General features: G+C 38.2%; 1 protein-coding gene across 4 annotated transcripts; it reads right to left on the bottom strand.

Moving 5' to 3' along the window:
* Positions 1 to 3,914: 3,914 nt before the first annotated feature.
* On the bottom strand, positions 3,915 to 36,596 carry mvb12bb (multivesicular body subunit 12Bb). Of its 4 annotated transcripts, none has more exons than XM_041999893.1 (10): positions 36,538 to 36,596; positions 35,091 to 35,192; positions 30,099 to 30,194; positions 28,211 to 28,301; positions 25,911 to 26,040; positions 25,670 to 25,783; positions 18,889 to 18,950; positions 8,189 to 8,244; positions 7,741 to 7,800; positions 3,915 to 4,440 (listed from the first exon to the last, which is right to left on the bottom strand). In XM_041999893.1, exons 2-10 carry the CDS (start codon positions 35,181 to 35,183, stop codon positions 4,399 to 4,401), a joined length of 744 nt encoding a protein of 247 aa, XP_041855827.1. In that variant the 5' UTR covers positions 35,184 to 35,192; positions 36,538 to 36,596; the 3' UTR covers positions 3,915 to 4,398. The 4 variants fall into 4 exon arrangements, 3 of the variants coding, with proteins under 3 accessions (XP_041855827.1, XP_041855828.1, XP_041855829.1); XM_041999894.1 differs by having other exon boundaries at positions 18,889 to 18,947; XR_006012086.1 differs by having other exon boundaries at positions 4,402 to 4,440; positions 7,741 to 8,026.
* Between the last annotated feature and the right edge of the window lie 28,005 nt (positions 36,597 to 64,601).

The raw sequence follows: 64,601 nt of genomic DNA, 5'->3' as shown, positions 1-64,601 counted from the left end.
GAGAAAGAGAGAGGGGAGGAGAGCTGCTGTCCGGGTGGAAAGGGGTTCCCTGCTTTGGGAGATCACTCATCTTACCTCTAGCTGAGGTAAGGAAAGACAGATATGATGTGCAACTCCCCTCTGAGTGCAGCCCGGGGGCTTGTTAAGGTGGCGGTATGGTGAAGACCACACGTCTAACCTCTTACTTTCAGTCTCAGTGGGGCACTCCAACACATGACAAGAGAGAAAGAGAAAAACTGCTGGAAGAAAACAGTAATAAGGTAGATGGATGCTTTATCATCCGTTTTTTACTACAATAAAACTTGCTTGTTCAATACTTTTCTTGTTAGTTCCTCCTGGTTGTAAAGGTTGAATTTATCCCAGGATGCACTATGCTGAAAATATCTCACTGGAGGTAAAACATATCTGTTGCCTGATTGCTCAAAAAAAAAAAAAAAAAAAAAAAAAAAGACAGATTAATTTAGTCGCTTTATGTTTTCTGGCAGTGTGATTTGTTGCATCACCTGCCTGAGAGTCCAGCTCTGGTCTGGACCTGCTTTGACAGGCCTCCTGCCTTTACTCCTTCACCTCACTCTGTCTCTGGTCACCTCAGCTCAGGGGGAAACAGGGCTGTCAGAGGGAGAGTGGCAGGCTAAGCCCGTCTTAACACAGCACCTCAAACCACCTCATAAATACAGGCTTCCTTTTCCAATTTCCAAGCGGTCCATCTACCTCTGTCTACATGCTTACACACTGCTGCATGTCATGGGCCGGGGTGTGAGTTTAAAAATGACCATGAACCATCTGGTAGACTCACAGAGGGTGGGGCTTTGATGTGCGGCTCTGCAGTTCAGTTCAACTTCAGCTGAGCTCAATCCTCTATAGGTAATGCAGGAGCGTTGACCCAGGAGTTTAAAGTTGGGTTGGTAGATTAGGGATAGCACAGAGTTTAGACATCCTGAAACAGATTTGCCATGTGAAAAAAACAGCCGATCCCACTTAAAACCCCAGACTAATGTTTCGGGAACTCAACTTTCAAATAATTTAAACCCTGAATTTAAATGAAAACATGAACACAAAATAGAAAATGTTGAAAGGAGAAGTTTCGTTTTGGGACAATAAAATAACTAACACAGACTTTAGTACTAGCCACATAAATTAGATATATTGCAAGACTGGTGTGTTTACCACACACAATGTTACATTAACTCATCTTTTATCAATCACAAAGTTAGCATTTACAAACAGTTGGGATAAATTTAAATTGGTTTTTTTCCAGATTTTTTAAAATTAATGGCTCTGCTTGTTTCCCTTATTTTATTTTTAATTAAGCTGCAACATCTTTGTTCAGTAGATGACTTTAGGACTAGACATTGATACAAAGTCATGATGTTATAGGTACAGAAAGTGATTTGATAATTTATCACAATAGTAAAATCAACAAAAAAGAAAAAACACTGATTAGTATCATGTGTTGCTCCAAAATGTATATAGTACAGGATTGTACATATAATACAGGATTAAACGGGCCATCGCAAATATGTAGGTTATGCCATGTTCATGAATTTCCTCTGCAGCTCAGAGTTTGTGGTGTTCATGACTTCCAAAAGACAATTAAAGGTCTTGGACAGTTTTCCACCGAGCCACAGTCCACATTAAATGATCTCAGCCTCAGAAAGGGAAGCAGGATTTCTCAACCTTTTATATTGTAGAAATCTAACTTGCATTTAGAGATACACTGACAGACTTTCACAGGTTTCCATGCAGTGATTTTCACTAAAAACTTATTTATTTTAATCGTAGCGCAGCACAAGCATTCAAAGGTCGCTGCCTTTTAATCTTTTTTAGCCTTGCCCCTGAATACAAAGATTTTTTTCAGGATTCCCCTAAATATTGAAATACCCAAAATAAATTTTAGGGAACTACTTGCTCATGAAATCATTGACACATTAGTGAATCCTCACAAACATAGAATATTCTGCTTTTCTGGTGATTTCATTTTCAACCAAATAATAAAACCTTTTGAAAATGAAACTAGTAAGTTGTGAGTTGCTTTTGTTGCTTCGCCTCATCTTCCTGCCATCAAATTTAACATGCATGTACATATATATTTTTTTCCAACGGTTATGCAATAAGTTCAAATATTTGCATGTGCTGTCTTTCAGTTTCAGTTAAAATCAGGCTTTATATGAATTTTCCACATCATCTAATTAGATTTTGGTTTACAGTTTACAAGGCATCCGCACTTTTTTATTTAGGCTAGTGCTCAATAGTTGGGCAAAACTGCAGACCCAGACCCCGTAAAAAAAAAAAAAAAAAAAAAAGTATTTAATTTAATTTGAAAATGTGGTTTCCAAAAATCATTATTTTCCATATCATAAAGCGGATTGAAGGGATAAGTAAAAACATGTGAGGCAGCTTTTTGATGGGCAGGCTTCACGAGGGAACTGTGATTCTGCCCCATGCCCATCTGGAGAGTTTGGCTACATCTTCTCTTGCCAATGAAAGCAAAACTGGTGATTAGCTTAATCTAAACACACATCTGACCTGCACAGCCAGCAGCGGACATTACCTGCTGACCATGTCTGAATACAGCAACACCTTGAATGCTGGTCACAGCTCAGTGTGAAATGTTACAGTGTTGGTTCTTTTGAGTATTAGGCAGGTTCATATTTGTACATTTTACCCTTTACAGGGGGTCAAGCAAACATAATAAGGTTGTTCACACTTTGTCTCCGGCCTGTCTGTGACACTGTAGCAACAATGACTCAAACCAGAGTAAAATAGTATTAATAAACAATTGGTGTTTAATATCTACACTAGGATCAGACTTAAAGTACATGGACAATAACTGTTTTGTATCCATTGTAGGGCTTAGCATTTTCATTCAATTTGAATTTTATTATGTAAAATAACAAACAAACAAGAACACAAAATAAAATTTGTCTTTCTAAAAACAGATTATGTAGATTAAGGTGTCAAGATTTTTTTTAATCTAAATACTTAAAACTACATGCTATTGTTTTCATTCATGCTAGTAAAATAATTAATGGTGGAAAATAAAGAGTTTACATATTTCCAACATTTTGCATGCACAGTCAAAGTGGGAATCTGGATACATATGGCTTACTGTAAATATGCAGTATATAAACAGCAGGGAGGAGGGCTGCTGAAGCCTGTCACTGCGCTCTAGGGCATCACTGACATGAGTGTCACCTTCGTGAAGGAGCGTGAAAGCTGTTCCCTCTGTAGAGGATTCCTCAGACCGTCGCTCTGATTTTAGCAGCAGAACAGAGGAACAAACACTCATGGAGGGTTGTCATCTGCTGCATGCTTCATTAAACACCTGTGAATATCAAAAGCCATTAGGAATTTTGGTCAGAAAAAAATGCACTGTTGGCAGAATTCTTAAGTTTACAAACTTAGCAGGAGGAGAGCTTAATTAACAACAGGGACGTTAATCTATTCATGAGTTTCTGATACTAATTACACCTGCAAAAAATTGTGCAAATGCATTCGCACTATTTAATTAGTTGCAAGTGACACATGAGCAATGAGAAGGTGGTGATGTTTTATTATTAAAGTGTAAATTTTGCTTCTGAATTTGGCAGCAAGGGGCTGTTTGGATTGTTAGAAGAGAAAAGAAAAATAAATACATAAATAAAGATGATTTTGTGTTTTTTTTTTAGTATATTCAGGAAGCTGTTTTTCATTGTTTTTTGTTTTTAAATTCCAGGTTTAATTACGCTGCAGGCTGTATAAATGTGTGTTGCAGCTGCAACTTCATGTTAAAATGTTCCTAACGAGCTGACCCAGTAGAGGAGTCGCTGTCAACGTGGGTGGGTGTCGGGGGTAAATTCTCCCGTGTGTCAAAGCTCTGCTTATTCTTGCTTCACGCTGCTCATGATGAACTTTCTGATGGAAGGATGCTTCTGCTGGAGGATGAACATCAGAGGAGCCTGTTTGAGTCCCAAGAAGCTGAGCTGTGTTCCATGTTGTCCTCCCTGACTGCTTCTGCCAGTAGACCCGTTACTCTGAGAAACACAGTGTGAGTTATAGATAACAGACAGTTTTATATTAATCTATTTAAAAATAAGAAGTAGTTTGATCCATTTTTAGATCAGCAGCATTTAAATCCTTTCATGTGTAACTATCTGCTTAAGAAACTTACGAGATACAATTTGAACGTTTACAGAATTTAATGTGCAAAGTTAATTTTCACAAACATTTTTTGGATTTAATCATTTAAATAGAATCAATAAAGGTAAAATACTTTTTTTTTCAGTATAAAATTAGATAATAAATACAACAATAATTAATAAGAATTTAATTATTCCATTTCTTTCACAAAGGAATCCCTTTTTGTCCCATTTGTACTGCTGCAGTCGTTTTGGAAGCTGAAGAGGGCTGGATGGGAAGTTACTGAACGATGCTTCGCTCTGTGCCAAAGTTGTAGTGAAACTGTAAGGAAGAAGAAAAAAGGGATAATAACTACTAACACAGAATAAAAACATCATCATTCATTACAGCAAAAACTAAAACACCAAAGCCACCCAAAACGTTTGTTGACTGGAAATACAAATTGCACAGACAAATAAATGCTATTTAGTATAATCAGTACAGAATATAACTGATTTACAACTGAAGCATCTGAATATCATTGATTAAAACATAATGATTTAATAATGTTCATTCAAATGAAAGCTGCAAGTATACAACAGTAGTGGAATTTATTAGCGGTCAACACTAAAATTCAAGTAAATATGAAAAAGCACTGCTCTCTAGTGGTTAGCCATGGTCATGATTGTTATGTTGTCATGATGATGTGTAAAAACAGAGAAATAAATGAGAAAAAAACAAAACAAAACAAACTAACAAAAAGAAAAAATGTAGGAATGTAACCCCCCCACCAAAAAAAAGAAAAAAAAAATCTATTCCACTAGTTGATATCATTAGCAATTCATAAAAAGAAAGCAAAATTTTCAAAAGAAATTAAATTAAATAAAGTTTTAAAAAGACAGCATAAGTTTAATAGTTTATGGTCAAAGTTGAGCAAAGAAATCTAACGCACATGATTTTCTTGTGAGTGGCTGAACATTCAGGTTTGTATGCAAAAGTTGGGCTCAAAGCAGCGAGTTCCTCCCGCTGTATTACTGCTACACAGCACTAGGTGATGCTGTCTGATCACTGAAACAAGTTTCCAACTTTCTAACTGAAGCCACTGAGCCATAATAGCTGAAATTTTGAAACTCGGTACTCTCATTGAAGAAGAAGAAGAAGAAGAAGAAGAAGAAGAAAAAAAAACACCTTCACTGATTTTCATCTACTTGAGGAGAAGCTGCAAGTTACCCCAAACCTGTCACATATCACAAGCCTATTATTTGTGAAAGAATTCAGCCCCCCCACTACCAAAAAATCCATCTCAACATCTGGCACAGTAAACAAATATTCTGGTGTATACGTGTGTATGTGTGTGTGTGTGTGTGTGTGTGTGTGGATGATGGATGGGGGAATGGGGTGTTATCAGGGAGAGCATGTATCAATGTCTGCCAGTTTTACACACAGGCTGACAGGACAGTGACACACTAGAACATGGGCGGCAGTCACCCAGACGAGCCGAGCTTCATTTCCTGTCCCTGCTCCACTGCCAAAAATATGTGACATGTTGTCTTCATTAATTCCACCTCTATTTGGAGCTCTACCTCTCACACACCCCTGTACACTACTATCCTTCCATACATTCATACAGAAACACACACACAAGCAGACAGAGAAACACACATGCAGATAACTCCCTGCAAACACTAAAAACCAATCATACATAGGTGCTAATGAAAATCTTGTCATGTGTGCATACACACTTCTTTCCACTCTACCATACTCCCTCTGAAAATCATTAGCCAGCCGCCAACAACATTTTTCAGCAGAGCAAACTACATAAAGATGTCACTTTAAATCGCTTACTAATTAACACTTAAAAAGACACAAATTAGATATGCGTGGCTAAAAGCAATTATAATATCCGCAAGTTTTGCGAGTCATTTGGGAAATGAAAAGAATGCCTAATTGCTGGAACCAACATCATCTGAGACATGGCTTAAGTGATGCCTGTTAGGAAATGGTCTTATCTACAACTGGGACTGTGATTACAACAGTTTTCCTCAATTACATGTGCATATGGAGAATTCTAGAAACTACATCTCTTTCATGAATCTATGTTTTTTTGGAACAAGGCAATTAGAATCTGTTTGTTTCTAAGTGGGGAAAAGGAGTCCTGCATTCAAGTGCGGACAGTGACCTCTTCTGGACAACGGAAGAAAAATTTAACCCCAAAATAAATTAAAAGTAGGGATCAGTTTAATACTAGAACACCTTTTTCTGAATTTCACTATTTTTTGTTTTGCGTAACCATGACTGAGCTGCCCACTCCCCAGAAGCTTTAATCACAGAAAGCATAATCAGCATTAAATGTATTATACAGAAAAATAATAAAAGCTGCACGGTTTGTTTCTTGCATGTTTGCAAGAAAATCACAAACTATATTTCTCCCTCGTTCTGTACATCTCACCCCAGGATAATAATAAGAGAAGAGTAAAAAGTAAAAATAACACAATGGTGAGGGATGTTTCCACTTGGAAACTAATTATCAAGCTAAGCTGTGACTTATCCTCATCAGCCTGGCCCCGCCATTAATCTTGTGCTGTCGTCCACTTCACTAAATCCTGTGTGTTACACTATCTCACATTTACTTCATCAGCTCCAGCGCGGCTGTAATTAATGATTTCTCATGCCCTTCCCTTCTCTTCCTCAGCTCAGCTCACCATGTGTCCTCCTGCTAATCACACTCTCTGAGAAGAAAAAAGGGAGGAGGAGAGGAAGCTAGAGTGGAGAGGGGAGGAAGAAGAAGAAAAAAAAAGAGTGAAAACATATAGGATGAGCAGTCAGCCCGTCTCCTTCCCTGGACACACACACACACACGTACATGCCATTAGTACCTGCGGCAGCAATGAGCTTCATTCAGATGACCATATGACAAGATGGCGACTCTGTGTGATTTGGATAGTATATGACAGAAGACAGAGGCAGAGTGCAGAACAGACACCCGGTTTGATGAGGGAGTGTTTGCTCTGTAACACATCTCAAACCCAACAGCACCTGTTCTTTTACAGTGGTCTGTCACTTCCTGGCAGTTCTGATACCAAGATACCGTGCTAATGAGAGAGAAGGGGGGTTGTCACTCTCTTTAAAGCGCACACACACAGACACACAAAGGCGTGCTCACTCTCTTTCTTTCTCTTGCACTCACTAACACAAGAGCTTTAAAGAAGGAGCTACGCACAGATGATTTTCTTCCTAGAGATGCCTGTAGGCTACAGTATTTCATCAGAAATAGGAATGACTTTGTAGTGCGTTTTAGTTGTTCTACATAATCTCTAACTTTTTAACTATGAGGCTGATTGGAAACGTAAAAAATTTAACATGAGGAATGTGACCAGAAAGGCCCCCTTAAGATGTGAAAGATGCTAGATTGAGTTGTTAGAGGGAAGAATTAAGAAATAAAAGTCAAGTGTTTTGGAACAGGAGACGAAGCTTTTAAAAGAGAATGGCTGCCTAGCATGGCCATGCTTTTATTCAATTGGGGCTTAGTGGAGCCAACAGGGCCTCGCTGTCTCAGACACTTAATTACAACCCCAAGACCGTTTGCTTTGCATTCTGGGCCAGCGGCGTCAGCGGCAGCCGAGCGTTGCAGCCTCTACTCACTTCCTCCTCGATCTCTGCCAGGGATTTGATCGTAATGCCCATTAAATTGACTTGCTGCATCTGAAATCAAAAGCAGGGAGAGGAGGAGGGAGAGGAAAAAAGAAGAAGAAAAAAAAGCACAAGAAACATGGCGGTTAGGCTCATGGCTAAGTAAGCATGCTTAAAATCTTTAATCCTCTCCCTCTCTATGTCAATACAAACGGGGCCATAGTGACAACTACTGCCAGCCAGCCAAATGGACTGCACTGAGCCAGCTCTGCCTGACTGCACGCATTCATCACTCAGTCTGGAGGAAAGAAAGGGGAAGAAGTGAGGGGAAGAAAAGGAAAGACAAGGAAAGAAGAGTTGTTCACCTGAAGGAATGCTGTAGGAGAAGGAACTGTCATTATTAAATAAATAATAAAGACATCATTACGTGTTTTTCACCAGGCCTTTAAAATATTTTTACCTTTTGGGGATTTTCATAAAACTTCTCAGAGATCACAAAGGGCACATCATCCAGTGCTGAAAGAGAAGTTAAAGGGAGACAAAAACAAAGTTGAGAGTTGACTTTTACACCAAAACATATTACGCCCTAGTCTTGATCCAGAGTATTTCCTCAAGCCTAAATGTGGGATTATAAAACAGCAAAGCTATCAACATCCCCAGCCACCCCGACACCTCCCCTCCTTCCGTCTACTGAGAGAAGATGAAAGGCTTTTTTATTCTCCGCTGTATTTGAGCACCTCCACTCTCTTCCTACCCAGCCCTCTTCCAGTTTAATTACTCTTGATTATTCCCGATTCTGTCTTGTCTGAAAGACGTTCACCTCTGAAACAAAGACACACTCATACTAGGCACAGAAAAGCAGAAAGAAGAGAGACAAAACATTTGCCAGATATCAAATTTGCATGAAAATAAGCCACACTGTTCAGTCGGCAAAAAAAGTGGATTGAAATGAGGACTTGCCAGGAGCGTGGCGGTATAATTAGCATTTGACCAAACAAACGAGCTTCAACAGAGCTATAATTAAGCAGGCCTGTAATTAAGTGTATGCCCTTTATCATAATGATCGTGGTTAAAATGGTGTGATGGCTGCCAGTTGATTATTAATGGTGTAACCCCGTCCTGCATGCATCCTGCACTGGAATCAAGGTGTCACGACTGTCAGGCTAGAGAGCAGCCCTTTGTTTATAAAATACATTAGGGCCCAAATTAACACAGGGTGACAAGAGACACAAAGCCTCTCGTTTCCATGCTGAAAGGAAAACTGCAGCTGCTCAGCTTCATTATAAAACTCTCAATTCTGGAAGCACAAAACTTGCTGGAGCTGGCTTCGACAGGAGCTTCAAATATCAAGAGACCGAGCTTCCAACTGCTGCTCTTTAACCTACAGTCCATTAGACCGCTGGTATGGGAAAAGGAACTCGTAAATGTAAGCCAAAGCTCTTCATGAGTCATCGTTTGGGAGCTGATGCTCTTTTTGGGTTTTCCTGTTCACAGCAATATTCTGAAGTATAAAATTATTAATTTTTCCCCCACTCTGACACTTGTGTGACTTGCTATCCTCTCTTGGTTTTACACAGATCCAGGGTTTGGCACCCAAATCATAAATGTAATATAATGTGATCTTTGTAATCAAAGCATGACCTTCACTCTGAGGAGCAAAGGAAAACTTATTTATTTTCCTGGCTTCCAGTCATCTCTCATACTGCTTTTTAAGTGGTGTTTAGAGCAAAACGCTAAGCTTGCTTTGGACAAAATAACAAGGATGACGTGAAATTTTAACCACAGTTTAACATCAAATTATTGATACTTAAAGGTGAAGCTACAATGTTTCATGCAATGTTCTGGGAAAAAAAGAAAAAGTGTAAATATTTCACAAACAACTTTCAAAGCTGTGGTGCAGGGAATCATCAAAGTCATAAGGATTATTCCTCTGGGCACCATGAACATCTGCACCCTTTTTAGGGCAACCCATCCAATAGTTGTTAAGGTAGTCCTGCTTAGATAGAAGTGATGCACGAACCAACTAAGAGATTGGCATTCCTAAAGTCATGGTTCAAGCATGGCTAAAGAAAAAAAAACAAACATTTTGGACGGATTCAAGAGCTGTTAAAAGCCACAGCACCCATATTATCCCAGCAGCTCTGAATGTGTGGATGTCTGAAGCAAAAAGCCAGTCAAGCCAGCTGGTATGATGACTTGTTTAAGCTCATAACTACAAGGGAATAAACATGCTTCACTCTGTTGCTGCCGGCACCAACACCAGAAAGAGGTAAGTAGAAAGAATACATTTAAACCAATAGCCAGCAGTGGGAAGCAGAGATTGTGGCTGCTGATGGATCTGCGTGGCATGGACAGATGAATGCACAGAGCTGAAGGCCAGAGTGTTTCTTTATTGCTCAAGGATTACATTTAAAACCAGATCTCACTTTGTATTCCTCTACCATCTATACTAGAGAGCCTATCTTACATCCAGACAAATGGAGAGGCACAGAAGATGACTTGGTTGCAAAGGATGGATGCTTTACTGTAGAGTAATCTAAAGGTGCAAAGGGCAGAAACAATGTAAATTCAATCTTCTGACCAGGAATCCAACTATGAAACATTTTCAAGCTGCTCAACAGCCTGGCTACACTCCATTAACTCATGAGTATATTGCAGTGTGGGGAATTGGGTAGTTATTTGGCATTTGGAGTATGTGAGTGCAGTCAATATGAAAACATCTGGCGGGACTTTGGGTACAGTGACTATGATGATGATGGTGATGATGATGGCTGTGAGCGCAGAGGTGGTGTTAAGTAAGGAGGACCCTGTGGCTTGAGTGATTGTAGTGTAAAGAACGAAGTCAGCACAGGGCCCGTGTGGATCATTGCCTTATTAATGACTCCGTCAGGTGCGATGAGCAATGGCTGCATTGTCATCTCCAGCCCCTGGGCACAGATGAATGGCTGTTTCAGGGCAGGAAGGGCTCCCTCGTACGCTGGGCTGAGCACTAATCCCTCACTCTTCCATTGTTGGATGCACTGTCACCCAGAACTTCAGCAACACTATATACTGCATTTCCAGGACTCCAACAGACACACGCAACACCAGCGCAGACATACCCACACAGACAAAAGCCCATAAACCACATCGAGTTGTGCTCTGACACTGACTGATGGAAAAATATGCGTGGGTGATCGAGCATACCCCATATTACCTGAACCACAACTCAAGGGTAGCACTTTAGGAATGTTGATGAACTTTTATTTTACACTTCACTAATTCAGCAGAATTACATTGATCTCTGTCTGGTATGATTACTTGGGTGAGTCTGTCTCGCTCCTGAATTAGGTGAGGAAATCAAAGTCAGGGCAGTAACATGCAAGCGTAAATGAACATCTATTACAACTTTTTTTGTGATTCTCTTGTTGAGCAGCATAAAATAATAAGAAAATAAGTGTAAAGCTTTATCTATTATCTGCTGTATTTCACATTCTGAACAATTGGATGTTGCCTTTTCTCTGTGTGCAGCAAGGCTAGATATTGCAATGCCTTCCTTGTCGATGTGACTCTCAATTTGAGCCAGATTCTTTATGCAGACCATGGAAATGCTATTCTGGTTGCAGACCCTGCTCTCTGTCACCAGTGCAGATAATGGTGAGTAGATGAACAGGGAGCTGGAGGAGGACCCCCTATGCCCACTCACAGCCCTTAGCCCCACTCTGACATGAGAAATAGTGCCCAGGCCTGACAGCATCTCGGAGACATATTGTAGTTTATTTTGTCGCCCGGGCATGCCATCTGTGCCATTCCAATGGAGGGTGTGTGTTCAGGCTGCTGCAAGAGAGAGGGCACGAGGCTCTGGGTCCCTCAGTAACTCTGCAGCCGCGGCAGGTCATTAGTCAAATTGCCTAATGAGAGAGAATACAAATGGCCCCCTACCCTGACAGGAGGAATTTTGGAGGTGTCAGAGCTCCTGACCCGTGCTATGAGAACAGATGATAGCGAGTTGCTATTTTCAGATTCTTTTAATGACTATGGCTCTGTGAAACCCATTCTTTTTCTTTTATCTTCTCCCCACTTTTTCAAACCCTCTAGACAGATGGGTAAAAAAAAGAAAAAAAAAGAATAACTTTTCAGTATATTAAAAATCTCGCTGGCAATGTGGAAGTGTAACTTTTTAATTATTCAAATGTTTACTTGGAAGTCAATTAACATTAAAAAAAGCATATAACATTAATATCAAAACAGATTATGTGCGGAAATGATGTTGAGGGTTTCTGATAATCTATTTTTATTTGTCTCTGCTGGCAGTGTGCATTTTATTTTCACAGTCTCACTGAAGTGTGTGCAACCTTCTGTTGCAATTCTCCTGACAGCAAGACGGTTAGTTTATGCTTAAATATTAATTTCATTTCATCTGAATGCTGAAAAATGTAAACAAGTTTAAAAGGTTTGTGAATACTAAGAGTGGTATGCAAAAGATCTAGTGGATAAATCTGTTTATAGTTGTACATTGCAGACGGGGGCTGCTAAACACGTCAGATTAATGGAGAAAAACTGGAGAGGAAACTAAACAATTTTACATAATCTTACCCTTTGTCCACTTTGATGATAATTTAAGAAATATATTTAATACATTAAATCTTAATTTATAGGTAACTGTAATTAATATAAGACATTGTCTTTTAAGTTAAATTTTACAACATGGTGCAGCAAATTTAAATACAGTTGATATTATTTGGTTTAAATCACATTCCACCAGTGATAAAATTAATCTTCCTATTGTGTTTTAACAGAGTAATGTAAATGGCTTCTTCTGTAGACTGACCCACTTCTTCTTCTGTCTGTGACAAGCAGTCCTTGAAATCTGGTTGAAAGTTTGAGCCAGAAGACAATCCCAGCTGTGTGCTGGTTCATCAGTTTCTCAGAAAGCAGACATAGCCCGCAACATTTACAGTGAAATGGCACCAAACACAGCTGCATGACTCAAGATGCTTTGCTGTGCATATATATATATATATATGTATATATATATATATATATGTGTGTGTGTGTGTGTGTGTGAATGTTCTAATTTCTCCAAAAGAATAATTATATGTAGGTTAGAACATGTTGGCCTTGTATTTAGAACAGGCTGTTAAATGTGAAGTGTGAGAGTTGTGAGGTCATATTTTTGTTATTCTTTAAAGCCATAAGCACAAAAGAAATAATGGGAGAACCCTTTCTGCTCGCTAGCTATTGAGAGCTCTTGTGAAGCAAAATGGACAATCAGACTTTAATCAGCAGCTCAGACTATTTTAAGGCACTGCCATGGCACTGGCATTGATCCCCAGCTGTGGCTGCTGGTAAATGTGCAGCAGAATGTGTGTATAAATGGGGTACGCCTCTCTGGACAAGTGTAAAAGCTGGCAGAGGGCTGACAGTAAATTGCATGTGCCGGATGGGACACAGCAGAAGGCACAATTACACAAATCCCCTCTTAATTAGCGGTTCTGTGGGCAAACTAACCCGTAATGATGCGAGGGATGTGGTGAGCCCCAGAAATCCTAACAAGAAACACTCAGCAGCACTGGAGACTGGGTCATATGGCCCCAGCTTCCCTGAAGTAGTGACTGACGTGTGATCTGTTCTGATCAGTGCAACTGCAGGAGGCGATTCCCATGTAGCTGCAAGCTCCCTACCACCCTGAGCCCTTGCTGAGCTACTTGCCCTCTGGACAGTGGGCAAAGCAGCAGGTCCTATGTGGTTGTGGGTGGCATTATTAAGTTTTCCATGCTCACAGTACCGGGCAATGTAAAGTGGCATCTCACACAGTGAGTAATGAACTGTGCCAGAGCAGAAGCAGGAGGGATGACAGCCAAAGAGGCCTCTTTGGCAGCCACTAACCTGGGCATCCACCAATTTATCATCCCTTAGAACCAATCCACCAATGCCTCACTGCCATTTGTCATTAATTATGCTAATAAGGATACCATTACTCTCCCAATGAAACTGGGGATGTTATTAGTATAATGCATTTACAGTTTAATACATTTGCATTTGCTTATTAGTTTTACTCTCTGAATAGTTGGACTTAGAGAAGAGATATTTCTCAGAGCTTTCATAGAACTGTTATGTTGTAATATACATTAAAAATGCAAGTGCTGCTACAGATAAGGAGGGAATGCCTGCGATTGTACACTATTCCCTACTCTATAACAAAGAAAAATAAAATGGTCACTGATGTGTTTGAACTTTTTCACATGTTTCTAAGCAAACCAGGCTGAGCAGAACTATTTAATATAGCTTCTGGGAGCCCCACATGCCCTTTTCCAAAACGACTTCATTCCTAGAATCTCATTGTGCTTTCTAAATCACACCACAGTATGTATTAGAAGATCATTAATTACAAACTTAACAAGTCAGCAGAGCCATTAAAAGATCTTTAAGGCATATTTGACCATAAATCTCCTTAAACTATATTTAATGACTGGATTTTTGTGAAATATTTTTTATCAAGTTCTAATTAGATGTGTGATAACAAACCCTGCTGTACATGGGGCAAATGAGCGAGCCGTGACAAGCCCATCCATTGAGACCGTCCACGTCTGGACAGTGAAACTAATGGAGCACTGCTTCTATCTCAGGGATGGATAGAAAGCAATGAGGGATGAGACTCCACAGTCCAGTCTGGCCTGCAAATGCAAAGTCATTTAAAATCCCTTATTTGACTGTAATAAGGGTCTAAAAATGCCTAAGGGCCTCAGGCTCCAGTCAAAAATTCTATTAGGATTTATGCAGGATTGATCCTCAAAAACTTAATGGTGCCATCATGTTGGGATTGATCATGTTTGCTATCAAACCTGGATGGTCCAGTAGAATTTTTAACATATGAGCACAATCAAGCTTATTTAAAACTCTATTATAACCCAGCTGGCTTTTGTTACAACTGAATGAATTTTTGCACCTTGATATTTAAAGTTTTATTTATTCTTTTTTTTTTTAAAATAACAACAATTTTCACAATCATGCATTACCATGTTTAAAAGATCTAAGTACCATCTAACATGTTCAACATCTTTTTCCTGGTCATGCTTCAGAACTATTTAATGTGTGATAACTATGATAGTCCATCTGGACCAACTCAACTAAAATAAATAAAAAAAAAGCTTTAAACTGTAAATTGACTAATTTGAAAGGCTCTAAAATCATATAAGTATGTTTGTTGCTAAGAGCTGTGACACACATTTTGAATGGCTAAAAACTTACAATATTAAAAGAATGTTTGCCTCTTTTAATTAGCTAATAACCATAAATTACCGTTTTTTTTAAAGTTATTTGACTTTTAAACTTTGCTATCACAAAGGCTGGTTAGGTTTAGGGATGCAACTGCATGTGATAGACAGACAGATAAAAAAAAAACAACAGCAAAAAAAAAAAAAAAAAAAAAAAAATGCATGCTAGTGTAAGTTATTTTGTCCTGTGAATTCTGCTCTGTACAAAACAGAAGTCTAAATTAAAACTGAACCATTTTCAACAGATTTCCAAGCCAATTAGCAAAAGTCATTAATACAGAAATGAAGAGCAGACTGAACTTTTACTTCTATTTGACCAAAGTTGCCTTTGGATTAATATTTTCATTGCTGTGTGTTAGTGTAGTGTTTTTGACAATGATTTAATTAAGTTCTCTAATATTCTTAAGTAAATTATAAGAAATAGAAAAAACATATTTATTTAAGTCAGAATTCCATTATATTTATTGTTGGAACTTATGTGTGTACATGTATGCATATGTGTGTGTGTGTGTGTGTGTGTGTGTGTGTGTGTGTGTGTGTGTGTGTGTGTGTGTGTGTGTGTGTATTAGGTGTAAATACCATTCTCCCACTACACCACTCTCTCTGTGTTTTTCCTTTTGCTGACCAGGGAAATTAAGAAGCAAAACGTGGGTTTTAAGAGCATTCCTTTCATGTCTTGATGTAAGCTTTGGCATTACTTCAAACATCAAGATCGGTTTCATAGAAATCCCATTCCATCTAAACTAAAAGCACGGCAGTAAATCTGCCCATGCTTCCCCCACAACACTTTCATAAATGATTCATTCAGCTCAGTTTAGCTGATGCAAAACAGAATGTTAGTGAGTTGTGGACGGAGCCTGGGCTGCCAAAAGGAGGACAAAACAAGCTGCTTTGTAATTTCAAGAATCTCTAAAAGAAAAATAAGGGAGAAGGGAGTGAGAATAGGATGGCATGCACTAATAATAACTTCTGTGTCACTATCCAGAGGTTGTGTTTTTTAATCCCTCAGCCTAAAGAATTGTGTTATTCTAAAATATAACCCCAGTTCTGCAGAAGCAGTTGAGATCCATCATGGTTTGAGATAAGAGTCGGCTGATCTCCTCCCTCTGCACAGCCTTGCCCAGAACTACACAGGGAGATAAGATGGAACTTTTGTTTGAAACCTGATGAGAAGCCTCTTAATGAAAGTGCTGCGCCAAAAATAATCTTTTTTCTCCATGTTAGTCAATCAAAAAATGGTGTAGTTGGGGGGGAAAAAAGAGGAGAAAGAAAGTAATTTTGCATAATCAGTGAGCACCATCTGGAACAATTAACCAAATTCCACAGAACTCGGAGGATCAGTCATATTGGCTTATTAAAGATCCAGAATTATACAAGTAATAAATCCTTGGAAAAACGAAGCGTACCCCTGCCTGTCACGACTATTTTAACTTCAAATACAGTGGAATACTTGATAAGGCTGAAAAGAGGAGATTAATATATGCAAATTATGTCGAGCATTTAAAAGCCCCCCAACAACTGTCTCGTTTTTTTTCTGTCTCTTATTACAGGGCTTTATGTTTTATTCATACACCAACTCACCTGTCATTTCATAAGCTATAATATTATGAGGGTATTATTAAACAGTATAAAGTGGAGCTTTAATTGGAAAGCTCAATTGCATTTTCCAATTATTTGTAGCAAATTAAAAGCAGATGCACATAGTTTAATAAGAATTCTAATATTGTTTCCTGAAAATCAAAAATCACTGTCATTCTGCCAAGATATTTTGCAAACCCAAGTTAATTTTGAGCCTCCTATTTTTTTTTTCTCGTCCTTCTCCACTGAAGGATGAACTGTCTAGTGCCTGTTAATTGAAGTTCTTCTAATGGATAGGGAAATAATTGCTCTCCATATTATGTTAGATCAGGGCCAATGTCAGGATTTATTTTTGATTAATGCTATAGATATGCAAATGTATTACTTTTTATTAGATTTACCTTTATATCAGGTGGATGCCTGCTGAATACTACATGTTATTCTGCTGGTAATAAAGAGAGACTGCAATGCAAAAGACATCACAGTTTTATTTGGGAGCTTCAGACTGTTTTTTCGGTACATTACTTTTTCCATCATACATATGCTTTTTGGACAGATTTTTTGAATGCACATACAATTACCTTTAAAATATCAGGATTTACTGTCAGTGTTTGAATAATAGACCTAATTGGCAAAGGGACTTGGCATGGATCAAAGCAACGCTGGTGCAGAAAAGCAAAAGGTTGGGGCTGCTATGAAAACTTGATAACTTTTCAAATGAGCCTGAACTGTCAAGTGATGGAGGGCTGCAAAATAAATGTGAATTAGTTTTTAATATTCTGGTAATAAATGTCAAAGCTTCTGCACATCACATTTGTACATGATGTGACTGTAGATGACACATTTTCCAGACATGTTACCTCTCCACCCCTCAACTTGTCTTTTTTTAAAATTCTTTTATGTGTGCTCGTGTGTTTGTGTGTGTGTGTGTGTGTGTGTGTGTGTGTGTGTGTGCTGGGGTTTTTGTTTTGTTGGGAAGTGACGGAGGGTTTAATCAAGAAAGCAGGCAATTCATCAATCCTAAAGAAGGCGCCTGTACAACCCTGACAGAGCGCACATGGTTTTAGACCAACTCGAACCTGGCCAGCTGTCAGCCCACACACTCATGCATGCGCAGGCACCAACACACACACACACACACACACACACACACACACACACACACACACACACACACACACACACACACACACACACACACATACCATTGCTACCATCATGCTAACAATTAACACAAATAGGCTGTCGGCTACGACCTCACACTTGAGCTGCAGGCAATCACGTTGTTAATGAAGGGAAGTTGTGTTCTCTCACATTCGCAGTGTGATGGTGAGGATGAAGAGTACAAAGTCTCAAGTAATAAAGCAAGAAACATCTCTGATTAACTCCATCATGCTTCTTTCTTTAAAATTTTCCTGGTTCATGAGGGGAGAAAGAGGAAATCTGTGCACCTGCAGAGGACAGTTTCCTGGAAAAAAAAAAAGATGACTGCTGGCAGCGCACCATACAGTATGTGCATGTTCTCCACTGTCACTCAAATCCTGTCCCAGTGGACAGATTCCACACCAAATGGCACAAACTGTTCAGCTGCGTGGTAATGTGTGTTCCTCAGAGCTCTATGTGTCCTGACAAACTTATAAATGACTGCCATACAAACAAAATGATGAAATAACCATCTTAAACTTTTTCCCTTTTTTTATTTGTCAGACATTAAATTCAAAGTAAATTTACCAGTACAAAAAAGTGTAATATCATGTCACGTACTGTTGCTTTTGGGAGTTGTTTAATACCAGACTTATTAAATAGGCTGGGTGTAACATGGCTGTATTATCGGCGTACCTCTGCTAGAGCAGCAGGAGGAATCTTCACCACATGGTGTCTCTCTCCAGCTGGATAAAAACCTGCCTTGCATGGCTCACACACTCATAATGTCTACAACATCTCAGCCCACTCTGACTCTGTGGCGCTGAGACTGTCAGCTCTGTTTCCCAATAAATTTTCTTTTTTTTTTTTTTTTTTTTTCTTTTTTAGTCATGGGGCATTATGCTGTTGTTGAGTTCTGCCTTGATTTCCAGTGCATGCAAGGTACATATGTAAGTATTGTATGTTATGGATCATCTTTGACAGCTGTTAATGCCCAGCTCCTCGAGGAAGCCACATTCTTTTCACAGAGAAAAGCAAAGCTCTGTATACTGTCCAACACCTCTTACTTAAAGTAAGAGGTGTTGTGAAACAACCTAATGCATTCTCAAAAGTAATATAAAATTATTTTTTATTGGTAACATTGACATAAACAGCATCATAAATGGTGTATTAGATCTTTTACCTGTCAGGGTGTAGTAGCTCCCACTGTTGTGTTGTTCATATTGTGGCCTGCTTGTGGTTCTTCTGTTGGCAGAAAAATAATGCAAAAATTTTATTTTTTATAGCTGATTAAAGATTATGTCAAAGTAAACAAAATGCAGGTAAAATATTAATGTCAAAACACTCAGAATGTTAAATTTATTTTTCAACAAACAAAATGCACTACAATTCCTTTTGAAGCAAAAGCTTTCTGAAGTGTCTAAAGGTAAAAAAAAAATGTCATTGAACTAACAGACTGAATCCAGGGAGGAGAAATATGGTCAAAGTTAAACTGTGCTTCAGCTGCCCAGGGGCTTAAACAGACCTTTAACAGAGGTTTGGAACAGGATCTTGTTAATTCTGGAGGAACTGTGAGAGATTCCATTATTCAAGGGAAGTGTTTATATATATATATATATATATATATATATATATATATATATATATATATATATAGTCTTGTGGCCTTGTATTGCAGAAAACAGCACAGAATGCACTTTGTGGGTAGTTGAAGTTAACAAACCATATAAGATTGAAATCCTCATCAATCAAGCTATCATGAATTACACCCTGTGACTCACCCCCACGGATCGATAAATCCACAGCAAGCAGGGAAAAGAATTTGCAGCTTTAAGAGAGCTGCATAACATGACATGCTTTGGAGGTGAAATGATTTCCAGGATGGTGTTATAAAATAAATGATCTTATAATGATAATGCAAAGCAGTTGGCAATACAATTAAAAAGTAGAATCACTTTGATTAGAGGGGAAACAACAGGCACGAGAGTTTGTTGTTAACGTGCAGGAATGAGATGAGGAGAACGCAGAGGAAGCAGGAACTTTGTGCTGAATTACAACGAAGATGTAATTTAGTGATGAGCAGGTGTGAAGATGAAAATAATGAAGTGTATTTTGCATATCATGTTCTGTATTTGGTAGATTTATGGATAAACATAATCAATCTTTGCTTGAAGGGGGTGTAAAATAAGAATAAAAAAAAAAAAATCACAAAATTTAAACCTAAAGCCAGATCTGCATATTTTGAGTTTGCTTTATGGAACTTGTGACTTCCAAAGCCTTATCTCTTTGGGTGAGATAAATAAATGCAATAATTTCTATCAACAGCAATAAAACAAGACTTGTGACAGGCTGTGGTATTTATGAGCTGAAGGCTGCAACTCAGATTTATTTGCAATGAAAGGGTCGACTTTTCTCCTCCTCATTTACATCAGCATTTGGTCATGTTAACTCCAGGCCAATGGTGAATTTTTAAAAGGTTGGCATCAATCTTGTGGGAACGACTGCCATATTCAATGGGGACTTTTTTTACCTGCAAAGGTTGATTCCACTGTTGAATAAGAAAGGTATGCATCTTTCAAATCACAGACACATCCCCTGGACAGAAAGTGGACCCATATGGTTTAAAATGTATTTTAATGCATCTATTGTATGTTTACGTTATTATAGTCCTCAAAACAAACAGAGAGAAGAGGGAAAACAGTGTTGACCCTGGGTATTCATCTATATATCTGAAAAGGTGAGAGTGATATTTGAAATCCAAACAACTTGGTGCAAAACACAGAAAATGTGCTCAAGCAATGTTTTCCTACAGGCAACCTCCAGGGCTGATTTTCCCATCTGTTTGAAAAACATAAAACTGTCTCAATCCAAATAGCTGATTTCTAAATACAATTTTAGGTGCATTGGAGAGCGCAACATATGGCAAATCAATTAGACATCTAATTCTTAAAACAAAAACATGGCAAGTGCATTTGCTAATCAACAGCAGTGTTGGGGCTCATATTATGTTGGCCACTGGAGTTTTGAAAACAATTAATCCTCATTTCAGGCAAGGAGAGCCATATTGACACATATTCCTAATTTGAATATTCAATTATAGTGAAGTTCCTCATCAAATTATAGTAAAACTGGGAACACAGCCTGAAAGATTTACGTAATTACAGCGTGGATCAAGAGTATTACCTTCCCATGAAATCTGCCAGAGTTAAAATCATGTTAGTGAAGCAAAACAAAGCACAATGCAAAGGATTACTCGACAACAAGTATTGCAATTCAACAGATTTGCTTTGGATGGAGTTTGTCTTTGTTTTCACGCAGAATAAAGAAACGAGTTGTCTATGTTATAAAAAGATGGAGAGAAAGAAAAGAGATAGTGGGAGAGGCTGTGGGGACAGACAAGCAGTAGTCATTGGAGAGGTAAGATGAGAATGAGAGTAATATCACTGGCTGAGGAGCCAGAGCTGCTATACAGAGAGCTGGAAGCTCTTGTTTTGACACACATCCAGCCTTTCCTGTGACAACATCTCCACACCTTCCTCTATGTGCCAGCAGTGCTGCTTTGTGGGAGCTGCCTTCTCACCCATCATTATCCTCCTTTAAGCTCAGTGTCAGGTGCTGAAGAGAGGTTCTTTCTGATTTTTAGTGGCAAATCACTATATAGTCTGCACCCATCTGATCTCAGCTGATCAATCAATCATTTTTGGCATCTCTCTGCATCCTTTTTCTTGATCTGCACTACTTTTTGCAACTTTTTTGAACATAAAGTAATGAGGGAGATTGAGCTGGGAAGGATTGCTTTTCAAACACTTCATACAGAAGATATGTCATGTGACACACTGACAGTCACGCTATCTTTTTTTCTCAACAGCAGTGGGAAGTCTTGGTTAACCAGCATGCAATGAAAGCTGATACAATACTCTGGCAGAGCTGCAGCAAAGTACGTAGTGTCACAGGTAAAAGACTGTGCAGTCCTAAATGTATTGATATGAATGCCAATTCTGACACTGATGACTCTCTAGACTTCACATGTAAAAAAAGCCAGCTATGCAGTGGAAAAAAAGCAACTTGGCCTTGACATTTTTATCACTGTACAGTTTGATTTAAAAAGTGTCCGTGTGTACAATAGCCCATTATTCTAAGAGAAATGTCAAAAACCTTGATTCTGAGTGAGGTGAAAGAAATTGCAATATTAGGACAAGGCTAATTTATGCTAGCAGTCACTGTAGAGGTCAGATATCAGCCTCAGCAATGACAGTTTTATCAGGAGAACAAATGGCAGTGCTGGTCAGGAGGAGAAAGGAGGGAGATACTTTACAGGATACATTAAAAGGCTGACCGGATGGTGCAGGTTTTTTACATTATGAAGTCAGGGAGTGGCTGATAAAGTCTGTCTTGACAGAGAACAAGCTTAGAGGTTGACATCAAGCTGCAGCTATGAATCAAAAACAGAACACTGTCACTGCTTGAAATGCTGTAGACAAACTTGATAAAGGGACATTTAACGCACAAGGCTTAAATGCATTTGCACATGCAGATAGTTCAAAGGCCTCTATATAAAGAGATAAAAGGACTCACTGTGGTACAATGGCATAAACCAACAAAAATGCAGTGGTAAACTTATGTAAGTAGTAAAAAAAAAATCCCCGATTAACTTCTAACATTCTTTTAACAAAGTTTTTAAATGTAAAAAAATAAGTCAAACTTTTTTTTGTCATTTGAAATTTTTACATTTAAAATTTTACATACAGCACAGTTTACGGTCTATTTGACTGTCATAATAATTTACTGTCTGCAAAAGATATATATGACAACCATTATGACCATCTATGTTTGCAGACTCATTTCTGAAGCCTTTGTCATTTGACTGTTGCACACTGGGTGTCACTAGTAGTCACCTGTCATCCTCTGCTGGCCCCTGTATTACTTTGAGCCTCAAACAATCAATGTAGAAACATATACAGAATCAGTCAAAAGTTTGGACACACTAACCCATTGGATTTAATAGGAAAGTTAAAATTTTTAAATCAGTCTTTATTTGCCTATTTAAAAAAATGTAAGAAAAAAATGTATATGTATTTTTTAAACCATGTTATATGTCAAAATCATTGTAGTGCAGAAGGTGTCCATAAGGGAAAAAGGCAAGTGTCAGAATGTATACAACAGGGTTTTGAGCAAAGATTTTACCATACGGTGATGCATTCGGTCTCAAATACTGTATATATATCAAATATTATATGCAATACATCAAAGGGTTACAGAAATATTTTGGCACTGCCATGTTGGCTTCATTTTTACTGCTGGAGGCTGGTGCTTAGATCATTCAGCTAAGATCCACAGACTAAACGGAATTCCTTATTATGTATTAGTTTCCCCTTGTAGCAAATAAGATGTGTTTTAATTCATCCAGTTCACTACCCAATTTATCCTTTTTGCTGTCTATTCCCAGCTCATACAGAGCTAACCCAGGGTGATGGACAACCATGCATACCTTTAGAAAATTTCCAATCACTAACATAAACCAAGAAGATCAAAACGCCAGGTTTAAACCAGGAACTTTTTTTACTGTGAGCTGACCATACCAAACATTACACCACTATAGAGCCCAATGACACATTCCTCATTATATTTTATCAAATCTGGAGAACCAAACAATATATGACTTAAACTTTTTAAATTATAGTCTCTACTGATATCTTATGAATTATGTATGTTTTTATTCATTAAATAAATTGATATATATATATTTCTTTGTCACACATGATAGCACATAAAAGTATCTTTTCATTTTTACATGAACACATATATGCTAAACAAAGAATAGTAATAATAATAGGATTATGATTGAATATCAACAGAAGTAAATCATCATGAGTTGCAGGTAAGGTTTTTTTTTTTTCTAAAATCACTACTTCCTTGCCATATGTCTCTTGGTGCTGAGTGAAAATATAAGTTACAGAAAAGGACTGAGCAGCCTCCTACATACACAGTGTGCTGTTACAACAATCTCACCTCCAGGATGTAGGTGTGTAAAGCCTCCTGACAGCCCATAATTACATGCAGATACAATTAATTATCAACATTACTGTCTACTGTAGAAAAGACTAAATATCTAAGACTTTTGAAAATGAAAAATGAAAATGTTGGACTGAATTAAAATGTTTTTGGAAACTTTTTAAAATCTTTAGCTTCTATTTTTGTTTACACTCGAAACATAAAGAAAAAAAAACTTAACAATTTGAATAAAACACCTTAGCCTTGATGCAATAACCTTGCACATCCCATAATGATGCAACATGCTGCAGTTACTCTGTGCTGCTGAAAAAAACTGATATGTGGTTTACGTTTGTACACAACACTAACAGGCTCTCTCTGCCTGAGGCAACTTAACATTTGAGGGGGGATCAGTGTGCTTTCAAAATTATAAGGGTCATTAAAAATTTACACATTATTGACTGTATTTAAAACATCTTTTCCAGTGACTGTAAAGAGCACTTAAATTTAAGAGGTGCTACTCTCCAAAGGCCATAAAGTTGTTATAGATAGCCTGAAGGAGGCATGGAGAGGAGAATGTTCTCCTGCTGAATATGAATAAAGTACAGTGGGGTGATACCACACAGACAGTTTCACCATGGTGCTGCACTTACTTAAAGAATCAGTGAGGGCAGAGAAGCTGTTTATAAATCACAGTGTCAAACCATCTAATCTGTGACTTTAAAGAAAATACAGAACTATTTATAGTTGTAAGTATGGCTGTCTGAAGTATATGTAACTACACAGGAATAAATAGTCAAAGAACTGCCACAGAATAAATTGCCCACAGTCCCCGTCCTTATGTGTCAGTGCTTTACGGATAGAAATACTCTCAAAAGAAGAGTCTGTGTGGAATGAATTTTAATGTTAATACAAAAACATCAGCCTGTGATCTCAGCAGGGATCAGGAGGGGGGTGTGAGATGCTTCGAGGTGCAATTTATTCCAACCTCTGAGCCTCACAAACTTGAAAGTGGGCTTCAAAAGAACTGAGGATTACCGGTAAGTATAGTCAACGCATGCACTGGCTTGAGCACTTGCCATAACTTTAACACATCAACCATTGATTTCCAAAATTCAGCTGAATCACAAATCAATGCACTTTTCTATTGGATTCCACAGCTGTCCATTGCTTGTTCTCATCCCAAAGAAGGAGCATGTGAACAGAAGCTCTGTTTTAGATATGCCTACTGGCATGCATCACTGTGGCCTGGTGTGGCTTTATTGGGGCTTTCACTCTGTCCTGCACAGGATGGCAGAACGCTGCGCCTCAAGCTGGCAAACACATCAGAGCCCTTTGCCAAGCTTCTCTCTCCACAGCACCACTGCATGAAAGAGTCTCAATTGTTTATTTACAATTTGCTGTGGAAATCCCCAGCTCTTCGTTGTGATAAATAATTGAGCTGTTTGATCTGGACACAGTACAAAGGTTTGCTTCATTCACTCTGAGGCCTGAAGCGGAGGAAGCTGGAGCAGCATGAGCTGAGGAGGGGACGCACACATTCCAGCATGGCAGAGATCTTAGAGCTCTCCTCCCTTCCTCTGCAGCTGTCGCTAACTCTCGGGGCCACATCTCCTCCTCTTTGTCTCCACAGCGCAACAATCCTGTCACTAAGTCAGAGGAGCGACCTGCCTCTGCCTCCTGAGACACACCACAAATAGCAGGAGTTTAGCCCTCATTGAACTCATGTTCTTTTCAGGGAATCCTGTCTAGTTAGCCTGTCTCACCAGTTCACCCTCACTACCTTGTTGTCCAGCCACAACCTTTACGGCAGATTGCCCGGCAGTGATCAATTGCTTGTGTCTTCATTGTCTTGCTTATGGTAGAGAGGCGTAACATAAGCTCTGGGGAACACAGAGTGTGAAATAAAAAGAAAAGCAAAGAGGAAAGTTGAACTGCAAGCTAAACTGCTAAATCCTGTGACACAGTGTTACCTTGTTGTGCTAAATAAGGAGTCTGAAGTTTGAAGTCCACTTGACTTTTCTAGAGACATCTGCTGTCGAGGAATATCTTCCATCCGATACCATATTCCCATATTGTTTATTTCACTGTGTAAATGTGAATATATGAGACATAGAAATGTTTAACAGCTAGTTAGGATGATTACATTAAAAAAAAAAAATTGCAGAACTTTGATGTTTTGATCTAATTCAAATTTGGTGTCTATCAACTTACCCTATGCAGGTGTAGTTAATAAGGTGGAACTTGGATTTCACAGTGATCTGGATGTCACATACAGCAGCCTTGGCAGCCTCACGAGGGCTCATTTTCACACAGAGTCTCCTCTTCCTCATGGCAGTTTCTTCTGTTAGGTAAAGTATGCGTGTCAGAATGAACTAGTGGATGCATATTCAGTTCTGTGTCCTCTGACATTCAGAAAAAAATAAAAAAAAAAACATAAAAAAACAAGTGTAAAGACATCTTCGGTCTCTAAAAGAAACGTGTGTTTACAAACTCCACTTATATCTTCACTGTAACAAATTGTTGTAATTTCTACAGTAAAAAAATACAGTAACCTCTTGTTCTGTCATTTTACAAAGTTTTATTGTATATCGCAATGCATTGTGGGCCATAAATAAATACAACTACTAACAGCAAAATTTTCATGTAAAGTATTGTAAAATTACATTTTAGTTGTCCCCTGACTGTAAAAGAATCGTTTTACAATTAGACGCTGTAATGACCGATTTTGCCGGTTGAATTTGAACGTCGCATTTCAACAGGACGAGGAACAGAGAAGCAGCACGGTTGACGATACCCGCACATCCACAATATCCTTGCAATAAGTTCATTTTTAACCATTGTACTTACATAAAAACGTAATATTATGATGTATATACTGTGCTTGAAAGCCAAATAGCAGCAAGCATGCAGGAAAAAACGCTAACGTCCACAAATGCATGTGTGTGTGTGTGTGTTGTTAAGATGCTAATGTTAGTTTGTTTACACTTAGGTTTTGACGACATCCAGTGACCGCGATTGAGGCACCTTGATCAACCAGTCATCAGTTAGGACAATAACAAGGTGAACTGCATAATTGTTGGAGAATATTCTCCAAGGTTCCTCTAAATGTCCTCTCCATGCTGTCTAGAGCCTTAAAATTTTGGTGCTTACCAGTGTTTCTGAGGAATGTGCTAATAATGGTCATAATTGCAGATGTGCTGAACGGTATGTAAGGCTCTAATTATAGGAGTTGTTCAGGGAAATTGTTATTGAATAAAAACAAATTTTAAAAATTACATCAAATGTAGTTTTTTTTTCTTTTTTGGGGGGGTGGGGGCATACTGTAATCTATAAACAACGAAAACCTGTAAAAGGTATTACTGTAATTTTTCAGTTACATATTGTATTAAAATTTTACAAGACTTAATTGGGAACCTTTTTGCCAGGGAGCTACTGTAGATGGGCTTACAGTATGTCACTGTAACTCAATTTTACAATATTTAATTGGCAATTTTTTGCCAAGAATTTACTGTAAAAAAATTACATTATATTGGAGTAATTCATTTTACAGTATATTTTACATGATTTTACTGGCAACTTTTTTGCCAAGTAGTTGCAGTAAATACTACAGGAAATTCGTTACAGTGTTGCTATTTAATAATTTCTAGACTAAGAATAAGAAATGAGTTAATATCAGTTTCTGGATGACTTGCTGTGCTCGAAGGGAAATGCTTGGACACTGGAAAGCTACAAAATTTACATTCATTATTATAATTTTTTATCATTTTAGTAGGTAAAATGACAGAAGCAAGTGAATCCTCCATCAGCTGTAGTGCACAACAGGGATTTAAACTCAACATTGCCAATAGAAACTCATACATAATGTCACAAGTGTACATTAAACATGGATTCACATGAAGTAATAAAACATTAAATTATAACACAGGCAAACAAAACATAATCTCTTTTCTCATTCTGGCAAAAAGGCATTGCCATGATTTCCTATATTGCATCTGTGCCTTGCTCATTTATTTCCCCAGCAACACTAGAAAGTGCAGTGTAAATGCAATGATAATAAAAATAATAAACAAGCTGTCCTTACTCCACACACCAAAATATTATTACATTTCCAAGGCATGGATAGTTGGGGGGGGGGGGGGGGGGGGGGGGGGGGGATACATAGCACTCAAAAAGCACTAAAGCATTGGGGAATGCATTTCATTAATATTAGATAACCCCCATCTACTGGTCCTCTCCCCAAATAAATACATAAATAAATAAGCCCCTCATAAAGAAAAGCCCAGCTCCAGCTGAGATAAACAATGACTCATGATTCTCTTCTCTTGTACCTCCAGGGCAAAATGTTTATTTTATTTCCACAGTCTGCCATAAATTAAGCTAACCTGCACCCATAAAACATTCACTATCTCAAGCAAAGCTGCCCCTGAGGACCCCCACATAAGCTGGTTGGAGAGTGCAAAAGCAAGAAGAGGAGGGGAGCGGGTCTGTACTCGCTATTGACTGTTATTTACTTGTGTCCATTGTTTCTTGCACAGGTGTGAAGAACTCCGGCAATGCGTCCTTTGTGTCAATCAGCTTCATATCCACAACAACTTCAGGCCCCTGAAAGGCAGCAAAGGCAGCCATGAAATTATTTATGTAAATTTTAAAAGGATATAGATCAAGTATAAGCCCTACAGTTTGGGTGGGATCAGGAACAAAAATGCACATAATGATGGGGTCAGTGATATACTAAGAGCTCAGGGACTCTCCAAGGGGCATGGCTGACAAAAAATCTCTAGTAATGACCCTCTAAAAGTTTTTTTTTAAGCATCTGTGAGCTTGTAATCATTTTCAACCTTTTGGCGAGAAGCTGTGAGATGATGGGAGACAGAGGCAGTCTGATCAACAGAATGGGAGTAGTTAAAAATAATCAGGGACTGTGTAGTTGACATTTTCAAGCATGACTCTTCCCAGCCTCCCATTACATTTTCATTTTTTGCCATAATAAATTGCAATAATACACAGTGGCAGTACAGAGTGGTGCGAACCAGGCGTGACTTGATGCGTCCAAAAAGCCTGGATTTTGCAGCTACTCTTGCCCGGCTGTCATTACCATTAGAAGCATTTTTTATTCATAGTTTTTAAACTGACGTAAGGAAGAATATGGATGAATGTTATTATTATGCATGAAACCTTTTTTTGTGTGTGTTTTCCCCTTTTTCTGGGGAGCTTTTTTTCCATCACGACCTGACAAAAGGGGGCTATCTACCTTCAACCTAGAGTATGATAAATCACAAACTATTTACCTCCCCCCACATAATTCAGGGGCTAATTTTACAGAATCTGTTTTTGTCATAGACAATTACAGTGGGAGTTCCATTGACTGGCAGACAAAATAGCCTTTGTTGATGGCTCTGTCATGTTTTATTTGTGTCAAAGTCTTTAAAACAATGTGGACACACATTTTAAGATAATACACAGGAACTAGGGAAAGGCTATTTGTATGCTATATACTAAACTGGGGGCTAAATTGAGCTCAGGCATGAGGCAGCCGCTGCCAAGTTGCTTGGCTTTTAGAGGACATAGTGAAAAAAACATGACTTGATTTAGTCCTAAAACTGAACTGATGCAAAGTAATAACAAAAATCCAGGTTTTGTTTACAATGCTGTCTGCATTATCCACCTGTAGCCTAGGGAAACGTAATTAATAGACAGCCAATAGTAAGCTCTATGAGCTGAAGTTGGACAGGTTGATGATTCTGGCGATGCAAGCAAGTGTATTTATGGCCACAGAGAAGCTGACAGCCAAGTGGAAATACATATACTGTAGGCTGCAGGCAGACGAAGAGTCCAAAATGACCCAACAGCATTATTAGAAATGTAATGCAAAGATCATTTCACCCACAGTGGAGTCATGGCTGCACAAATAGGCAATTCTATATATAGCCCAACCAAGCTGAAAAAAGCTTTTGTGGTGAAAAAAAAAGGAAAAAGATAGAGAGAATATTCATATTCAAAAGTTATATCTGCATTAGCTTTCAAGAATTACTGGTTAGTAACTCTTTTCTCTATAGGGACAACGTTGATTGAATAAATTGGAGTAGTTAAAATGCAGCTCATTGTTATTTCATGAATAAACATAAATAATATCCTCAGGAGAGCATACAACAAGAAAAATATCTCTCCATGGTATTATGGAATATGCATGCAAATCCATAATATGTAAAACTTCAAAACTGCGCTGCCAGTGCTCGTACTTCTAAGTGGGACTTTCGCTGATCAAAGTGCAAAGTGCATTAAGATATTCTAAGCAGCAGAGAGGTCAGCTATTAACTACTGGCTAACAGAAGAGGTGCCGCAGATGAGGTGTTAGTGGAAAAGATACTGGGAAAGAGAGAAGTTTACATTCATGCTTACAGTTTTTCTGGAGAAACAGAGGTAGCGAGTGACCTTGGATTTGAATAAGCCGTCCTTCCACAGGTCGGCATCAGAGCCATCTGTTGTTTGTGCAACCTACATGAAAAAATGAGAGCAAAAAAACAAGGAGAGAAAAAAAAGACATGCAGGAGGTGGGATAAAGTTAATGTATGTATGCCATGGGCGTGCTGCTTTTGCCTCTTCTTTGCATACTAGCCTTAATTAACGCTTGCCTACACTTGTGCTCCATCTCATTAGTGCTCTGCGTGGGTAAAGTCTTAGCCTCCAAAAAGGTGGCTAAAAATATCATCCCTCGGGACCAGGCTGATTAAAGATGCCCTGACAAGGATCTGCTTTAATAAGGAAACAAAACTTCAGTGTGCTTCAGCGGGAAAGCTGGGATTACATTTTGGGGTAAATGTGGAATATATCTTATTTTGAGCAAAGCTACTGGGATAATAATGAACAAGGCATAGGTAAACTGAGAACATTAAACAAGCAACATGAGAAATGGTACGTTATTATTTCAGGAGGTGGATTTATTTTAATGCCAGTCTAAATCCAAAGACCTGACCAGCTTGCCCTTGTATAATAGAACCATTTATTGTCGTAAACGAGCAGTTGAGTCAGTTAAAAAAATAAATAAATTGCATCATATTGACAGCATGTCGGTGCCACAAGTCAAGCTCAAGGTCCTACAATACATTGCTATGTAAATGTAGGTATGCAGGGCAAAATAATAAAGCAAAATATAACTTGCAGACTGCAGCAGAAAGACTCTTTAGCTGTTCGTGCAAACATGCTCGGCTGAAACGTCATGTTCCATTGGCTACCATGTGAGAATCACCTAAATAACTGCCAGAGTTATTTTCTAAAGGGATCCTTTACAAAGAAGAGTCAATCTAATGAGGTTCATTCAAATGAAGAAGTCATAGATCTCTGCACCCACCCACACACATTACCCCCGTGACAATAATGATGAATGACCCCAGTGACTAGGTGGGGGAAACATGGCATGGGGAGATTCATGCAAAACTACTACTGACTAGATGGGCTGAGAGCAGAGACTTGTGTAGGGAACAGAGACAGATAGCAGGATGAGACAGAGAGAAAGAGGCGAAGATGAGAGGGGAGAGGGATTGTGGGGCGACTCCAACAGCAGTTGCATGAAAGGTCCCAGAAGGAGCCTATACATCACCAGCCTCCCTCTTCCTTACAAGACAACCCGTCTTGGCCACTTTTTCCAGGTCAGTAGCCAGCGCATTCTGTCAACGTAAACAAAGGGCTCGCTTTGTGAAACCCAAAGTCAAGTTGAGGAGTAACGAGGGCACGGTCCTCCAAGGAGGCACCTCAGGCATCATCCTGCCACAGCCGCCGGCAACAGAGGTGCAACGCAGCTTGAATGTGAAATGCCTACTGCTGAGCCACAGCAAAAGAGGCATGCACAAAGTCACACTGGCTCTTCTCGAACACCTTCAAACATGCTACTACATGGCGCGATCATTAAACAGACTTCAATGAGAAGAATGTCACTTGTGTGATGAGAGACATCATACAGTAGCTCTGATTTAGAAATATGACATATTGTGTGTTTTAAAATGAAATGACAGAATCAACTGCCACTAGCGGTGATCTAAAAGCCCACCTGTGAAACACGTCTTAAGGGAATGTTGAATATTACTGCCGTATGATACGTCTCTGGAGACAGACACCAACAGCAAGTTGCAATGAAGAACTGAAAGGAACAGCTGTGAATAAAAAGATATAAGGGCATGCAATCAAAAATCTCTGGAGAATGAAAGCAGGTAAAGAAGAAATGGGGCAGGTACAGGGAAACAAACATTTCCTTCAAAGAACAACAGACATCTTGGAAAGATAAAATGTCATCTTTCAACTTAAAATAGGAAAAGTGACTTCTGACTGTATGCTGTGTAGAAAAACGATAGCCGCACCTACTTTGAAAACAAAGTTAAAACATTTCTTTCTTATTTGGAGATGTAAACTTTCTTGTTGAGATTCAGATGAAGTCTTCATAACTCTCATGGTTGTGCATTACATGTTTTTTGGGGGAGCAGCTAGTTGGAACATTCTCCATGTAACCTTTACAGCGAGAGTGAGTGAGAGTCTGCTCATGATATTTGATGTTGGTTGGCTCCTGATCCCAGAGGAACAGTGTTTGATCTCGGCCTATGTGCTTCTGCTGGTTCAACCTGCACAAGTTCAGAGATGTGAGTGCACCAAATCAGAGAGCAAAAGAGGTAATCTGCCCTTTGATCTGCTGTATAAAATGAATAAGTGTGGTGAGCAATCAGCATTAGCGAGGAAAGATTTTCAGTACGAAAGAAAAAAAATCAATATGACTTAATACCCAGAGAATTCTCCTCTGCGATGTATATTTCTACACTGATTGATAAAGAATGTTCATATTTTTGTTTGGACTTCAAAACTGCAGCTGAAATATCAAAAGTTATTCTTAAAAAAGTAAGACACTGGCTTTTTGGCTTTTAGTACAAAGTGCTCTCTAAGTTTGTTCTTTAAAAACCTATATGTGCACAGATTTGGGTTAAAAAGTTCACAAGGTGTTCTTATCTACAAAAGTAGGAATGTTCTGGTTTCCATTACCTCAAATGTAAACTGTCAATTGTAAACTAAATTAAAAATGAATATATTAGGTGTCATCAGCAAATTTAATACTCATTTGACAGAGATAAAAAAGCAAAGTGGGGGTTTATAACAAAACAATAGACATGTGATGCATCAGAGTCGCAAATCATATTTTAACTAACAGTGTTTAATAGTGGCAGCTGAAGCCTGGATTTCTCATTTAGGTAAATGTTGACTCTTCCCTCTCCATGTTTACTTCTCAATTCTTACACTTTTCTCAGATGTGATGGATTTAAAGGCAGAGGATTCAAGAAGCAACAGTATTATACTGTATGTTAAATTGTAATATCTGCATGCTAACTTGTTCCAACAAAACTATGTTAATTTAACTACATGATGCGATGGTAACCTTCACACTTTGAGCAGAATGAGGTGAACTTCACAACAGAGTGAGTATTTTCCTCAATTATATTTTTCTTTCTGTTTGTTTGAACTGATGTCCTGATAAATCATGACAAAAAGTGAAATATAAAAGACACTGCATATGATTCCAATAATATACACTTTCATTATTTACTTGTATTAAGTCTACTTTACTTTCAGACTTTAAATTGCTGGTATTTTGCCCTCAAGAATCAACACTGTATTTGCATATCAGCTGAAATGTGCACTGAAGCAGCAGAAGAGGAAGTCTGATGGGCTTTTTCTCTTTGTCACTTTTGTCTGTTGTATATGCAGTTTTCCTGCCAGTGGCTTCATTTGATTCCACCCAGCATCATCTGCCATAGATTTGAACAAGCTGGGTACATAGGGTGGAGCAGGAAGAGATAAGAACTGGAAGAAGAGGGACAGTTTGGGGGCACAGGTTGCAAACAAAAGGGGTATCAAAAGGAAGTGAGAGAAAAGGGGAGAGATCTACCCTGGAGCTTGATTTGTGCTTTGTTTAACTTACACATTCTCTTCTTTTTTTTTTTTTTTTACCCTCTTCAGCTCATTTACAACAGCAAAAAAGTTCACATTAATCAGCCTACCCTGCACTACTTCACATCCTGACACATTCCTATTAATAGTGAAGTTGTTGTGAGACTTGCAAATAAAGAACGCATGAGGACAAAGTTAAATAGTTAAAAAACAAAAAAAGTTAAAAAACAAACATCATTAAGCCCTTGCCTCTGGTGTGTCTATAGCACTGGTGGCAACCAATGCAGGGAATCATCAAAGCAAACTTTATGAATAAGTCATCTAACAATGCCAAAAAGAAAAAAACATGGAAGACTGCCAATTTCCTGACTGTGCATTAAACTAGTAACCAGTTGCAACAATTACATGTATAACCAACAACAGAGAATGAAAACAACATTTATTAGATTTCAGACTAGATCTTCAATCTTTTTCCTTTCTCTGTGGAGTTTGCATGATGTTCATGTGCAAGTGTGGGGTCTCTTCATGTACTCCCACAATCAAAAAACATGCTTCTTTAGCTTTATTGCTAGGTGAGCATGAGTGTTTGTTTGTCTCTGTAATGGACTAGCAAACTGTTCAGGTATCCATTACCTGATGACAGCTAGGACAGGAACCAGCCCCTCACTGTTCTTTAACTCCAGAAAATGAATGGATGGTTTCAAGCCATCTAAATCAAACTATACTAGATTTACTAAAACAGGCAAATTAGCAACAAACTGCACCACACAATAATCAGCAATGAGAATAGCACATTCTGCAAATTACCCACTAACAGTAAAAAAAAAAAAAGTTTGTCAAAAGTTTAACTGGAAGAATGTGACTCCTGAGATTGACTGGCTAGACTGACTGAGCTGGAGAGAAGCCATCTGACAGCAGCTTTGGCTCAGGTAGTAGCGCAGGTTATCCACAAATAGCAAGGTTGGCTGTTCGATCCCTTGTCCCTCCCCATGTCCAGGTGTCCTTGGGCAAGATGCTGAACCCAGAGCTGCTCCAGATGGCAGGCGAGCACCTTTCATGGCAGCTCTGCCACCAGTAGAGTGAGTGTATGTGCAAATGGGCTTTGTGGAGGTTAAAACCCATCTAAGGTTAAAGGACTACATTTAATACATGCCACTGTAAAGCAATTTGACAGACTTATCCTTCTTTTGTCTCATAAACAATCTTTGGTACCACTGGCACCAGTAAAGTTTTGCTTTAGTCTTGCATGAAATTAACAATGCAATAAGTACTGACAACATCTAATAAAAAATCAGGGATGCATAAAAATACTAAAGGGAAATGCAGATACACATCCTAGAGAAAGTCTGGCTGCGAGTCCAACTAGTTGTCATTTACTTTATGTCATTACTCTGAAACTCACACATTTTTTTCTTGGATCAGTCCTAACCTTTATACTTACAACCAGCTTAAAGCAACTCTACTTACAACATAGTAACCATGTGGGACCTTGTTGAATGAAGTGACTATTCCAACTGCAGAGATGGGGTCTGTAGGCAGCTCAGGTCTCTCTTCAGACATGTTAGAAATCTGTTAGAAAGGCAGACAGGGCTCATAACACTGGCATTTTCAAGGCTTAAGCTTCAAACAATAATCCATTGTTTTATTCTGATTCTGTTTTAAGTTTTTGCTTATATAGCATATTCATTAAAATGTTTAATAAAAAAGCATCTTTGTAAAATAACATTTAACGTGAAAATGGATAATTTTCTATTCAAAATTATTAAGTAAAAACACAAAATGTGGGTCAATATAAGGATTGCACCTCTCACAGTGATTACATGCAGATTGGACAGAGTTTTTCTTGGTTAAAATGACTCCATTATTGACTTCTTGATGAGGCTTATTAGCCTCTAAAAGAAAAATTGGCTGCCTAATCCAGGATCAAATGACAAGTGAGACCAGTGACTAAACAACATTTAGGGAGCACCCAATGACTTCACCAAATCGCAAATTAGGGGGAGTGATCACATATTTTCAAGGAAGTCCCAATCAATTGCTATCTATTTCTGTCTCAGGGAATTTTTGCCTAATGGGTATGCAAGCCTTTTACTGGGTAAGTGGCTTTGCAAAGGTTCCCTTATGCAATTTTATTAGATTAGGTTTAAAGCATTCTTGTGCTAACTGACAAAGTTGCTGCATTCAATCTTGATATTTACAAAATCTATTGCAATTAAGATTATCAAATTATGGGATTTACTCCAGAAACAGCTGTCTCTAACAAATGTTAGATGGCTGTACTTATTCAAATGAAACTGAATGGCAAATTAGTTAATAAAATGAAATATCTTTCTAACATTTTCTTTTTCTTTCTTTTTTTGTAGATGTCGAGTTTTTGTCAGGAAAACAAAGAGTCTGAAAATAATAATAATAATAATAATAATAATAATAATAAGACCTATTTTGCTAAGCAATACTGTTTTTCTGAAATGATCTAATCTGATTAAGCTGAAGCAGTGACATGAATATCATGTTTATGGTGACTGCAAGACACCATCTAATTCCATAATATGGTGATAAGTGACTTTAACGGAATTCATATTCACACAAGTAGTTTTAGCTAGACTACTTTACCATTTGATGCTTAAGGAATTTAAATGATAAAGTTCCACTTTAGACAACTTTTTTGACGACAAAACAATCTTTATAGCAGAAAGTGTGGATTTACTATTGACCAATAGTGATTCTAACAGTAGCCTTCAGTAGTTAGCAAGAAGTAGTGCAGCTTGTTTACAAAACTGTACATTGCCGACAGAAATTGTAGGGTTAGAAGTCCAGCATTATTACCCTGGTTGTCATGTAAAGATAAAATTAAAAAGACAGTAAACCCAAATCCTCAAAAGGCTTTACTTTTATATTTAACTAGCCCTCTTACCTGGACAGGTCTCGTTCTGCTGCGCTACTGTCACCTTTTCAACTTAACATCGGACTTCACACTCATGGGAAGTGTCTACTTCCTGGTGTCACGAGCTGGAAATTATTAACCAAAATCCAATGCGTTACTACACAGAGGCCTATGAAATATTTAAAATATTTTGAGACATTCAAAGAGAAAAAAATGTTATTATCTTCGTGGGACTTTTGTACTCATGTAATATTTTAGCATAATTCTTGAATTAGTTTTCACTACAAATATATATCTGGATTGGATCTGGAGTGGATTTGTATCCACTCATTTTAAAGTTATCTGACCACAACTTTGTTTATGTTTAAGTTTCACTATATAAAATAAATAAATAATAAAATATACAAATAAATAAATGCTGTGCTTCATAATAATTGAGATCAAACCTGTACCTTGATTAGAGACAAACAGCTGAATGGGAATATCTTATGGAAAACAAAAAATTAAATAAGGCTTAACATGTCAATTGGCTTTAGGCATAGACAATAAAAGGCTGAGGAAGTAACGCCACATTGACTCAGGGGTGTATTTCTTTGCAATATCTTATGCTATCCAATTTAGCTGTTCTAACTAAATTAAGGCTGTGCTTCACTAAATGACAATCATTACACGGATATATCTACAGGTCATGCCTCCTGACAGTTGGTTGTCTCTCTAATAGTTATCACATCTCATTACTGTAATCAGATAAACGTAGGACAAAGAGCAATGTATTAGCTGAGCCGTTACATTAGGATGTGCATCTTCTTGAGTACAGAACTTGAAAGCATCTTTGTAGACTGTCCAAAACACCAGCAGGCGACAGATGTTTTCCCATTATCAGGTTTATTATTTCTACCCAGACCACAGCAATTAAATAAATTATTTCATTGTGAAACGATCATCCTAATTAATTTAAATCAGACTTGTTGCAGTGTTCTGTGATATGGTGCCATATGCCAGTATAGAGTGTCTTAGCCACACACAGTGAGATGTATTCACTGGCTTACAGTTCTGTCTTCCCACTTATATATTTTTTTAATCAAGTGTGTTTTTGTTGCGTGATAATACTCTAATACTGAATTGCATGGCTGGAACTGATGTGACCTGATAAGCTCATAAGTTGCATTATGTTTTCAGGGCTTCATTCACTCATCAATCTGTTTGTCCCATTCTTGTAAATAGTAAATGCCTAAATGTTTGCAAAAATGTCCAAAAGAATTTAGTCTTCTTTAGTCTGGGAGTTAAGGTGAAGATTAACGGTGGCTTGGTAAACCTGAGAGCTGTGCTCTCTATTCCTGCTGGTGAATTCTTTAAGGCAAATCAGTCCCAGGGTATGGTCAGAACTAAGTAAACTGTACTGAGTTATTTCATAACTTTCTATATGTTATAAAACACTCTGGGTAATGACATTTGAAATGTCTCTAAATGATAGGGTATTCATCCAACCATTTTATCCTGCTTATAGTCAAGAGAGACCCAAGCTTAATCCAACACAGAAGCAGTCAACACGCACAGTCAACTTAACACCCATGGTCCATTAACAGTTAACTGTAAAGATAGAAACCTGCTGCAAAGCAGTGTTCATCAGATCCTGCAGCTTATAGCTGCTTATCATAGATGTCTGTTGCTTCCTGTGGCAGTGGCAAATGATTTGGGCATTAAAAAAATCATGCTGAAAGACGATTTCCTTTTCCAATAATCTCACTTTGTCATCTACTATAACACCCCACATCATCACCACCACCCACCACACATAATCCTACCAACACATGCTATCACACCAAGGTGTTGGCAACGTACCGAACTAGACATGCTTATTTTACTTTGAGTTGGTGGCGGTGCAGAAAGGTAAAAAACTGAATCTCAGGTGTCAGTTAAAAAGAAAGAAGAAAACACACACACACACACACACATGCAGAAACATGCTCTGGCTGTAAAGAGGTGCACCTGCTACAGTAATGGTCTAATTATGGAATAGGTGATGAAACACTCATTGAGAGTCTGGAGTTATCAGCAACACATGCTAACTGTGAAAACCATCAGCTTTTACAGTGTTTTTAATGTGCGGCACCTTGCATGCTGAGGATTGTGGGGTAAGATGAATGATGGCTGTAGCAGATTTCTGCAGGGGTGCAGCTTGTGTGAGATGTGTAGTATTACAGCCGGTATTGAAAAGGTTCATTAAGGCTATGATTTCTGTAGTTATCCTTTTTTTCTCCCCGATCCTTTATGATGCATGTCAGTTAATGTTGACCCCATAAGAGATCATGCATGCATTGTAAGTCTCTACTATAGATAGTAATCAGTGAACGACAGATGAGTCCCTGGACCAAAATTATACCTTTGTGAATGATGCCATGCCTATATATATATATATATATATATATATATATATATATAATAACAACAAAGAAGGGGAGGAGGTGGGGTCATTTAATGTATAAAAGTAATTTACTGTGGTTTTATAATTTGCTGTGTCAAGTCTTGGGACTGAAGATGGAGGTTTCTGTGTTGCCACCCCAAGAGTAATAATATCCCCTATCTCAGCTTGGGAAATCTACTGCACCCCAATGTCACCTGCTTGAAGCCATTATAGGCTGTGTAGAAATCTGCAGGTCTCATTTCATACATGACCCTCAACCCCTCCTCCTCACTTTTCTGTCTACACATTGAAAGAAAAAAAATTCTATGAATAGCTTATAATAACAAGCTTTAAGAAACCTACCCTTAGTACCCCCATAGGATAAGGCCTTGCAAGTTTCCATAATATCCAGCTTCTTTCTAATTAAAGGTCAGTTTGGTCAAGTCTCATTGTCGCCCTGGCTGGAAAAATCTACTGAAACATGATGGCTTTTCTAAATGTGATTCAATTTTCCATTTATGCCATCTGTTTTCTTGATTAAAGCACTGAATTGCACAAGTTGAAAACATATGAACTGTCAGATCCATTTACTAATTCAGCAACCTTACATCCTAAAATGAATCATATCTAGAAAGTAAATAAATAAAATATAACTGTGGGAATTTATGAAATGCCTCTAGATGAAAATAAAACCTTCTACTATCAAATAGCTGCTTTGTTATTTTCATTTGCTTTTCTGCTCTTCTGTAAGTAATTTCTTTGGTAATAGTTCGGGATTTCTCATCTCTATCAGCTTACACTTTCCCTCTCAACTTATCATCACATATACACACATACACTCATATGCATCCGTGCATACAGACCACACACACAGACTCACACATGCACTTTTCTCCGTCTGGTGGGGAGTCTGGACTGCTCCGACTGACTGCGCCTCACTGCCCTTGTGCAGTGGTGTGCCAGTTGTGCCTTCCCCCATTGCTGTGAATGCCACCATCTGGTGTGCCACGTGGACATCATAATCTCCCCTTAATTACATTAGCAGTGCAATCAGTTACTGCATTACAAGGCCGGGCGAAGAGCTTTTAAATCTTGGAGGAAATCATAAATAATTGCACTAAGTACCCAGCGCCAGATGTGCATGCCAACTTGGCTGGCATGAGATAAATAGTAACCTCAACAACGGTGTTCTGTATCCAGTTTGCAAACAGTTTTTGGCCTGTTTGATCCTCCTGTCCTCTGCTCTCATCCCTGTCCTCGTCCTTTCCCTTTGGATTCTCTTACTCTGTGTGCTAAAACACACACAGAGGTTGAGCTCCTCTGTATTCAGTCGGCTATCTGTTGCTTTAGCCTCCCCGAGCTTTAGTTTAACTTGCACTGGAGGTTTCTTCTAGCTATTTGGGATTATGAGGATCCAATAAATGGAATTTTATGATTTGTGACTATACACATTTTATGATTATAAATATTTTATTATATATGATGTAGATTTAAACCTAATTTTAAACTGAAAACAAATGGCAATGTGTTCAACAGGTTCATGTTCCACAGAATTTAGTATTATGGTACAATCAACCAAATATGTGATGTATTCGTATGAGGACGCTGGGACTCAGTAGGTCAGTGTTCCCCCACTGCTGTAGGACTGATGACATCCAGGAAACAGTTTGTAACAAGGAATCTCACCTCATCACCATTCTGTCCATTACCACCCCTTTCAGTTATTTTTTTAAGCACATAATTAGATCTTTTCTCATGTATCCTGTTTATCAGATTGAAGTTCTTTGTGTGTTCTGAGTTATTGGTTCAGCTGAGTGAATGTGTGCCCAACATAACAAGACATTAAACAATATGAGACACCATCACGTCTTTTATTCCACTGTGGGGATGTTGCGTTGTGTTGCATGGTACTTCTCACTCATCTTCCTGTCAGGCACTTAGTCCCAAGGGCTGCTTATACTGACATGCATCTCACTCTGTATAGTCCTAGCAAAGAGTACCTCCTCCTGCCCAAGGCCAAATAGGGCAACTGGTGCAGTGCTTACCAAAATATAAACTCCTGTGACCAGAACCAGATTAAAGATGTAGAGGCCCCCGGGTACAGAGTGTTGAAAGCCCGCCCCCCCGTCCCAACCCAAAGGACATTGTATATATTGTCCATTATACAGGATTTACATCACAGTATTGTAAAACTACATTTCTCAGAAAGTAGAAACAATATCCAGATACTTGACATTGTGGTAAAACTTATTGGCTTTTGCAAATACCTGCTGTTTCTTTCCTGTCTCTTTTGCTTCTCAGCTTTTCAGGGCTGCCTCTCTGTATCTGTCTCTCTATCTTTCCCAATGACTTCTCTCCTCTTCTTGTGAGAAAAGGTTGGAGCACAGTTCAGCTTAACTTAACCTTTTTTGGAGAATATCATTTGAAAAGTTATGCACAACTTTTTGTAGGATTTGCTACATATTTTCAGCAACATGAGAAACCAGTATGCCTGTGCAGCCTGCATATTTTTTCATCTTGTCTGTGGTTTTAGTCAGAAAAATGTCAACAGCAGCAGCAAACTACGGTTAATATACATTAACTTGACCAAGGTTATAAGAAAAAAGTTTCTAGGTTTTCAAAGTTTTTCTCTCTAATAATATCATTTTGTGAGCGCATGCAAGTCGATTCACAGTTAATATCCATCCGCCCTTCCATTTTCTTCCACTTATTTGGGGTTGGGTTGCAGAGCGGCAGCCAGAACAGGGAAGCCCAGACTTTCCCTTTATCGGCCAATTCTTCCAGCTTGTCCTGGGAGATTCTGAGGCCAGTTGCGAAAGTAGTCCCTTTAGTGTGTCCTGGGTATTTCCTGGACCCTCTTCCCAGTAGAAATGGGATTTATGGCTCTTTGAAGGGAGCCGGATCTTGAGGAATGATTCCTTTCAAAGAGCCATTCAAAAGACCGACTCTTTCTTACAATATCTTTCAAAATTTCACAATATATTTGAATGACAAACAATCAAAATATGTACCTATATAAAATCTACTGTACAATATTTAAAAAATTATAGGAAAAATATAGATAAAAAAGGATAAACCTGAGCAGTCAGTGCAAATTCTAGTAAATGTTTTTTTTTTTTTTTTTAACCCTGTCTTGTCCAGCATCCTAACATACAGAATGATGGTCTATGTGTCGTATTTTGCTTGACAGATTTGCTCTACCAAGGGAGACATGTTATATACATGGCTGCTCTTGATATTTTTATTATTTTTATTGTAATCTTATTTTCTTTAGTCTTTATATGTCATTGCGAACCTGGCAGGGAGAGAGAGGAAGAGTGAAAAAAAAAAAAAAACTACCACAGTACTAAATGATACATAAAGAAAATAGGATAATGATGATATGAAAAAGTACATTAGTCATCAAACATACCTGCAAAGAAGCGTACCAACACGCAAACATCAGCAACATCTAGTCAAAAGCAGATGGAGAGACAAGCACGATTATAAGCATGCACGTGTGAACGTGCGTGTGTGGCCATGCAACAAGGAAGAAATGTATGCTTGCAAGGGGGCCGTGATTATGCCGCACCACAAAGCATTAGCAGGGTACGGGGGGAGCCCGAGGCCCCAAAGGCCCCAAAGGCCCAGCAGGCCAACAGAGCACCAAAACCAGGACAGCCAAAGCAGACAGAGCAGTGGCCCACTCAGACCAGAGCAGAGGGGCCCTCAGACTGGAGCCCCCCGGCGCAACGGGGCAGGGGCACAGGGCAGCACAGGGCGACGGTAAGCAGGCTCAGTAGGTGCTGCGGCACGGGCCCCACGAAGGGCAGGCACCCCACAGGCCCAAGGGCCACCCATTTCCCCCAGCAGAGCCCCACCCAGGAACCTGACGGGACCCGACTGCCCCATGCAAAACCACCGCTGGCCACGCCAACCCAACACCAAGGCTAGGTACCCCAGGGACAAGAACATGTCCACGTAAACATTCGGAATAAGTGTACACATTATTATTATTTCCTGTTGATACGATAATGAAAACATTTAAACCACCCCTCTCGATCAGACGATAAGTTCTTTCCGATTGATGCTGACCTGATCAGCTGATTTGTTTACATGACACATTTTATTCGGTTGGATGTTCGATCAGATCAAAAGTGCTCTATGTAAATGCAGCTGTTTTTGGTTGATTGATTGATTTAATATTGACCCAATCTTGGTGAAGCAATATGAATTCAATTAGCATCTAAAAGCCATTTTATATTTGTTCACCAACTTTTCCTAAAAAGTTTATCTAAGAAAAAAAAAGATATAGAACATGCAATTAATTATTTTTATTCAGTTTTAATAAGGTGTTTTTCTGATTTAATAATTATTTTCTTCTGTTTGCCTGAAATTAGATGAGCAAAGACACCCACCATGATAAGTTCAGATCTATAATAATGGAGGTAGCTGCTTCAGAACCACAGTATCAGGAGGAGTGCAAGAAGTACTCTAACTCTCACCTCAGTTAGACTATAGCAGGGGTGGCCAACGTCGGTCCTCGAGAATCACAGTCCTGAAAGGTTTTCCAAATTTCCCTGCTCCAACACACCTGACTTAAACTAATGAGTCATTGTGCAGATCCTTATAGGCTGTTGGATCCATTTAATTTGAGTCAGGTGTTCTGGAGCAGGGAAATCTGGAAAACCTACAGGATTGTGGCTCTCAAAGACTGACGTTGGCCATCCCTGGACTATAGCCTAAACTAACCTTCACCTGGTGTAAGACTGGGGTCTGCAGAGTCTTCATAAACACACAATATGAGTGCTAGCTGTCTGGCACTACTATCAGAGGAAACAGAGTAGCTCTATTATGCTCATTTCAGGATAATTTATTTAATATGTGTATCCACAATGGCAGGAATAAATTCAGCATTTTTCACAAACCCCTTTATTTAGTTAATATCAATCCTCTCCGCAGGTCCTCAGATCAGCCTCAGCAAGAAAAAAGCAAAATGAAAGCTTCTGCCCTGAGCCCCTCCTCCCCCTGGGGCTGCCTCTGATTGGTCAACTGCTGGGAGTAGTTGCTGGGAGCATGCACTGTTTTTATCAAGAAACACCAACAAAACTCGTAAACAAACCAAAGTAATATAAACACTCAGTAAACAATGTCAACACAAAACATATAGTCAAACATGTTTCAGCCCAAACCAGACCTCGAAAACGAGAGCAACAAATGCAGCAAGAAGTATCTGTTTGGTAAATACTCTGCTTACCAGTTTTAATCTGATATAATGTTGTTTTTTTGTCCTTTACTCGACTTATTTGTACATGCCCCTGTTATTAAGTGTACATGGGGCAAATGTACAACGATGCCGACAAAGGTGGAAAACATCTAATGCCAAAAAATAGATAAGGTAATGATGCCATTTGCTAACACTTTCATGCATTGTTACACTAACTGCATTTCTAGCTATTTCATATATATCTGTTGTTTCACGTAGCTAATCAGCTAGATGTTTTTAGTCTGGTTGTTACGTTTTTAGCATCCCTCCATATACAGTGTTGATCGCTAACCTTCTGGTCATCATTACATGTGTGTTATCTGCTGGTAGCCATCAGGTGAAGTGTGGGCTAATTCCTTTAGTTTGAGCGTTGCTCACACACTATTAAAACAAAACAGGCAGCTTGTGGCTCAGGATCAGAATTGATTGTAGGAAGAGACCCATCTTTCAGCTAAAGCCTGGTCGCAAATCCTTCATTGTATTGGCCCTTATTCATCCAGCAGTCTTCGGTGAAGTGCCGGTCACAAATACAAACGTTGGTGCAACTCTGTAGTTGGCTCCCAAAAACAAACTTCACAGTTGCGCTGTAGTTAAATCCCTTTGGGATAAAATGTCTGCGTGGTTATCTGTTAAGTTTGTGATACCTGCATTTGCTTATAAGGATGTTCTATTTGGGATTATTCATCCAAACAAAAACACTGAATTTTTGTGCAATAATATTTTAATTATTGAAAAATATTACATACACAAATGTAGTTTTTTTTATGGTTTCTCAAGACTTTGTGGCTTTTAAAAATGACGTAAAGATCTTTTATACATCAGTTAAAACCCTGAAAAATTACCAAGCCTTAAGACTCTCCAAGTTATTAGAAAGAATAATAAGTTAAGCCCATGTTTCATGACACTTCTTCATTTGTCTTTTTTTTATTATTATTTTCATTTATTTATTTATTTATTGCTTCTATTGCTGTATGTTTATTTTATTTTCATTAGATTCTATCTATTTGAAGTTATATTATATGAATTTTGGCAATATTCATACATTCATGTTTTCATATGCTGTTTGGAGTTCTTGGAATTGTTATTTAATGTTTCTTATGCATATTTGTAATTTTGAAAAAGTTTAATAAAAAAAAACAAAACAAAAAAAAAACAAAAAAACAAAACTTAATCCATTGCTGTCTAACTATTGTTTCCTTTGGGAATTTGAACAAATGTCGCTTCCCCTCACAGCTAAAAAAGCATTTCTTGTGTGACATGTTGACACTGAAAATGTTGCAGTGTGTCTTCCACCTTACACTGAGCAGTGAAGATGGGTGTGTCATCATCGCTGCTCAGTCTGGAGAAGATGACCAATCACTGAGTCCTGAATGTATTCAAACCACAACTGTGATCTTATTATTATTATTATTATTAATATTATTATTATTATTTTTTAATGTTAACTTGGGGTGTTAGTTCACAAATGTAAAGTTAGCGAATTTGAAATAAACAAGCAAGTTTCAGAAATAAAAAAACAAACCAACAAATCCCATAAGTCCCAAATGGGACATGCAAATAATGGTCCAAACACAGATCTCATGAGTAAAAGTCTTAAAATGAGACGTATTCTTTTTTTAATTAAACATAATAATATTTACTGGCCATATTTGCTTGTTTTAACTGGTTTGATGATTATTGTTATTGTTTCAAGAGAGCAGCTTCAGTGACAGACTGATCCATCCTCGCTGTGTGAAGGAGAGATACCGCAGGTCTTTCCTCCCTGCTGCTGTCAGACTTCACAATAAACACAAGTAAACTGTGTTTACATATTTATATTCATCTTTATGTACATTTTTATGTAGTGTACATACTTATCCTATCAGACCATATCCATATTATTATTTATTATTTGTGTGTGTGTGTGGGTTCTTGTTTGATATCACCTGCGTGCTACTGTGTACTGAACCTATACAACTGCAACAATGCAATTTCCCATTGAGGGACTAATAAAGGTATAATTATTCTTATTATTCTCATTATTTGATGATAAAAGACTAATATTAAGCTATACTGAAGATGTGGTCAGATAACAGAAACCGTTCAAAGTTGCCTTTTCATTAAAAGTCTGTTTGTCTCTTAGAAAACCTCCTCCCACACTGGGTAAATAAGATATACAAAAAAAGGCACTCTGACAATCTATATCTTCACTAAAGATATTAATATTAACAAGTAAAACGTCCATTTCAATTTGATCACAATCTGGTCTTCAAAGTGCGATGAATGGGTATCTCTTCATCTAAACAATTTGAGGATAAAAACACAGCAAAGTGAAGAAAGAGAATTACAGATATTGACTAAATACGACTTATCATTTATCATAATTTCTCCATCCACTTTGTCACGGCTTCAGCATTTAAGGAAGATAGATGATACAAGATGTTGTCTCCTCTTTCCTACTCTCCATGCTCTGGGAAGTGTGTCCAATTTGGACTTACTTTACCTCTTTGGAATTCAGTTGGTCTGCGTTTGTCACTATCTAGACTGTCAAGTGTTTCTTGCATGTTTTTCTATATGCTGTGCTATGACATCTGGCTGTGAGACCTCTAACCTTTATGAAAAAGGATGCAAATTATTAGCAATAATATATTTTACTGATGACAAATATTTAAGGCAGTGGTTGCCAACTGGTGGCCTGTGGGCCAAAACTGGCCTGCTGGCAATAAAATCTGGCCCACCAGGTTACACTGATAAAGAAAGGGGGAAAAAACAAAACAAAACAAAACAAGATAAACTGATTGCAAAAGTGATGTCTGATTGTGCAAAGAAATGCTGCTGTTTGCAACGCTGTTAAAAGAAAAGCATGGCCTTTTTAACAATGGTCCAGCTGGAGAGGAGAAAAAGAGAGATGCACAGGAGTCAAATCGGTAGGGAAGGGAGGAGGGAACTTCAGAGCAGAAAGTGGCTGTGAGAAACCTCCTGTTTAGCATGAAAGTTTTGCTACCAGCTTTAGCAATAAACACCACACAGCTCTGCTAGTTCCAGCAGAGTCCCGTGTCGGCTTCACCACTGCTGGGTAAAGTGAAGGGAGCTAAGCCTGAAGTTTGACCCAGGAGTAATCACGTTTCCTCCGCCTCCTGCGCTCGGTTTGAAGGTGGAAGCAGGAATGTTTACCTGCTGTTTCTGTTGGAGTTTTCCCCCTATAGTGGATGCAACAGACCAAAGCATGAAACCATCAAATAAATGTTACTTCAGGAGCAAAAAGACCAGACATATATATATATATATATATATATATATTCAAATATATAATATTTGTCTTTTTAAAATAAAGAAAATATAAAATTTTTGAAAAAAAGAGGATTGGCAGCCCAGTTTCCAAACTGATGACAAGGAAAACAGTTTAAAAAATATATATTACTGGTATTTTAGTGGCATTATGTTGTGGAAATTTAATGCAATTATTTCATGAAAAAAAAGAAAACTTGAAAAAAATGCCTGCATTTGTTATTATATCTATATTTGAAAACATTAGTTAATTAATTTTTAGCCATGTATTAAAAGCCATTTTAAAAGATCCAGAGACCAACTTGCAGACCCTTGATTTAGTGTTTGTAAACCAAAATTTACTACATTATCTTCATTTAGCAGTCGGCGCCTATTAAAGGAAAAGGACATTTTGTATGTAACAACAAAATTTCTAATCTTTGTCTAGCGTTATGGTATGATGTCAAATTGCTACATGGAAGTTTTAGTTGACTAGAGGTGATATATGTTTTTCAAGATTTTCAAGAGCACCACAATGTCAGAGTTGTGTCATTATGTGGCAAGAAGCTGAAAGGTGTGGCATTGTGTGAGGTATCCCAGTAGGCTTTGTGCTGAGGCGGTCGCCTCGGCAAGGGCGACCATTAATATCTGAGGAATACACCCATGGTGAGGTGACTAGATGAGGAAGGTCCTGCTCCTGTGCAGACACCTACAACATGATGCTTCAAAAAAGTGCTGACTTCCTCATGAGCTCAGCTAGTAGTAGCCATCTGCTCCCCTCCAAACTAATGTAAAACATTCATTGTAAATGAACCTCCAGCAGGGATGTGAAGTACCGTCTAATTTGTCTAACAAGAACAAGATATTACCATCAAAAATTCAGCAAACTACACACATAACAGATACTACAAAACAAAAAATGAAAAGAGCAACATGAAGAGTTATTTGTTTAATAACTGCACTGCAATAGGATAATCACAACAGTTTTCTTTTATTTCTTTATCTTCTTACAGTGATCTTTAGATCTATTACACACACAGGACTTTATCTCTTATGTCTCTCTTGTATTTGAATGTGCTGTTTGCCTTGGTTTTGTGATTTAGAGGGAACATTTTATCAGAGCTTGCCAAGAAAGCCTGGTCCACCAGGGAGCCAGGCATTTTATAAGGGTATAAATAATCAATGACACTGAATCTGTAATAGGCTGTAATGCTGTTTGTTAACTCCCCCATTCTACCCCTCCCCCACCCAGAATGCTGTTTGTTGCTCAAACAATAGAAATGAATTGCCATGGCTAATTGACAAAGCTGGAGAATCTCCTTGTAGCTGCTTCATTTTATTTCTATGTTCCTTTTATTGCCCATGACCGGTCTTACATCAGGGAGAGAGGTACATCTCTGTTTTGTTTCCTCAATCATCAACCATGAATCACGTGTGACTGCTCGTATGTTTCACAGACCATAAACGTTTTCTCTCAGGAAGTGTACTTATAGAAGAGTCTAAACCATAATCTATACATGCATTACAAATTCAGGTTAACTTAATGAAAGAATTTGATCACTGCAAAATTAATTCAGCTGCTTACTTTCGACATCCACCTAAAAAGAGTCATTGATCATTATCAAGCAAATCTGCAAGAGGCTTCCAAAGAGGAGGAAAACACCAAAATACTAAATATAACCACTCTCCACCCCCTCCTGCATCCAAGCACACACCCACATCCGAACATACTTACTTTGAGTTTCACCCCTCCCCCAGAAGTCACCCATGAGCCTCTGATTTCCATTATTATTAATATCTGCCTGTTTAATTTTCAGCTCTGTCATAATGTGTCGGCCTAAACTACAAGAGACAATCCCTTATTGATTACTTTCCCAGCAGCCCCGGCGCATGCCCCAGCTGATCACGCCTCTCATGCACAGACATCTCATGCATTTCAGATAATAAGCTGCTGCTCTGGAGTTGAAACAAATTGGATGTGCAGTCAGTCACTGTCCAAGTAAATCATGTTGCAGTCTGTCAGTGGACTAGGCTTGGATTATCATCTTACCCAAGCGAGGCAAAAAGTGGCAGGAAAAAAAGTCATGAGCACCTTCTATGATGGCAGAGTGGTATATGTAAGCATGACTCACACTGTTGCAGTGCTGTATATAATGAGCCTATTGATCACAAATTATGTCAAAAGACAAAAAATAGCACTTAGATAAGAGAAACTACTGGCCAGACTTTGTTAGTCAAATTTAGCTTTGAGTATGAAAATTAAATAGATTTTTTTTTCACTTTTCACTTATGCAAAACAATGTACTGATGAGTATTAAACAAAACAACAACAACAAAAAAATCAGTTCCTTCAAATAAGAGGAAAGCTAATTTGAAACAAACAAAATTTTGTGAAAAATAAGAACTTCACTAAGGGGATCAGCTATGGCATCTCTTGTTTATTTGCTATATTTTGTGGCCTGTCAACAGATATCTCTTTCGCATGACAGTAGCAGCAAACTTTCAATAGTGGATGCTAGAAACATTATACTTCATGCACATGTTTACTGTACATGGACAAGGCATACTGTGTCAAAATCTATTTCCAAAACAACACTGCCATTGTATCAGCATGCTTAAAATTCTGCAACAGGAAGAAAATAAAGCATTCTGTCACCCTGAACCTGGCTCTGTCTCAAATTCAGCACTTTCACTTAAAAAAAAAAAAAAAAAAAAATCAAAAAGTGAAGTTTTTGGAGATGCACGGGAGGGCATGATTAATAATACATCAGGATTATAGAGCACAGACTGTGCTGCACTGACTTTAATAAGTCCATGGAGGGAAAACAAACCCAGACAATAAAAACAACCCCATTCACTGCCTGGAAAACATCTGCATTTAAACTCAAATAAATCTGCACAGACCCCTCCTTGTCAAGTTTAAGTTATTCATTATTAAAATATGTCTAATGTAACTGATAGATCTCAAATGTGATTATGAATCATCTGTGTTTTAGTTAAAAAAAATACATGAAATAATTCCTCTATTCTAGAGCCACACCTGAGCAACAGTGGTTTGCTACAAAACCCTGAGAAGTAGAATAATTGGCACCCTAGTGTAAGACTCCCTCTGTTTGGTGCCAGCTGTTTAAAATATGGATGATATTGTTTTCATTGCAGGCCTTTTATTGAGTTCTGCTTGGGCCATGCAGTATAATCCTCTGACTTTGACCTTTTCTGGCATGTGGAAAAAGTAAATAAACAAGGCACTGATGTATTCCCTCCGTTACCAGAGGAGCCAAGCAGCAGATTTTCTGTTGATCATATTCAAGACTCTGGATACAGAAAGCTGTCTGTGGTTGCCTAAGCAGCAGCAGTGAAATACCTTTTTTCTCTGGAACAGGCACAGAAATAATGGATGATGGAGAGGAAAAGAAAATTTATTGACAGCTGTGACTGGTGTGTGGCATCTTCTCTCCATTTGCAGATTTCCTTGAATAAATAAACAAAAATCTTAAAATTCGTTGACCATGTTTTAGTTAGGATGTTTTAAGAAATTCAGCTCTTTGTGGAGGTAAACAGTAAAATGTTGACTGACCAGATTTGAGATTCAGTGTAATTTGAAAGTACATATTTGATACATTATAAATCGATTTTATTTACACATACACATGGGAAGTTTAAAACAATGAGCAAACAAACTGTATGAGGCAACAAATTCTCTTCCACCTAGAATTTTGTATGTTGCAGCCTACATAGTTGCATTACTTAAAGCAGTCCCTCTTGCTACATTATTCCTTTCAAAACCATTCAGCGTTCACTTTTGCATAAATGCATAGATCAGGAAATTATTAGATTTAAGTCTTTCCAGTTATACACTGTCGCGTTAAATCATGCATAAATGTGATAATTACCCACACAAGGCCAAAAGGGCCCATCACTGCCACTTTAAATCCAATGAACGCCATGACCTGATCACTATAATTGACCATCTATCAGGGTCATTGAGGAGCAGAATGTTGTTAACTGTCGCTTATAATTCCTCTTGATCATTGCTAATTACAGAAAGTGGGAGAAACCAATATTCTAGATAAAAAGCGAGCAGCTGGCAACCATTTCAAAGAGGTGGGACTGAATGTTTAAATATCAGTAGGTTTGAAAAATGCACTGTGGTTTATACACAGCAGTGACAAATTATGCTAGGAAGGAGGGTATTTTGCTGGCACAAGCTTGAGTCCACTTGTCCCCTTAGAAGCAAGGGTCACTGCAGATCAATACAAAGTTGTTCTGAGTGATCACCTTTATGCTGCGATGAAACATTTCCATCCTGAGGGGAGTGGTCTCTTCCAGGATGACAGTGCCCCCATCCATAGAGCAATCACTTAATAGTTTGACAGATATGAAAATAATATGAATCAAATGGAATTTTCCTTTCTGGAGTATTAGTATACTCCATATTATCAGCTCTGTACACATATTTGATTGTTAAGTTTGGTTTTATGTTGCTAATTAGAAAATATAAGCTACAAATATATTAGGTTGTTACATGATTAAGTTGGTGTTATACATGAAGATTTTTATTTCCTCAAGGGAAAATGGCCGTCTGCTCATGAATTTCATTTCGTTCTGTAATGTTCTGTGACTATGAGGGGCACTTAGCAGTCACTTTTTATTCTCATATGAATATGACCTCAAAGAACATTTAAAAAAAGCCTAATATGCAAATATTATAAAAGCATGTTGCAAGCCTTTTTAACAGTCCACATCTCCTAAATTACTATCACCTCTGCCAGAATTTGCACCCCATTTCTTTCCGTCTCGAACCATTCTAAGCATGCATTTCACTGGGGCAACAAGTCATTGAGAAAATGCACAATTTATTGAAATTTTATGGAAAGACTCTTTCTCCCTCTTACAACCACGCAATTACGTAAAAGCCATCTCACCCGTGTGTAATCCATTTTATAGTAATTCATTTATGACTCTGGTCAGAGGGGATGCCTCTCCTGCCACAAACACCCTGCAACATGTGTGGATGGCACCAGGATGAAATCCACAATCCACTGAAGGGCACAGCGCTCATCAAGGCATTCTTTTCTTTCCCTTCATAAGCACGTCATAAAAAATTTCTTTCCACTTGAAGAATCAACTTGTTTCATTACAGAGTTGTACATTTTACTGCCATTAATAGAAATAACAGAACCAAAAATCATTTGGAGTGTTTCAAAATCCTCCCCCTTGATAGAAAACATGCATTTCAGGAGGCTCATTTTAGCAAAAGAGAGTGTTAAGAAATGGACTAACTAAAGACGAAAAGAGAAAATGGTGCTTCAGACAGAAATAAAAGGAAAATAAGACAAAGAGACTGAGTGAGTGGATGAGAGCCGACTATCGTCTCTCCTGAGATGAGTATGATGATTGCACCCACATTCCACTGCAGAGCTAAAACCCTTGGAGGCTTTAGGAATGTGAAAACCTACTTCTTCTTTCTTTATAGTACAACACTTAGGCAGCGGACCACTTTTTTTTCCCCCCATCCTGAACATTGCTCACATCGCTGTTCCCTGAAGCTTGAAAGCACAACATTTCTCAGCCAGCAACTCCCACTGGGACCAAAGCCCAGAGATGGAAATGCAAAGGATATGTTTTATTGGACAGTTGCAGACAAATAAATCTAAATATGTATTTTGGTCATGTTTGTATGCCAACTGCATCCTGAGGGAGTTGAAAAGATTATATGACATAAATAACATGATATTAGGTCACATGTTTACATATCCAAACCTAAGGTTAGGGAAGAAAATAATTCAAAGTCTGTTTTTCTACTTTGAAAGTAAACATTGTTTGGTAGCACATACATGGTGCTTTCTGGTGTGCACAGACTATTAATAAGAAATGAAACTTAGAGTCAGGTAAAATACACTAAGAGGAGAAAAGCCATAGCTTTGTTGAAGCCTGCCAGTGAGGCACATATAAACCTGTCCAGCATGGGGGGTGACACTGGGTCACCCTGAATGAAATGGTTTAGGCTCAGTGGTCTGCGTGAAGGAAAGTCAATGGGAGGTGTCAATGAGAGGGCAGGCGGGGACTTTTGCAATCACGTGTGCTGTGATTGACATGGCCTGACCTCGGGAAGCTGTGTGAGATGTCAGCATATTGCAGCCCTATAATCCAACCCCAGCCTATAAAACATAGTGAAATATGGATGAAGACTGTAGGTAACCTGAGTTATTGTACACTTTTTTTTTGCTATGTTGCTTGACAAATTAAACATAGGCTTTTAATTTGTGTGCATTCAATTTTATGTTAATTTGATATCACATCAATATCAAATGTAAAAAAATAAAACATAAAAAAATAAAGTGACAGAAGAATATATGGTGCATGTGCTTCATGGCCCACTTTTAGATAATGTATCTCCCAGCAGTCTTGCATCAATGCTCATTAGTATTGACATATTCATTCGGAATGATGAGCTCCATCCACCTACTTTTTGTTGAGGTTGATTAAAAAGGAGATGAATTGCATTTATTTGCTAAAGCTGTGGTGAACCTTTATTTTGGTATTTGAAATGACAACTATTACAACTATAAAAATTTTAATTTATAAAAAGAAGCTGGAGTTGCATTATTTTCTAAGTGGTTTGGTGTTATCAACATCCAACACCTCTCATCTCATTGGTTTAAATGCACTAAAAAATCTGCTCTCTAATATTGTAGAACTCAACTTCAGTTTTCTAATTTACCTGATTTAAAAAAAAAAAAGACTAATATTTTTCAAATTGTTTCTTTTTTCTTCCTCCCAAGACTCCTTTACAACAAACTGCCGCTCCCTATAACAAATCTCACAGTCTTTGAAGGCAGCGCAAACTTGGGAAATAAAAGTGGCGGCCCATGGCAAACTGCACTTCAGAGAATTCAGCCCCTTTTTCTTTCTGCCATGTGACAAGTGAGCTGTGCAACTTTGCACAATATATATCAATGCTTCTAATTATTATTTTTTTTCCACATCCATACAATGAAAGACTGCAAGCTTTCCTCTTCATGGAGCCGGGACAGCAGGGAGGACTGCCTTCCAAAATATTCTCTCTCATGCCTCTGACATGCGCATCTGTCTGCACGTCAGCATAGCAACTTTCTCGACATCTTTGGTTTTAATGAAAGAGATGTGGAAGCTACAAATGGGTTAGGTGCTGTGATGACACATTTCAGTTCCTATTGTGCAAATAGAATCTCTCAGATGTTCTTTTAATCTTTCTTATTCATTGCTCCAAACTACAATGAAGATGTCAGGCAGTTGCCATTCAAAACAAGCCTTACACACAGGCTCCATTGTAATTAAAAGGATACAAAAAAAAAAAAAACACTTGGTTAAAACAATGGCAGAATAGTAGAAAGCCATTTTTAAACTTTCTGTATTAAATAAATCCTTTACCATGTAAAAGATAAAATCTTGTATGTTGGTTGTTTTTTATGGTGCAAAAGTGAACCATTTTTCTTCTACTGAAATATGGTTGTAAAGAAAAGCCTCTACTGCAGTGCGGTCACAAGGGGGTAGCATTGACACAGTTGTTTAAGCCCTTTAGCAGGCAGCCCAGCAGCAGGACAAACTGCCTTTGATGTAATTGAGGTCTTAGACCCCCTAGAAAAGCATATATTGGTTTGTATGTGGAAATGTTCAAGGAACAATGGATTTCCATAAGTGGATGTAAAATTGTATTTGGAGCATCCCCGGCATGCTAACCATTCTCTAAACAATAACAAAAAGGACTCCTTCAGGATGGGATGGGTAATTCCAAGGCACTTACTGCCTGGAAATGTAATGGAATGTAGCATTAGGATTAAATGTGTGACTAAAAGATACAGACTTGACTAGTTTTGGGCGCTTTTTCTGGGTGATTCATTTAAATAAATCTGCAGATATTCTCAGCCCTGTTCAGCAGAACTATGCATCCTGTTATAAGTCAGCATGCAACATAAAAAGCACATTTTTGTCTCTCTTTCAGAAGGAATAATTAAAAGTTTATTTCTTTTTATTCTTTAGAATAACAAATACAATACATTTTCTACCATAAAAAATGTTTTAGGATAAGCAGGTGAATTATGACCTCCAACCTGAACAGATTAACCTGTTAATTATCAATCATTCCACAGACAGACTAGAACTCCCCTAACTAACATTTTGTCGATCCATCTTATCATCCAAAGTAATACTTAAGAGTACGACTCTGGCAGGCCCTCATAAATAAAGCTTTGCCTATTTACATATTCAGTTTATCATGGATATTGCATACTCTGTACATAAAAATTCAAATGCAGTGTTTATGAAATATGATCATGCAGCAAATGTGAGAAAACACAGAGCACAGCCTATTCATATACAGAGGGGATTTAGTGCAAGTGATTAATAAGGGATGAAATAGACATCAAACCTGCAGAATTTAAATTCTTTTTTGTTTTTAAAGTTTTACAAATTTATGTTCAAGGCAAGCATCCCTATTTTTTAACATTCCAAAGGGCACGACTAAATTGGTTATTTGACAGTGACATCAGAGATACTGATGAATTTGTGTTTTGTGTGACATATTCAGATTTTGTACCACTTTTGGATATATTTCTATAAAATATATATGGAGCATATAGATATAAAAAAACTAAATAGTCCCTCAACAACCATCCTCTGTGCACTAAAGTCACACTTATCTGATTTAACGTAAACACTTTATTTGGTAGGATCAGTTAATTGTCTGAAAATGGTCTGTATTAACTAACCAGCATACATTATAGGACAATATTGCAAGTGCATGTCAAATAAAATGTCTTTTTAAAAACTAGACTTACCTTGAAGGACTATTATGTGCAGTAGTTATTTCCATTATATATGTGTTCCAAACATAAAAGAAAAAAGTGTGTTTGGTTTAGTAAAACAGCTGAGAGGGATAATGGCATAAAAAAGCAAATACTGTGTGGTAAGTGTCTCATCTCTTCTCATGAACTAGTTAACCTGAAAGAATACGATCTACAAATGTGTTTCAGCAAAAGCAAATTACCTGGGTTTTGTGGAGGGGAACTAATCTCTCCAAGCATGACACTGGACAGGAAAGGCCTCTTACTGTTATTATGATGTGTCGGCTTGTGTTAGATGGAGGGCCTTGATGGCCGCATCAGGAAGGAGCATCGAAGCCCCTCTACCATGACAGCGCTCTGATGGATGCACGGGTGGTGGAGGGGCCGGGAAGATGGAGGTTAGAAAGCTGGAGATGAGGAGAAGAAGGAGGGTGATATTAGGTGCAATGGGGGTTATATACAACAGTAAATACCTACAAATACAACGCATTAGCAGTAGGTGCAGACCTGAGATAACATTAGCATGCACGATAAGGCTTCCTGTTGGACAGCCTATCTCTGAAGCAAAATAAAGCTTCTGTGTGGTGAATTCGCAAATCTTTTTTCTGGTGACTTGTAATGATTTGTTCCCTGTATGAAACAGAATGATGATAATATTCCATTCAAAAGTAATTTAGAACATTTGAATATCAGTGTGTCAAACTTTGACATGTTATTTTATGGCATATTTTGGAGATACTTGACATCACAGGAATGCCATATATGTCACATATGTGCATCACAGCCTTACTCATTAGTAAGGTTGGGACAGATTTTATGCAATTTATGCTATTTTGTTGTAACATGTGTGTAAATTCTACACTTAAGTTCAATATGCATAATTTAATTGTAATATGTAGTAAAAATGTAAAATTACTTTTATTATTTTATAATGTTTCATTTAACTAAAAATGTTTATCCTGGAGCTTCATGCTGTATAGTAGGTAAGTCTGTTTATTTTCAATTTATTTCTTTATTCTTACCACAGATATAGTAGCAGTATAGTAGCAGTGTTTTGGACAGGCACTTGTTGGTGCATCACAGATTTTTTTTTTTCTCCCCCCCCCCATCAATGTGAGTGCTCACAGCTACGGGTGTTTTGCACACAGTATCCATACTAAAATATTAATAACCAGTTTTCCGCCATGTCAGCAGCTTGTAATTTGATTTCTGGTTAAGGAATGTTGTTTTGGGTGGCAGATCTCCCTGTGAACACAGGTCCGCCCCTCATCTTGCTCCTTTGGGCTCCCAGGAGACAGTGGCTTGGGGAAAGTGTTGTAGAGAGATGATGCTCCTCCTTGGCCTGGTAAAGATTGCGGGTGCCAACGCACAGCGGGACAGGTGTTCTGAGCTGCACACGGGGGAGCCTCACCAGGCTGCAGTGCCTGGCCTACATCCATCTCTGTACCTGGGGAGATAAATGGAAAAGTGTGACCTGAGCAGTCCAACATCACAACTGTGGCAGGAACGTGCTCTAACAATGGAGAGTGGGGAGGGTTCCCCGTATCATTACTAAAAATGAGCCACGCACTGCAATTAATTTCAAGCCTAAATGAATGTCTGCTGCTTGCAGCATTCCTCACTGTGGCAATAGAAATAGATTAATAGTACAGAACAGAAAGATAGTCTTATTTGGTTCCATGGTGCGCAGATATAAAACAAGCATCAATGCTAAGCTCATTTCTTGATCAACATTCTTCGTCACCTTGCAAAACCTCATTTTTCAGCCTTTATTTTATAAAATGGTATGATCTTTCGACTGCCCTTTGTCTTGGAAGAAAAATTAATTCTCATTTGCATTACCACGTCTAAATGTCAGCCACCGATATTTTGTTAGACATTAGTAAAGCTGGCAGCGAGAGGCGCTGGATAATTGCACTCAGCCTAGCAGAGGGATTTACATAATTTCAGATAGCAATTAAAGAATCCTTGGGAATTTTCTTCCTGGCCTCTCTCTCCAGCTCACTTCAACAACAGTACAAAGGAAGCATTCGTTTACATTAAGCTCCATGCTCCTCGCTGTTCATTTGCATGAAATTAAAGGTTTTCATGATCTTGAACAGCAGGGTAACATTTAAAATGCTGTTTTATAGCCTTCACCTTGGAATAATGAAACACTTAGACTTTTTTAGAAGGCAGTAGGAGTTCATTGACTGCCTGTCCACAGCTAAACTTTCTCAGTTTCCATTCTCTCATACAATATGGTTTAATAATGCTTTGAGTTAAAAATATTACTTTTTCTTCTCCTTCCAAAGTTGGCTTTGTCTTAAGTCTGATTGTGTCTCACGGCCATGATCCCACCTCAGCTCTAAGTAAGCCCTGCATCAGGGTTGCCCAAGTCAAGTATCTACTATCCTGCAACTTTTAGATGAATCCCTTCTCCAACACACCTGGATCAAATGAATGGCTTGTTACTAGGCCTCTGCAGAACTGAATGACACGTGGATGAGGGAATTCAGCCATTTGATTCAGGTGTGTTGGAAAAGGGATTCATCTAAAAGCTGTAGACTAGTAGATCTCAAGGACCAGACTTGCGCAGCCCTACCCTATTCTGAACGAATGCAAGCGTGTCAAAATTTGCATACAAACAGAATAACATCTGAACAAAAGTGAAATTTGCTTCTTGCCTTCTTTGCAGGATAAATAGATATGGACATTTGCCAGTGATGCAAAAGGAAAATTGTATGTACAGTATGTAATTAGGTCCCAGTGGGCCCTGTGCTATCTGCCACACTGATGAGAATGAACATTAACTTCCTTTGGCCCTGAACATGCACTGGGGTGTTGTGGAAAGGGTGCAAAATCCAAATGGACATCCTTTCGAAGATGGCATATTCCACTGCTGCTACAAATATGATAGTTTTTGAGTTATTTTGTTTTCGTGAAGAAGACAAAGTCTTGATGCATTACACTCTGTATTCTTTATTGGGATAATCTGGATGACATATACAATAGATCATTAGGATTACCTAAACCAGACTTTTTTCCTTTGAAAAATGTGCCTCAGCAGTCTGGTGTGTATAGTTACTTTACTTAACAGCACTGCGAGTTTGCCTGTTCACTTTAGTCCAAACACTGTCTAATTGGTTGTATTGATTATATATATATATATATATAATCAATACAACCAATAAAACATAAAAGAATAATAAAGCCTGATGAATAGTAAAGCTTTGTTAAGACAATAAAGCTTTGTCACAGTGCTGGGATATAAATACAAAGCTTCATCAGAACAATACCCTACACACTTCTTCCTTGATTCCCCTTCCATCCTTAAAGGCATCACAGAACATTTTCACACCAGTCGTCCCACCGCTGTGAAATAAATTGTGACAGTAACTCAATATGAAGTGAAATAGCTGAGAAAGCCTTGAGTTCACTTGCGCTGACAGTGCTGTTTAATTCCATCTCGTGCCAGCCTGACATTTCTGCTGCCACTAAATATTAAACATGTGTACCAGTTTCATTTGCATCTGGTAATGAGGTGGGAGACAGCGCCCAACTGGTCAAGACTCTCTTTCAGGGTAGTGCGTCTATGCTGCCTCCAATACAGTCACATGGACAAGGGTAAACCAAGAGAAATATTTAGAGGAATGAGACTGAGACAAAATGGAATAGGAAATAAAGGGTGTGTGGGTATGGAGGGAAAAGTGAAATATGTACTACCCATCTAAGTGTGTGCTTGATCCAGGTATTTCTTAGGTTGTGGGGACATGACTCTATTTATGGTTACATTATTTAGATATTGTCTTCATGGGGAGAACAAGCATGTTTAAATAAAGCATCATTAGATTTTATGCTGAAAACATGTTTCATGGGGTGGGATAATGGTTTGTTTTTTGCAAACAACAGTTATGCTTAAGGTTGATCTTAAGGTTTAAGTCTCTCCAGGAAATAAATGTCCTCTGAAGTATTGAATATACAATTATGTGTTTGTATGTGCACTAGAAACCAGCCTGAAATGACCCTCAGTTTTCAAACAGTGTCTGCTCTGGGTGACATTTTCCCTGAATCCTTTAAGATGCCTTTCTTGCTGCAAAATGCATTAGTGGGAAGAGGAGAAACAGAAGCAAAAGAGGAGAGGGTTAAACGCGATTCCTCTAAATGTCATCACATCTTCATAATGCAATATATATTCATGATCTGGCAGTCCAGGAGGGCAGACATCACAGTTGTGTTCGGTAATTCAAATGTTTTATCCGAATGTTGATTCAACGTGCAATTCTGGGGAGACATTTCAAACCAGGATGTGTATCACTATTTTAGGCTTTATATATTTACAAGGACTGGTAGCATTTTTGTGTGATGGTAATATTATTGAAAGGCTAGTAAACTGCTCACAAATTAAGCAAGATAGATCTGTATTTGCCTTTTGGCACTGGCTTTATCCAAGAGCAGTAGTGGTCAAATTGAAAATATTCCACTTCAAGAACTGAAAGTGAAGGAATTAACTTAATTTTTTCCGGTTATTGGACTCACTGAGATGAGACAATGCTTTGAGTTTTCTGGTTTACTTCAGAAGAATTTTGTTATTATTAATTAATTTATTTATTAATGCTATTTTAGAACATAAAGGCAATAAAAGCAATTAAAAACAAGCAAGCTTCAAGTTGAGCCATTATCATTTAAAGAGCCAAATATTTACCCCAGGAAAGAGAATAACTACAGAAGATAGGCAAAAGTGAATACTGGGCATTACAAATAAGTTGGTCAAAAGCATATATTCCAACTTACATTTATTTTCCCTGCTTGTTTACATCACATTTACACATATCTGCATTATACTGTACCTGCGAAGTGGCTAATTTTTCGTGACTCAAGCTGACCAGTGCAACAAAATGGGTGCTTCATGCATCACGATGCACTCAAGAATATTTGACCATGACTGTGCAAAATTCTTAGTAACATACTTGAATATTTCTGAGGTCCAATTAACTGGAACAAACTCCTCTAGAATAATAAATAAACAAATAATAATAATCACACAAACAAGCATTATCAAGTAGGAAATTCGATTACTGTCCAGTGCTGACAAAAGAGGTCAGAACTCCAGTGCAAAACAAGTGTCAGTTTGCATTTGAAAACATTTTTGCAGCAACAAATGTCGTGTTGACCTCTGCAAAGCTAACAAGCTAACAAAGCATGGTGCTCATTGCTATTGGTGCACAATAAACTCCTCATTTGAGTATAAATTTAACTGCACATTTGGGCTGAATGTGCAGATAGATCTCTCAAATGCTTCCTCTTCAGATAGTTTTGTTGTTTTAATGCAGATTTTGAAAGGGCTCAACAGAAGTGCACGGGGTACCATTAACCCTTTGATGCATAGTGTCCACTACAGTGGAGACACATTTAAAGGCTGTTTTTAAATGTATGCATGGGTGTGGATCGTACATTAGCAACTTCATTGGACATTATTGAGTCACCAATATATAGTATATAGTATAGTATAGTATAGTATATATTGATATAGTATATGTACATACATTGTAATTACCAAGTTTGCCTCAGTGATAAGAAAAAAGTTCATGTGTTTTTATAGAAAATTTATATTATATTAATATGACAAGATATTATTTCATAAATATTTTCATAGATCAAATAGAAAAACCAATACACTGAGTAAAGGTTAAAATAAGATTAAAAAACAGAAAAACATCAATGTGCATGTCTGTAGAAGTAAAATATTTTATTAAAAAAAATGTGGTACTGTTTTGTAATAATTCATGCACCAGAGGGCTAAAATGAGCAGTGCCCTCTGGCTGGGCACACATGAGGTGAAAAACAGGTTGCAATTCAGATGCAGAATTTCTCAAGCAGACAGTGAATTTTTACAGAAAATGTTTTATCTCATGAAGAATGCAGATTAAAAGAAAATAAAAATAATTTATTCATTTAAATGGTACATGGCACAAAAATCCCTTCACTTTGTTTAAAAATATGGCTCACTTAATGTACTTGTTTCTCCGCACCACCACAAAACAAAGGGTAAAAGAAAAGAAAAAAAGAAACTCACTCATTTACATATTTTGTCCTTTATTGAAGCATGTTACTGAATGGTTAAGTCCATTGTATTGGTCACTGCTTAGGATGTGGGGAAAAAACAGGTTTCAGATGCTTAAACAAAGGAACAATATTCTCTTTCTCTGTCAGAGTTTCATGACAGCATACAACCGTAACTACTTCGAATAGAAACCGACAACAGCATAAGGGATACTTTATACATTTATTTGGGCTGTATAACTTCTTAGACATGGATTTACCTGTCAGGGCTGAAGTGAGGAAACGAGATGTGTTCCTGCCCTGTTCAGCATACTACTGCAACAGTAAAAGCTAAAGTACACTGTGCCTTTCTATAAGGGCTTGTATTGCTTTCATAAAATGAATCAGATATGTCAGAAGAACCTTGATCAAAACCAAAGCTGACTGTCACAGAGAATCTGGCAAACATCAAAGAGCTTACAGTAGAAAGGCAGAGGTGGTTGAAGTTAGATGCACGCGAGTGTGTGTGTGTGTATATGTGTGAATGTGTGGCGGGAGGTGGGCTGGGAGGGGGACTTCCCACTTCTTGTTAATTCTCTCATAAGAGCTGTTAAGCCCACTCAGCAGTCATCGAGAATTGTGTCCACTTGCGGGCCTCCGGTGGGACTGCGTGTCCTGAGGTTTACTGTTGCTAGCTTGTCATGTCCACGTCAACAGCACTTATCGCCTTCTGTCTGAGCTCGAAGACATTTCCCAGGCATTTAGCTGCCTGTTTGTCTTCTCTTGATTTCCCCTCCAAATCTGTCACATATAGTCTTCACCTGACACCTCACAGAGTGTTCTTTTCTCAAACACTGTCAAAACAGGGAGATCCGGCAGGAAGAGATAGCAGCAGGGAACCACAGATTGCCAAATGTTATACACTGATCAGGCGCTGAAAATAATGACCTGTGTAGGCAAACCAGTCTGGGCTCGTTTACTTCATCAACATGCTGTCTGCTTTCCAAATAAGAAAGAATGAACAGTTTGTGTTCACACTTTTAGTTTTGCAGTTCTTTTGCACTTTGAAATATAAAGTGCTGCTTTCACATTGTCTCTAAATCAATAACAGTCCATAGTTTTCACATCACTAAGACTTTCTCTGTCCTTTCATTTCTTGGAGTAAAGTCACTGGCATGAAAACAATGCACTTCACAACGAAAGAATCAAACACTTCTCTGTGGTGCATTTTTCTTTCCTTGCCTTCCTCCCTGGCGAAAACCCTTCTATTATTTCAATAAGCCCTTGGTTTTAATACATTATTGATCTTAAGGTTGAACTACAGGCCACTGCATTACCAAGATTCTTAAGCCTATCGTGGCATGACACTCATGTACTTGTGAAAAATTATACCAATTATGAAATCAACCAACAACTACCTCAAAAAGCAATCAATTGTCACATTGGAAAGCATTTTCCCCCACATTACTATTGGCTTTGTAGTTACACAGAAGGAGTAGGTGTTCGATGTTTAATGACTTCCAAATACTGATTTCTTTTTTTTTTTTTTCTGAAATCTTTCGCTCTAAAGATAAGCTTCAGTGATGTCCCCTGTTTTATCCTTGGCATCAGTAAGATAATATCGTTTGCCACTGAAGGCTTAACACCAGCATGTGCACTTAAAATCCTGCATTGTAGCTATGAATTACAATTAGTATACTACATACCAGTGCATTTGTAATGGATATTGAAGGAGGACTACAGATATATTTATTTTAATTCTACAAAGGCCACAAAAGTAGCTGAGAAGTAAAAGTCATTTCTGAAGGCTTTAAAGGGATGAGGGGGGGACAGGCACTGAGTGCTGGTGGGGTCAAGTGCAAGCCGTGTCTCAGACAATGCCTGCCTGCTTGTGTTTCCATATTGCAATATTCAATGAAGCAGTGCCCTCATGCAGAAACCTTTAACTCAATGCTCATAAATGCAGGGGGAAAAAAGCTCACTGACTATTTTTATTTACTGGGTTAGGGTTACATACATACATATATATTACGTACCTACATATATTGGAAGAGGACAGTGTTTCTCATTTGTTGATTAAAGAAGCTAACTGTGTCAGGAGAAGCAACCAATCAATGCTACTTATGGAGAACTGGATGAAAAACTACAATTAAAGTCACCTTTATTGTTTCCAATCTAAATCATCGGCGTGACATCTAAATGACATTTTAATGAAAATTTTAGACAGGTTATTTTGAGCAGTTTCCCAAAAGATGCAGAGGGTTGAGGGGTGGTGAATTGCAAGTGTCTTTTAGTGGATTGGTGGGGTGGGTGGCTTGACGGGCGCACAAAATCTGAGCCAAATAAATGAAGT

Source organism: Melanotaenia boesemani, chromosome 11, assembly GCF_017639745.1.
Source record: "Melanotaenia boesemani isolate fMelBoe1 chromosome 11, fMelBoe1.pri, whole genome shotgun sequence".
Taxonomy (NCBI): Eukaryota; Metazoa; Chordata; class Actinopteri; order Atheriniformes; family Melanotaeniidae; genus Melanotaenia; species Melanotaenia boesemani.
Note: the sequence above shows the minus strand (reverse complement) of the source record. Positions and strands in the feature narration are given on the sequence as shown.

What these genes read in the sequence shown, in the direction of transcription:
- mvb12bb (XM_041999893.1), bottom strand. Translation starts at nt 35,183, where the DNA reads ATGTCTGAAGAGAGACCTGAGCTGCCTACAGACCCCATCTCTGCAGTT. An exon ending in TCCCACATGGTTACTATGTT is followed by an intron (nt 30,195 to 35,090) that starts GTAAGTAGAGTT and finishes TTTTTCATGTAG; the next exon opens with GTTGCACAAACAACAGATGG. An exon ending in TCTGTTTCTCCAGAAAAACT is followed by an intron (nt 28,302 to 30,098) that starts GTAAGCATGAAT and finishes GCTGCCTTTCAG; the next exon opens with GGGCCTGAAGTTGTTGTGGA.